The 70,780-nt window shown below is 41.3% G+C and overlaps 4 protein-coding genes across 8 annotated transcripts; 3 read left to right on the plus strand and 1 right to left on the minus strand.

Annotated features, from left to right (window-relative positions):
* Positions 1-443: 443 nt before the first annotated feature.
* bsnd (barttin CLCNK type accessory subunit beta) lies at positions 444-2,706 on the plus strand. 2 transcript variants are annotated; one of them, XM_026305581.1, is made up of 4 exons: positions 444-521; positions 626-897; positions 998-1,059; positions 1,701-2,706. In XM_026305581.1, the coding sequence occupies exons 2-4, from the start codon at positions 721-723 to the stop codon at positions 1,810-1,812; spliced, it is 351 nt and encodes a 116-aa protein (XP_026161366.1). In that variant the 5' UTR covers positions 444-521; positions 626-720; the 3' UTR covers positions 1,813-2,706. The 2 variants fall into 2 exon arrangements, with proteins under 2 accessions (XP_026161366.1, XP_026161365.1); XM_026305580.1 differs by having other exon boundaries at positions 444-897.
* Positions 1,817-8,347, plus strand: pcsk9 (proprotein convertase subtilisin/kexin type 9). 2 transcript variants are annotated; one of them, XM_026305579.1, is made up of 13 exons: positions 1,817-1,930; positions 3,607-3,811; positions 4,180-4,371; positions 4,934-5,066; positions 5,156-5,289; positions 5,380-5,521; positions 5,635-5,831; positions 5,911-6,094; positions 6,228-6,398; positions 6,487-6,635; positions 6,722-6,887; positions 7,723-7,889; positions 7,989-8,347. In XM_026305579.1, the coding sequence occupies exons 2-13, from the start codon at positions 3,638-3,640 to the stop codon at positions 8,181-8,183; spliced, it is 2,004 nt and encodes a 667-aa protein (XP_026161364.1). In that variant the 5' UTR covers positions 1,817-1,930; positions 3,607-3,637; the 3' UTR covers positions 8,184-8,347. The 2 variants fall into 2 exon arrangements, with proteins under 2 accessions (XP_026161364.1, XP_026161363.1); XM_026305578.1 differs by lacking the exon at positions 1,817-1,930 and having other exon boundaries at positions 3,378-3,811; positions 7,989-8,346.
* A 979-nt stretch (positions 8,348-9,326) lies between these two features.
* On the minus strand, positions 9,327-38,764 carry usp24 (ubiquitin specific peptidase 24). 3 transcript variants are annotated; one of them, XM_026304881.1, is made up of 67 exons: positions 38,312-38,590; positions 35,059-35,227; positions 34,753-34,820; positions 34,502-34,645; positions 33,627-33,752; positions 33,276-33,311; positions 33,100-33,165; positions 31,906-31,971; positions 31,508-31,582; positions 31,033-31,191; positions 30,839-30,953; positions 30,604-30,707; positions 30,325-30,432; positions 30,122-30,217; positions 29,848-30,009; positions 29,208-29,297; positions 28,501-28,608; positions 28,268-28,417; positions 27,947-28,078; positions 27,421-27,532; positions 27,255-27,331; positions 26,982-27,122; positions 26,647-26,700; positions 26,432-26,565; positions 26,227-26,293; positions 25,855-25,965; positions 25,656-25,754; positions 24,306-24,479; positions 24,125-24,210; positions 23,819-23,927; positions 23,516-23,671; positions 23,302-23,399; positions 22,992-23,087; positions 22,683-22,905; positions 22,413-22,575; positions 22,095-22,256; positions 21,833-21,903; positions 21,565-21,725; positions 21,428-21,489; positions 21,076-21,267; positions 20,835-20,949; positions 20,496-20,640; positions 20,274-20,393; positions 20,027-20,152; positions 19,606-19,704; positions 19,417-19,499; positions 19,204-19,345; positions 18,999-19,118; positions 18,641-18,855; positions 17,775-17,899; positions 17,518-17,659; positions 17,121-17,271; positions 16,893-16,988; positions 16,503-16,606; positions 16,230-16,343; positions 14,931-15,138; positions 14,713-14,802; positions 14,428-14,530; positions 14,215-14,333; positions 13,951-14,064; positions 13,760-13,825; positions 13,598-13,664; positions 13,364-13,442; positions 13,163-13,238; positions 12,679-12,765; positions 12,434-12,544; positions 9,327-12,013 (listed from the first exon to the last, which is right to left on the minus strand). In XM_026304881.1, exons 1-67 carry the CDS (start codon positions 38,588-38,590, stop codon positions 11,951-11,953), a joined length of 7,881 nt encoding a protein of 2,626 aa, XP_026160666.1. In that variant the 3' UTR covers positions 9,327-11,950. The 3 variants fall into 3 exon arrangements, with proteins under 3 accessions (XP_026160666.1, XP_026160667.1, XP_026160668.1); XM_026304882.2 differs by having other exon boundaries at positions 11,951-12,013; positions 26,450-26,565; positions 38,312-38,764; XM_026304883.2 differs by lacking the exon at positions 29,208-29,297 and having other exon boundaries at positions 11,951-12,013; positions 38,312-38,764.
* A 953-nt stretch (positions 38,765-39,717) lies between these two features.
* bloc1s2 (biogenesis of lysosomal organelles complex-1, subunit 2) lies at positions 39,718-42,035 on the plus strand. Its single transcript, XM_026305550.2, has 5 exons — positions 39,718-39,912; positions 40,162-40,278; positions 40,414-40,533; positions 40,659-40,763; positions 41,250-42,035. Exons 1-5 carry the CDS (start codon positions 39,759-39,761, stop codon positions 41,279-41,281), a joined length of 528 nt encoding a protein of 175 aa, XP_026161335.1. The 5' UTR covers positions 39,718-39,758; the 3' UTR covers positions 41,282-42,035.
* Positions 42,036-70,780: the final 28,745 nt, after the last annotated feature.

The raw sequence follows: 70,780 nt of genomic DNA on the forward strand, positions 1-70,780 counted from the left end.
AACGTTAAGGGATTCACGTCAACTGTACGCCTCCTGTAGACATCCACTTTTATCTTAATGGCCTGCATGACTTTATGTGACCTACTACTGTGGCTGCACGGCACTCTCCAAACACCATAAGAACTATTCTTGCAGCTGAATGCCTTGCTGTCATAGGTTTAAACAACATTCACTGACAGCTCACAGCAATGCAAAAGTGCCTTAACCAGCAGAATGTAACAGTACAGTGTTACTCATCTTTCAGCTTTGTATCCAGTGTTTGCAGAATGTCCACTGTTAGTTCTGTGTTTTGATGTTACTATAAACTTGAGTTAATGAATAGCTATGTTCTCACTGTGGGTGGTGTTGTACTTAGAAATAATGAATCGTTTATTTAAAAAGGGACAAACTCTGGAGAGGCAGGGAAGGCAAATGCCGATCTATTTAAAATCACGTTCTAGCAAAGCAAATATAAACATTCACAAAGCTAAATGCTGTTCTGAAGCTGAGTTGCAGCAGCCTGAGGCAAGGTGACCTATCAGGTAGGGCACACACCTGCAATTTTATACCTGACCAGTCTGTCTCCAGGCTGTAATAAGTAGCTGAATGGAACCCTAACTGCGCTTTCTCCACCCTCACCTTCAAGCCCTGGAAAGACAGGTCTTTCCTCACTGTGTGACAGGTCTCTCAGTTTCCAGTTTACACAAATAAGAGCTTCGTTAGGCTGATGTGCTCGCAGCGATGGTAGAGGCGAAACCGTACCGGTATGGTCTGATAGCGGCGGGTCTGTGTGTGGTGGCAGTCGGCCTCTTCATCATGACTCAGGAGCGACCACACGTCTATACCACAATGTGCGTTCTGGGTGTCACCATGGTGTGTGTCGGGTCGGTGTGGAGCCTCTGCCAGTGCTACCCTAAGGTAAGTACAGGATGTACGTGTTGGAGAGAAATAAACAGGAAATAATGTCTGATTGCTGCCATGCAAGAATGGATTTGTTAATGGAGAGTGTGTTTGTCAGGTTATTTTGGCTCCTCAGATTCAGGAGAAAAGTCTAGAGGATCTGGTGCGTGCTGATGAAAGGTACTGTTAAACACATACACACACACACTGCCCTAATGGCCCACAGACAAGCGGGAGCTCTTTCAGGCCTTAATGATTCCCTTGTGGTCTGTCTGTGTCTGTATCTCTCAGGATGCTAAGTGACCAACATCCAATGGGCAGACATGGCGACAGCAGCAGTGTAATGTGTCTGGGAATTGGGTGTTGCGGGTCTAATACACTGGAGATATTAATTTTATCATCATTACAGAGAATTTGATGGCAAAATAATGGCAGCAGGGCAGATAAGGGAGGGAACTGAAAGTGATGAAAGGAGGAGACAAGTGGCCTAAAGGCAGTAGCTGAAACGGGCAGATTACATGGAAACATATAAGCGGAGACAGTGAATAAGTAACGCTCTCCCCTCCCTTACTGACTACATTAATACTCCCTTGATTAAAGCACTTCCGGCTCAGTTAGTGCAGTGGCCGGAGGCTGAAAAAGGAGGCTGTACTGTGCGGCTCCTGTGAGTGTTTGCAATTACATCAATGTTCAGATAAAGACATGCATGCTCAGCAAAGCTCCGCCTCAGATTAAAAGACGTACGGAAACGAGGACAAAATGCTGGAACTAGGCGTCTATTTCTGTCTCACCCCTCCTCCCCACTTCTGATTTAATTTTAGGCACGTTGAGGTTCTGCCAGGTTCATGCAGCCAAGAATGGAGTAGCAGCAGACTTCTACCTAAACCCCTGAAAAACCAGTGTCACAGCTGCCCCACACTGCATCTGGTCTGAGGGAAGGACCATCATCAAAAGACCTGTCACCAAAACACTTCATGACAGCAATGGAGGCCCCCTTTTTTATGACTCTGCTGACTGACTATTGTTTTAACAATATTGCATCACTTTCATTGTGAGTACTTGAAGATCCACTTTAGATATTTTTACGAAATATATAAATACCTATAGAACTAATAAAAAAAAGAATTTGTCCTGTACTGTATTTCCATAAAACAAGTTTAGAGAAATACTTATAAGTGACATCTACAATACTACAGTTAACATCTGTGAACCTTTTTGAAAAATTCTGATTAATATGCAAATATCTTTCATTTTTAACAGTTTACCTGTTGAACACATGATTTCTGTCTCTCAGTGTATGAAGGTTTTAAGGAGAAGCAAGACGCCCTTTAAAGTGCTGGGGGCATTAATAAAGCTGATTGTGTTTTGCAGTAGTAGTTCCAGAAGATGGCACTGTTTACTCGAAAACAGTGAGAGAGAGAGAGAGAGAGAGAGAGACTATAGTAAGGGACGAGAGAGTGAGTGACCATGCAGGCACCACCATACACAGATGTATGTGGTATTTCCCTTCTGTAATGTTGGATGACCTGAGAGGCAGCTGGACTTGAGTTTCTCAAAAATCGAAGCTACTGCAGTTCTGAAAAAGGCATGTCTTCAAGAAGTACCTGAAGTACCCTAAATGCACTGCTGGATGACGCCTGGGTCAAGCTCTGCAAATGAATGCAACTCAGTGTGTTTTGTTAAATCCTTCCTTCCTGCAAAATGCTGCACTCTGTTAAACTCGATGATGATGATGATGATGATGATGATGACCTCTGTATGTAATGTAGGACTGTTGTTTAGTTTGTAGTTGTCCATCTGTTTTACATTAAAAGGTGCAAGAATCAACAGGTTCCACTAGGCAGAGCAAAGCATCACACAGTTCAGCTAATAAGGTTGAACGCAAACAATCACAATATCCATTCTCTAACTCTACGAGTTCCCATACACAGTAGTTACAGTACATAACTCCATAGCCACAGTGAACGTATGGATGAGCAGCCTAAGGATCCACTCTGCACTGTCAACAATCCTGAACTCGTACATTTGGTGGGGACGTCTTCAGGGTAAATTCTCTGAGCTGTAAAGCCTCTTCCAGAGGTCTAGATATTGATGCAACTTTTGATTAACAGGCAAAGACGAAGTATTCATGATGGAAAGTGATCACCGCGTGAAAAATCGGTGGAATGTCCCTTTAACGGCTGTTTCAAAATTGACAGTACAAACTAAATGTATTAGGATCATTATAGACAGGAAACATAAACGACTCCCCGTGGTCACGCAATCACGCAGCGCAAGTTTAGGAATAAACACGTGCACGTGCATACAACCCTCCCTTTGCCCCCTTTAAGTTCACACGTTGAACAGCATCAACAAATCAACTTGAACTGATTCAAGCGTTTCCTCAGATTGACACGCGGTAATTACAGGGTAGTTCGAGGGGCCATGAAACATGACTCCTCCACACTAAGGTGTTTTTAACGGAGAACAATCATTCGACACAAAAGCGGTGGCGTGAGCCCCGGAGACGTCAGCAGTCTCCGCCTTCAATTATATGAATCAATTGTTCGATTTTTTTATTTTATTTTCCATAATCAGTAATAGCTGCTTGGAGGCGCTGCCTGGCTGTCAGGCAAACAGGGCGCGCGGCTGACGGAGACACCAAAACATCTGGAGAACTCAGATTGAAATAGAAAAAACTCACATTAGTGGATTTTGCAAAATTAATATTTGTCCTAATCATTTTAGTGGAAAAAGAAAAGTCCGAGAGGTGTGAAGAATGCGTCTCACCTTAGTCTGGACTGGCTGGGCGCTGTGTTTGTGTGCGTCTTTGGCCGTGAGCGCGCAGGACTACGCCGAGGACGGTGAGATGATCCTGGAGCTGATCCGTGAGGACGGGAGTCAGCCTGAAACCGGAGCCGAGCCCGCCGCGGAGCTCCTCAGGTGCAACAAGGTAAAATGATTAGACCAGGGCTATTAAGGCGCATCTGATCCGGACTGTTACTGCTTGTTTTTACCTAAGTTTGAGCACCTGAGTCTTAAGTCTTAAGAAATTAGAGCAGAGTTCACTCTATTAATGAAAGATTTTCAGGGCGATGGGCTGATCCAGAAAATGCAAGTTATGTTGAAAAGGATACAGGCTGAGACTAAGCTACATTTAAATAAAATCATTTTATTGTGCATCATTATTCGGAAAATGTTCTTCAGTTAAGGTGACTAGAAAATAAATGATTATCCACTGCAATGTATTGAACATCATTTTAAATAGCTTTTTGCATTTCTGCAAAGCACCTGTGGTGTATGCTCTGTGTTGTGCTGCAGGCAGCATGGCGCATGCCCGGACAGTACCTGGTTATACTGCGCCAAGGGACGCACGAATCGCAAGTCCAAAGGACCATTAGGAGACTCAGAGCTAAAGCAGCCAGGAGAGGGGACCTCGTGGAGATCCTGCAGACCTACTCTGGAGCTCTGCGCGGCTTCTTGGTCAAGATGAGCAATGACGTCCTTGGCCTGGTAACGACAATCATCTAAGATGATAAATGACTTCAACTTAAGTAGAATATAACATAATATTCTGCAGTTGTAACACGTGTTAAGCAAAATAAGGATAAAACATTGAAAGGTTAGAATTTATTTTGAAGTAAATAAAATGAAAATATTAGAAGATAAAAATGATCGAATCAATATGTGTATAGATCATATGGAGTGTGAATTAAAGTGGGTCTAAGATAGATCCTGGGGAATACCACAAAAAAAGAGGGTCCTATTGGACCAATTTAGACTTACAGCACTGATTCGCCTGAGGTTTTCAGATACCTGATTGTTCAATTACACTATAGGACATGTGTCCATCACTGTATTATTAGAATTATTTAATACTTGAAATGGTGGATAGTATTTAAAATCAAAAAACAAAACACGCATAGGTTCAAGAAGTTACAAAAGTTTGCCCTCTAACATGGCATTGTCGTTTTACAAGTTCCTGTGCGGGTTTTAACTTATTAACTGAACTTAACATAAGTAACTAATTATACTAATTGAGAGATACAATGACATTGGATTGTATTCCTTTCAGGCCATGAAGCTCCCTCATGTCCACTACATAGAGGAGGACTCATCCATCTTTGCTCAGAGCGCCCCCTGGAATCTCCAGAGGTTACTGCAGCCTCATGGCCACATCTGTGAAAACGGAACCTACCGGCCTCCCAGTGAGTTGGACTCTGTCTCTGACACACCCACATAAACACAAATCTGAAGTAATTATAATCCAACTCTAAACACTGTCTCTATTCTGCAGATGATGGAAGGATGGTGGAGGTGTACCTGATGGATGGCAGTGTTCAGAATTCTCACAGAGAGGTCGAAGGCCGAGTGCTCATCACAGACTTCAACAATGTCCCTGATGAGGATGGAGTCAGAGTTCATAGACAGGTAGCACACACAAAGGAAATACTTGCAGCTCGGGAACAAAGCATTCACACTCGTAGATCTGCGGCACTTTCAGCCTTCTCTCCCCTGCAGGCAAGTCAGTGTGACAGTCACGCCACACATGTGGCAGGGGTTGTGAGTGGATCTGACTCAGGTGTTGCTCGAGGGGCGGGAATCAACCTGGTCCGTGTGCTCAACTGTCAAGGCAAAGGGACAATGTCAGGAGCTCTGGCGGGTAGGACTCCCTCTGAACTGTTGTATTAAGGACTGCAGATTATTATGCCAGGCAACACCTCCTGTTACTGATATTTCAATACTTATTTGGACATCCATGTCTCTTCCCCTCAGGTATAGAGTATGTTCGAGCAACTTTACTGGCCCGTCCAGTGGATGCTGTGGTTGTTTTGCTGCCTTTCATTGGTGGCTTCAGTCGTTCTTTAAACACAGCCTGTCGGGATCTGGTGGCTAACAGAGCTGTGGTCGTTGCTGCTGCAGGGAACTTTAGAGATGATGCCTGCCTCTACTCACCTGCCTCAGAGCCCGAGGTTACTTAGCACATTATCTGAAGAGCTTGATGAATGCATTCACACAGAGCATTTACCTTAGCTTTTCTTGTGTGTGCAGCTCATCACAGTAGGAGCAGTGAACTCAGCAGACCAGCTCATGTCACAGGGAGCAGGTGGTACCAACTTTGGCCGTTGTGTCGACTTGTTTGCACCAGGTGATGACATCGTCAGTGCCAGTAGTGACTGCAGCACCTGTTTCACCTCCCGTAGCGGAACCTCCCAGGCTGCTGCTCACGTTGCCGGTGCCCACACACACACACACGCACACACACACACACACACAGAAACACACACACATACCTGAAGTAAAATCACCAGTATGTGAAACTGGGTAGCAGAAGTAAGTACTTTCTATTTGGGTTTGTACGTGTGTAGGTATAGCAGCAGTGATGCTGTCATCCAGTCAGAACATGTCACCGGTGCAGGTGCTCCAGATGATGCTGCATTACTCCATCAGCAACACGATCAACCTCCTCTCTCTGTCTGAAACACATCAGCTCACTACCCCAAACCTGGTAGCAGCCATGCCTCCTGAAAACAACTCAGGTTGGTCACACACAAAGACAAACATAACAGAAAAATACACATATATGTATTTGTACTTCTATGGGACAGTATTACCATGTGTGTGCAGATGGGGAACTTCTGTGTCGGTCAGTTTGGTCAGAGAGGTCAGGGGTCGCGAGTATAGACAGGGCTATCAGTCGCTGTCGTCAGGGGGAGGAGATGATGGGCTGCAGCAGCTACGCTCCTGATGGAGTCCGTGTGGGAGAGACTATCAGGGTGAGTTCAAAAGAACCTGTCATTACAGCTAAATCTAAAGTTCATAAACATTAAAGGCTGTTAAACCCTCACCTCTGTGTTTACAGATGAACAGTGGGCAGATGGAGTGTGTTGCCCATAATGGACCAGGGGGTAAAGGTGTGTATGCTGTGGCGCGTTGCTGCATGATAGGGGGTCTGCAGTGCGTGGTCCATGTTAGCTCTGATCCCGGCCAAGACGCTGAGTGTGTGGATCCACAGCACCACCTGACTGGTATGTTGTGTATGTTGCAGTTTAAACAGTACAAGTACATCTGTCCAGAAACTTACTCATCCTGTAGGGTTTAAAGGAATAGTTTGACATTTTAGGAAATGTAGCTTTTTTTTTTTGTTTACTTGTTGATAGTTGGATGAGAAGATTAAAACCACTCTCAATGTTAAATAGAGATGTTAGTGTAGCTTAGTACATGGAGAAACATCAGGCTCTGTCCATTGGTGGCAGAATTATTACCATGGATTATTGGATTTTATGTTTATTTATTAATTAACTGATATGTTTTCACTCTTTGGTAGAGAATAAATAAGATATAACATGTTAATGCAGAAGTGCTGAATAATTTACTTACCTGTAGACTGAGCTAGGGTGGTGCTCACCTCAAGTTCATTCCTGATAGGTGACGATGATATGATACGTAATGAAGAGACGTAAGCGCTATCTAGTAACAACAATGCAAATACTGTATGGCTATTCCTTTGGCACATGACATGTTAAGAGACATCAGTCAAAGTATTTGAAAATACTCACAGCACTGAATATAAATGGTCCTTAAAACCAGGTACAAGCTTTTAATGTATTTAGACCACCTTGGTCACTTAGGCCTGTTACCATGGCAATCACTGTGAAGGGAAACTATACTCCCAACCAGCAGAAATACCAGCTATGAGTTTTGTAAAAAGAGCAGGCTTCTGTTAGAACACTTAAATGATTTGTTGCTGCACATCAGATTCCTCATTTCCTATCATCATGCTGATTTGCATATGGGGGAATCACTAATGGACCATGTTTTAAAACTTAAACTCACATAAACATGCAGCTCTCTCCTCTCCAGGGTGTACATCATGGTCCCCTACTGAAACCTTGTCTGACTCCCGACCGCATCACGGTAATCAGAAGCGTTGCATTGTGACGGATGGGGCGACATCACACGCTGTGTGCTGCCATGCTCCATCTCTGCAGTGCCACCTGTTGGAGAATGTATCAGCTGATAAGGACCAGGTGAATCACGTATATACAAACAGAGATATCTTTAAAGAACATATCCTTAAATTCCCCTCCAGACTCTGATCCTCAAACATCACTGTTGTTCTCTCCCAGGCCGAGTTGTCCTGCCCTTCTGGTTGGTCTCTGACAGACTGTAGTGCTGTTTCCCAGGGCTCTGCTATCTTGGGGCCAGTTGCTAAGGGCAACAGCTGCCGTGTCCGCAGCGCCCCAGGAGCTCATGGGGCAGCAGGCATCGCTGTATGCTGTCGTGTCAGACTGCCAGAGAAACCCTCCACAACTCCTCACTAATGCACTCTCAAATAATTTTGATGCTTAACTCCCTAATGAGATGTTGTCTTACATCAGTGTTAATGCCCTTAGACTCAGTGCAAAATACATCTTAACACCTAACATTAATGTGTGACTGGAAGTGTGTGTTTCAGTGGTTGGATGAGGTCAAAATATGACCCAGAGGTTTGTATAATGTAATCAAGTATTTTTCTATCTTTTTACAAAACAAATAAAGAGGTTTCAAGAACATATTTGTTATTAAATAATGGCAGTAATGTAGCATTGGTCTGACATAATGTACGTATGCTCTTTGTGAAATGATAAACAGGTTAATTGAAGCAATTCGACTATAATCATTTTGGACAGTTACATGTACTGATTGTAATGAAAGACACCCTGCATTAGCTTGAATAAACAACTGAGCTGGATACAGTTACACAAAAGCAAGACTAAGATAGGTTGTACATGTGTGAGGCATTGTCAGCTGTGACTGTAGGTGGATGGTGTCTCAGTCAGGCAGCGGCTCAGGTAATCAGCCTGATTAGCAGCTTGATTAAAAGGCCAGTAATTTTCTGCTCGCTTTGTTTTTTCTCTCCAGTTGGGCTAAAACAGCAGGTGCTCACATACAACACATACAAGCTAAGTAAATTATTATTATTTTTTTTTACTTTAACTTTCCTGCTTGAATGAAACACATCTTTTTGTCCTCACAACTGAATTGCATTAAGGTGTCAGTCAAAATAAATGGTCCAAAAAAAAAAAAAAAAGTCTGTGCCATGACAACCAAACGCTGGACATATCCTGGTTGTTACTGAGTTACTGATGGACACAGGTGGATGACAGTTTGGAGGTCGACACAGGAACTCTACTTCACACTACCAGCTGTGGTGAGTGGAGTGGTGTTACTGCAACAGGGAATCTGATATTACTGCTAAATTGATACAACTCTTCATGACCTATATTTTTCAAGTAAATTATTTTTTTAAGGATATTAACAACTGCAAGAGAAACCAATTAAATGGACCTTACTTGAATAACCTTTCACAGTGTAGTTCGATATAAGATGATGTTCAAAAGTACAAATGTGCCAATAATATTAAAGTTCTCTTGAAATAAAGTAGTGAATGTGCAAGCACGTATAAAAACAATGTTTAAAAAAAAGGTTGTGCATTCCAGTTTATTTTATATCAAATTTCCCCTTTGACCAAACTCTGATGTACAAATTAAAACTGAGGTTTAACATGCGTTACAGATTCCTGCGATGGCAGCAGTGAATTTTCAAAATTGAATGACAGTAAAAACCCGTATAGTTTTCAATCCCTTCCCACGCACTTGCCCATCCCTCCCTGCATCCCAGGATTAAAACAAATGATTGCTTTGAAGATTTTCTGTCTGTATTTAAAAAAAAAACAAACAAACAAAAAAAAAAAAAAAACAGTTGTGGTGACGTGGCAGAGGTGCAAACCAAGGAGAGATGCTCAGCGGATTGCCATGGCTATGTATCACTTGGCACAGACTGCATGCAGCTCCATCAGAAAGCACGTAACCAGCCACAGAGAAGGGGCGATGGTTGTGACAGTAAGTGCCAATGACCAAATTACACAGCAGGCAAGCAGAGGGGGCTGTTTTTTTTTTTTCCTCCATCACACAGAAAAGACAAACTTCATCACCACTCACTGCCACACATGCAAACGTGCCGGAGTGCACGACGTGACATTCACATCTAGTGAAAGAGAGAAGATAATGAAGTGGGGGTGGGTGGGGAAGCGTGGAAGGACTAAAACAGAGTCGTACCTCTCCTCAGGATCTGAGGATGCAGAGGAATCTAAGGGGAAAACTATTTTGTATGATTGCTTCATAGGTCCTTGCACTGTAAACATTGACCTGTCAGAGCTGAGAGTGACTCTGCTAAGCTAGTTTAGGCTCATGTCTTCAGCACAATTAGAAACTATCTAGCATAAATCAGCGTCTACAAAGTTTCTCTGCTTGAGTGCAGAGTGAAAAGAAGCAGCATTTCAACCCTTACCAAAACCCTGTCCTGTCACTTAAACCCTGTTTCATTAGGGCAGAGGTCACATCCCCACCCTCCCCACTCACACACAGAATTAGCAACCAACAGTGACATCCCTACAATCCTTCGTCACAACGCACAGCAGACACTTTCCCCATTTTATCTGGGGTTTAATGGGGATGAAGAAGCCCTGTCTCCTACCGCGAGACAATTTGAGCACAGGAGACATTGGATTGGTGCTGCAGTGAGGACAGGTGGAGCAGACATTAACACCCCCCCTCCCCTCCAGAGGAGTGATGGTACAGTGTCAGAGGAGGGGGAAGCGGACAGATCTGGAGGTTAAGGCACTTCCAAGTCTCCCGATGACTGGAGCAGGGATGAAGGGTACACGGCCACTGTCCTCGAGCAAAACTAGAGCTACATTTGGGTTCAGCTCCTCTGTTTCCAAAGACAGACAAAAGCAAAAAGGCAAAGCAAAAAGAAAACTCCATTGGAAAAAAAAACAAAAAAAACCTGATAAACAGAGGTAACAGTGACGCAAGGAGGACCTGTTGTGTTTGTGAGTGAAGTGAATGATGCTTGCACGTTTTTCACAAACTATATCTTAATGTGTTATTCTTCGTGTGTGTTTGTGTAACCTTGGCACCTAAAAATAAAACATGCTCCTGAGCTCCCCCTCTGTCTGGGTACTGACAGCCCACCATGACTGACCTGCGTGCTTCCAGATCAGCTTTTCTTGCATAAGGCTTGGGCCCCCAGACATCCTCTCTGATATTCACTTCATCCAGAGTCAAAGTGTCAAAGGAAATAAAACACAGCAATGAGAATAATAAAATCCAGCACATGAGAGGCTGCCTGTCAGCAAGAAGTTGTTGTGAGAGTGCTGACCATGGCACTGCTTTTTCCAGATTTGCTGAGGGCCTGGATCTGTCCTGTTTCTAGGACATGGCCAGCCCTGAACTGCATCCCCGTGGCTACACTGTGGTCAGCAGGGGTCAAAGGTTATGTCACAGGCAGAATGGCTTGCTATCAGGGCTTCAGTGTGTCTGCATAAGTGGCACTCAGAATAGAATTTAAAAGCAAAAAAGGAAGAGGACATGAGCGCGAGGAGCCTCTAGAGGAACAGACCAATGCGGCCGCACGTCACAATAGACTGGGCTGGACTATAAAGTGCATACTGAACCCCACTTTGCTCCCAGGTGTGTGTGTGGAGGTGTTCCTGTACACGTGCACGTGTGTGTCTCTAAGTTCCTCTAGAGCAGCTAACCTGACCTCTTGCAATTTGCATGGCTGTGGAGAACAACACAGGAGACTTTAAAATATTATCTTACACTGGAAATTACACCTATGGAACAAATCTTTACAATATGAATACATCTATGTAGATACATTGGCAAATATGAGCAGAAAATTGTTAAAACACAACCCAAACCCATCCTCCACCTTGCTGTCATTCTGACTGAATGAAAAAATAAAAGGATAAACTGAAGTCATCCGTGACTGTGGAAGGTTTTTGTTCTTCCCACTGTAATCAACTCTGCTGCTCTTAATGATAATGCATCTCCATCATCGCCTTGGCTGCTTTGAAAGGAAGTAATTTACGATTTATTCATAGCTCCTTCGTTGCCGTAGCGACCAAGAGAGTGAGTGTTCTGATTGGCTTGTTGTGAAGTCCTAGAAGTCCTGACCAATCAGAGGTGAAGTGCAGCCCTTTCAGTTGGCTGCCTGGAGTTGTGCCGCCTCTCATTTGGAGGGATCCTGCTGGTTGGAGGATCTAGGGGTCCACATCTTCTAGATCACTTTTTGAATCGCCGAGCATCATGGGAGACTCTGACCCCTGGGAAAGAGAAAAGTTGCACATTCACTATGACAAGAGAAATTTGCACTTCTTGATTTTTTTTTTTTTTAAAAAAAAAAGGTGATTTGTCCATGTGCTTTGCAATGGCAGTGGGATTATTTTGTTCAGCACTGGCTGTGTGCAGTATTCACTCTGACAAGCTTGTGTTGTGTGGGCATCCTGACAGGCACAACAGGAGACAGAAAAATGAAGCGATGTCAAATCCAGCACTAATAACAGCCGTGGGAGGTAACAAACTGCCTTTACAGCTCTTGACAGAATCTGCTGAGATGTTCCATTTTTGTTCAGTTCCTCTTTGTTTGACTGTGTGAGCTGAGCATGTGCTGCTGTAACAAGATGAGTCATGCAAGAAGCCCAGTGTGCTGAAGCAGCTAGTAGGGACTCGGTTGAGGACGCTACCTGTCGGAGGCTGCGGTCGGCGTTTTCATTGGCTGGACTGCCATCAGAACCGTTACTGCTGCCAGACTGCTCCTTCTCATTTAATAATGCTGTGGCATAGGCCAAGGTATCCTGCAGTTTATGACACACACAGTTACACACAAGTGAGTGAGGCTGAGCAGAGTAGAAAAATACATAGCAAGTATTTGTGTGTGGATCTGTAGGGGGTCATATCATGTTTATATATGGTATTTGTGTGTGTGTACCTGTGCGGAGATGGTGCGCTGGAAGGTTTTATTGGTGGAGGTCTCATTGGAGACATTGCTCTGTGGAGTCCAGTAATGTTCTGTCATCTGAGGCCAGAGGGAATATGATTAAACAAGACGATATAGGATAGTAAAAATATTTTGTCACAGTGTAGTAAATGTAACTCTACAGTTGTCTGGAGACACATTCAACATTTATCTAGTTGGGTTGATACACTAGTTATTAAAAGTGATGTATACATGGTTAAAAAAAAAAAAGATATGAATGTAATGGATAAATATGACTGGAATAGTTAGCTAACAGTAATACATAAATGTAATGAATCTAGGACCGAAATATATTAAATACACAAATACTTCAAGTATTACACAAATAAATATGAACTTGACCAAAAACCCTAAACATTTCAACTGTAAAAATATTAAAAAATAACGAATTATTTACACACAACAGTTTTAAGCAACATTTAGTGTTTAAGCATGCCTTTTTCTGTAGCCACTGTACTGCCCAGCTCCAGTGACCAGATAAATCTTTGAAGTAATCCTTAGCTGGAGGGCACCTGGTGAAGTGGGGAGGGGGGAACAAAAACAAATGAGGCTTAAAATTCTGTTGCTCCGTTACTTCATCAACGAAAAATCAAAGAAAAACTGCCCAAATTGATGTGCATGTAGAAAATGTACTTACTTCTGAGCTAATGTGACTAGGAACTTCACACACTGGTAGCAGCGCCTGCTATCCACGTTGTTGCTCTGGTGCATCAAAGCTGTGACAAGAAACCATTCAAATCTTTATACATTCATTTAATTAACCTAATACTGTAAAGTGGCATAGAACTGATGATTTTAAGAAGAACAACATTACAGTATGGGTGGTTGTTTTACCCCCTGCTGTACCAGCTGGCGTGACAGTAAGACATACCTAACAGGCCTTTCTCTGACTCAAACGCATACTTGAGTCTCTGGGATTGTAGAGGGTCTTCCACTACCTGACAAAGAAGATGTGACTCATGTTAGGAACAAAGAGTGATCATCCAATTATGAAACATCAAAAGGTGAAGGGATGCTGACAACAGTCACTGACTAGTAGCTCCTGCAGCATGTGGAAAACGTTCTTCAGTTCATGAGGTGGAGCAGTCTCCAGCTGGGTCTGCAACACAAGACGATTTTAAAACGGGGAATACTTCTCATTGCTCAAAAGACTGTTCGCTCTGAAAGCTGCTTTTATGAGCTTTTATGAGCTTTTAAAAGCTTTTTTTTTTTTTTTTTTTTTACCTTGAGTAACTGCAGCACACCCAGGGAGAAAGGCTCGTTACAGTACGAGCAGTAGGTCACCATCTCCATCAGAACAGACAGGGGCCCTGACAACTCACGCATGGCAAACATCACCTGGTAAATATTCACAAAGAACACAAAACAGAACATTAATCAAACCACTTTGAGAATTTTGATTTTTGTCCTGATAAACACAATCACAATCCCCTCATAAAATCTGAAAATGTTAGAATACTGTAAGCAGTTGGGTTTGTATATTTGTACCTCTAGAAGGTAAGGTTGTCCCTCTGGAGTGAAGAGAGAGGTCAGGATGTCTGTGTGGAGGGGGAGGAGTGGGGTGGAGGATGTGACACTACTCACACACAGCTTAAAGCCTCCTGGAGCTACAAGGGACAATAGGTGACAAATAAAGAGTTGGACCGCAAGTGGAAAAAGACCAATTATGCTGTGTGTGAAAAAAAGATTTGAGTCTCTGACCCTGCGTCTGCTGGGAGCTGAGGTCAGAGTGCAGAGTGATGAAAGCTAGAGTGCTGTGCAGGTGAAGAAACTCCCGAGCCTGAGCTGGACTCCACCGCCGATTCTATAGACACAAACAGAAATATTAATAAACAATACAAAACTACATTTAGATTTTAGACATTTCCTGGATGATTATTTTCTAAGCAATAAACAACAAACAAAGAATCTTGAGTGAAAAAGTGCAGGGGTCAAAGTTTTACTGTATCTGAATGCAGTCATACACTATACGTTATGCAGTTCTACCTGATTGTTCTGCCTATTGGGTCCTAGCAGAAAGATGAGCATCCGGCGATAAGCTGAGTGTTTCAACAACAACTGACAAGGACCACAACCCTGAGAGAAGAGAGAAAACAGAAACAGAAAACGTTCAGGAAATTGTTTATTTCATTTGATTATTTCTACTTTTAACATTACAGGCTGCAGAAAAGTCTAAAACTGCTTCTCTGTTGATGGCTCATTACCCTCTGTGCAAAGTTACTGAAGAGGCTGAAGTACTGCGCGCAATTTTTCACATTCTCTGGAACATCTTTGTCCAGTAAGGAAAGAAGTGCGTCAGTAAAACTGTCCAACCCTGGATCTCCAAAGTGAAGCGCGCTCTCCAGAGTCTTTTCGAGGATGGATGCTACTACCACCCTCACCTCCCTCACGCTGCACTCCAACAGACAAACCCTAATTATGGAGAGATAAAAGGAGATAAAAGTCACGATGAACTGTAAATGCTCAGCAGAATGAAAGGAACTGAACATGAAATGCAGAAAAACATAACTCTCATTTGAACATATTATGTGATTATCATAAGTAGGTTTTAAGAGTACAGAAACAGCAAAGAGGATAGCCCTGGAAAAAAGGGAGATCAGTCAAAAACACCATTTGCGTGGGAGAAAACACTTCAGTCTTGAGACAGCTGAGTACAACACTCAGGGAAGAGGCAGAGGTGTCATGTTGCCAAAAACGTCTGATGTTGGACAACCAATCATGTTACAACCATATGATCACCCCATTCCCAAACAGTATTAAAAGACAACACCTTTCCCACACTCACATGCGCTTTGGGGGAGTGGATCCTGGCTCTAAATATTTACATTCCACAGCCAATCAGCAGCGAGTCAGTGAGCAGCACAGGTGTTCAGTGCAGATACAACTATAACCATGTTTTAAAGAACTCCAGAGGCTAAAATGACCTAGTATGCTGTTCTGAATTTAAAATTTATTACAACTCTGTTTGTATCAGGTAAATATGTGAGAAGACAAGACGAGAGAGAGAGAGATAAAGAGAGAGAGAGATAAAAAGAGAGAGAGAGAGCTCAGTGACAGCAGCAGCTTTACCTGGGTGGAATTACTTGACCCTGGCCAAAAAGCTTGATGTGCATTGATTAGAGTGAGAACAGCAGGGGCAGCTGCCAAGTGTGTAGTATCACATATCAGCCACAGAAATGCTGCAGTGACTAAACCCAGGAGTAGCTGCAGTGATTTTGCTTCATCATTTCTGCAACATGAGCAGCAGCACAGAAAAGGCTGTCTCACTAATGCACTGACAAATTAGAAAAATATTTCCTGCAGCAGGTGGACAGAAGACTGTGCCGTTTGTAACAAGATCAACTTTAGTAATGTCGCTTATAAAACTAGGAATAAATTAGGAATAAATGAGTTTTGCTGTTTCTCTCTTCCCTATAGAAGGCTTATTTACAGTACTTACCATTTAAATCACATTAAATAAGTAAGAAATAAATAAATAAATGAGGTAGCTAACAAGTACTGACCTGATGATCTCTCGCCCCTCTGGTCCAACCAGATACTGCACCATCCACTGGCATGCTTCGCTGCTCTTAGACAGCAGCACTTCCACAGTGGCCATCCACTCCTCTGTGTCCACCCTGCAGGAGGTACAGGTTTAATGACACACTGTAAAACATATATATATATATATATATATATATATATATATATATATATATATATACATACATACACAGAAGGTGTGTGTGTTTGTGTGAATAAAATGTCAGTGTGTGCGCGTGTGTGTATGTACATACCGGAGTTTCTTTTTGGTGTGCAGGTAGGTGTGGAAGAGAAAGTGAACAGCCAGCTGGAGACTCTCTTTGGCCATAGGTTGGTAGTCTGGATGCTTCAGTTTTGTCTGTAATACACATAGTCAGTTTCTGAAAACTGATAATTACACTGAATGATTTCTCACTGTGCAGTTTAGCATTGCTGCTGTAAAATAAACACCGTGAAGATCTTCAGACAAACTAGACAAAAATAGGATACAAACTTTAAGAGAAAATATAGTTTGAATTCTGACTATAAAAGTTGTGTCTTGTAAAGAACCACAGGTTCTATACAAAGCTAGCATCTGGTTGTACTGAATCAAAGTAGTAAAATAGAAATAAAACGAGTCAGGGAAAACAAAAACCGCAACATACTGCATTGACAGATGCCAAGGAGAGGGTGAAGTTGAAGTAGTCGCTGTTGTAGACGTCTCTGTTCCTCATAAACTTCAGATTCTCATCTCTCACCATCTGCACAATAAACAAGCAGATGTCAGATGTCTGATCTCTAAGATAAATCTCCTTCTGTGACCACTAGAACAAATGTTATAAACCGACTGTATTGTGGCTAAGCTGAACACAGGCAGCTTGCCGCCACTTTACCTGGTAGATGCTGGCAGGCATTTTCTCTACAAACAGGCCCTTCTTCTCCCCCTTACGGACCAGGCGGGTGAGGAGGGTGAGGCGGTCATTGTTGGCCCTTGGTGGGCGAGGAGAGGACTGTGGGGAAATATCAGGAGAGGATGGTGCAGACCTGGGAAATATAGAGACAACAAAGATGATTGATATGAGGGTGTGGACTGACTACGTTTATTAGAATTGATAAGAAGGCAAGTTTTTATATGGTTAGGACAAAAATGCTTAAACCCAAAGGGTCTGACAGGTTCTAAACACTAAATTGGACAGGAGCCCTGAATGGCAGCGCTAAATGAAAATGTACACATGACCAAGTGAGGATGCATGTGAGGTGAATAGAGAACATGGTGGAATAGTAACTCACAGTGAAAGGTCCTCAGCTTCTTGCCTCATGATGCTGACTCGACTTTTTTTGGGCAGGACAGGTGAGTTCTGGTCGCTGATCTTCTGATAGAACAACATGTATGCGTTCCAATACCTCCTCCGCATATCTGGGTATGGGTTGGCTACACATGCACAAAGACACACATCAGGGCTACTCTGTGCTCCTCATGAAAATCTGTGATTTGGTTAGGTTTCACATATCTTTTGCACAAATGTTAGCTTAGGCATGTTACATACACTGGTCATAAACTTTGGGGCGGTACTCTCCTCCAAAGCACTCATACTCCAGAGTCTCATCATTCATTTCAAACTCCTCCACCATGTTGTCATTGAACTTGTACCACCGACCTCGGGAAGTACCACTGAGAGAGAGAAAGACAAAGATCGAGAAAGGTCAAAGGGGGAGTTTTAGAGAGAAAATTTAAATGAAAATATAATTTAAAACAGATTACCGGTAATCAGAATTTGCTACTTTAGGAAACTCAGTCTCAACTGAAATAATAATGTATAATAAGATGAGATTGTACAGCTATGTGCATATACCATGCTAGACAACAGCATACATTATCAGAAAACCGTGGTGGAGATTTGCCACCACGATGAAGTAATGCCCACCTGTGGCCATCCTGACTGGTGGCTGTCATTGTCTAAATTTCTATTCAACATAAAGGACACCCATCTAGGACATGTCTAATTTGCTGGAAAGATCAATATCCTGAGAAGAAACATTCTCTATTGTAAGCTTAACTGGGGAGAGGAACAATTGAGAGAGAGAACGGGGTCCAAATATTAGCTCCTGTGGTCTTGTTACATTCAGTGAGCATTCCTGGTTTCCAGAGCCAGACACCTGGAGATGTTTACAAACTAAACCAGGAGCCCACACAAAGTCTCATGCTGCCTGAAGGAGGTCCTCTAAACTCCACCGGGAAAACTAAAGCAACGGATCAACGTGTTCCACTCATTAGTGTTTATGTGCTTGGAAAATAGGAACAGCAGCTCCTTCGATCACACTGAACATTCAGTTTTGGATTTTCAGAGAAGAAAAGTCTTAAGGACTTATATAAGGAAGGCACAGAGCAACCTCTGACTGCAGTGTTTCTTACCGTCTGTCTTTAATGAAGGAGTAGTAGTGACCAGCATGCGCCTGACCACTGTGGACAACAACTCCCACGAGCTCGTAGTTCTCAGAAATTGTGACTTTCTTCCTGGGTGACCCTCCTGAGGTCCCATCACCCCGCCCCTCGCCCCCCTCTCCGCTGCAGTCTTGGCGAGCCATTCCAGAGGCGGTGTAGGGCTCCATGTTCAGCACCCAGGGAAACTGCATATGCCAGCAATCAATACAGACTCATTACTAATCATAATTACAGTGCAATTCTGCAATTTTGAGTCTTAAAAAAATACTGGGACCTGATTCTCGGTGAGTGTGAATCTTTACTTGCGTGAGTTTTTTAGCTTTCGTACCCTAATCTGTTCATCGTATTTGATGGAGCGTCCGCTTTCCCAGTCAAAACCAAAGCGCATGAGGTGGATACAGAGAACACTGGGCAGGGATTTGATGCAGGTCCTTTTCACTGTGGTCCTCTGTGCAGATAAACAAATGTAAATCCTTATTAGTAAACATGACACTGGTGTAGTGGAATAAAAGTGTGCAGAGCAGTATACAGACCTTCTCCTTGCATTTTTCACAGTAGTAGGCGTTGCTGCCCTCTAGCACTTCTCCTCTGACAAACTGATCCAATGAGATCTCTAAACTTTGACAGGAAGTCACTCCAAGGTTCAAAGCCATGAATGTTTCTTCACGTTCGTACCTACATAATAAAAGGTCAAAGGTCAAGCAGTGTGATACATTTCAAAATGAAACTATTCTCTCGTTACTTACCGATGAGGACAGTCTTTACATATTTTCTGGTCGGAGAAGATTCCCTGAAATGTGTTTTTGAAGATCTGTTCTCGACCCATTTTCTGGTGGAAAGATGTTTTGTCACAAATCAAATAATAATAATAATCAATTTAGATATTATCTTAAATCTTAGCTGGTGCATTTTTAAAAACTGGTGTGGTGTTTTACCTTGAGATGTTCATCGAGCTGGTCCACCAGGCTAGTGAAAAACTCGTAAGCATCCTGCTGTTCTCTTACATACAACTCTTTGTTCCACATCTTGAAGATCTGCACCATATTGGCATGTAATTAACAGTTGGGTAATATCTATATAAAATAGGTCATGGCACTCCCTAACTGAAGATAATTTCTTTCTTTAGTGTTAAAGGACATGGATGTTTTTGTGATTTGTGTATTTTCTATCTGTTTGTATATCATTGCTGAGGGAGAGAAACACATAAACAGAATAACCATTACAGCTGAGAAAAGCTTGTGAATGTACCTTGCAGGTACACTGTGAAACTAGTTATCACAACATGGTGAATCACCAATTCTCTGCTTAGTACAAATACCTGACATCAAATCTTAGCTCAAGTAAACAGTCTGTTACCTTCCAGAAGTTCTCAGGTACATAGTACTGGAGTTTGCTCTCCATTAGATGTCCAAACAAAGATTGGACCTGGTAGAAGACACTCTCTTCTGGCTGGTCTGTGTCATCCTCAATGGACAGAAAAGCCTGAAAACAAACATACATGGTCACTGAACGACCACGTGAGGCTAGTTCCTGACTCAAAGGGCAGATGCTCTCAGGTGAATAAATGAGGACACAGTAAACAGCACATAGAAAATGTGTGTACCTCTGGTAGGCCAGGCTGCATGTAGAGCTGCTGGAACACAGCATTCATGTAACATGTAGCTCCTCCATTCTTCAGTCCAACGAAACCTGAGACTGAGCGGCTCTCTACTGGGGGCAGATACTGACAGAGGCACAGAGAGTTCGTTTCTCATGTCAAATATTATGAAACTATATGCAACAAACCTTTTTAATTTACAAAATATTGTTTTAATAAGTGTCTTACATCAAACTCCTTGCAGAGGGAGGGATCAGACTGGTGGTGCATAGACAACAGCTCCTTGGTGATCAGTCGGAGATTTGAGAGAGAGCTGTCCGCCAGCATCACCAGCACCTCATAGGCTGCCAGTCTGCTGCTGGCTGTGCTGCACCTGAACACACACAGATAATATAGGTGACAGAGGATTAAAGCACCAGGCTAACATAAAAAACCCAATGCTTTTTTTGTTTCTGCAGGAAAGAAAACACATATCTCAATCAAAAATTATTTAAATGAGGTGCCTTTTTAAATATTGGGTCCACTGGAAAAATAAAATAACTGATGTACAGAAATAAAATGGCATACTTGGGGTGGAAGTCATGGCTGGGAGCCGGGGACGTTGTGGGATTTGAACTGTTGATGATGATCCGTGAAGCTCGAAATAGGAAGTCATCCAGCAACTGCTGGATCAGAGAGGGGCCTGGAAATTAAAAGAGAAAAGGTTTCACAATCTCATATTATATATATATATATATTTATATAGATTACTTCCAAAATTGGTTTAATGGATACAGATATCTATGCAAGTACACTTTTGTGTGCTCACCAAGATGTTCCTTTTCACTGCCACAGAGGGACAGCAAAGTCTTAATGAGACGGAGGTGTCCGGCCAGGAGGATGTTGTCTGCCTCGCTGGTCTCCATCTCAGCGCTCCAGCTGGGTTCAAAGTTGTCGAGCCAAGAGATCTCATCTTCCAGCATGGTGGCAGGACTCACTTTTAGCACCTCCATTTCTGATGCTAGAGGTGGTCAAAGAGGCAGAGAGGCACTGAGAACAATAGATGTTATGATTGACTGACCTTTAACGGCTAAAACAGGAGGCTAGAACCTCCCTGTTACATGTTAGTTTTATCAGCTGCCTATTTTAAAACTGACTGAAAAGGGACTTTATTGGCTTACTGGTTAGGTCATCCAGAAGCTGACATCTTAGGTCGAAGTACTCAGTGCACTGTGACAGCAACCTGAGGACAAAAAGCACCATCAACAGAAGACAACATTTTCAGGAATGTTTATCCTGAGGTTTTCTTCTTGAATACCTCTGGTTAACCCCTCTCATGACAGATGTGGGACTCCATAATGGCAGCTGAGCAGTAAGAATGACTGAGAGGAGGAACAAGTTGGGTTTCTGGACTTCAGGGAAAGCTGAAGTGTCAGACTGGCTCAGAGTGTACAGTTGATCACAAGCTACGCGACGGATCTGACAGAGCAAAGAACAGAGACAGTAATGTTATGGACATGCAGTACTTGTTCTGTGCAGTCCATTGCACAAAAAAAAAAAAAAAAAAAAAAAAAAAGGCATGTTACCTCTCCACTGGGAGATCCCAGCAGAATATCGATGATGAAATCACTGACAGAGGGAAGGTTGTAAAAAGAACCTGTGGATAAAACCCAACCAATGGATTTAGTCTTATGTTTGGCAAACAAAGCAAACAGCCTACAAAATTAATAAAAGGTTCAGACTATAGTATTATGTCATGTCCTAAAAGAATAATGGCAATGTATGGAGATTATCAAAAAACTAATTGTGTATGCTTGTGGTGTGTTTCTGTTTCTGCATGACTCTTACAGAACTGCTGACAGCGTAACTGCAGACAGGTAACCAGCAGTGACAGAGCCTCACGGGCAATGATGGCATCTTTGATGGAGACATTCTGCTGTCTGACACATATCCCTGCATGCAGTGCTGTTGGCGTTGTGTCACCTTCACTGCTGGAGCTGCAGTTACTTCCTGAAAACACACATACCTCATTTGTTTTGCTTCTGCTATTAATGATTTGACATTAGACACAAATCAGGAATGAATTTATACAGAATGACTGCCTCATCTACTGACTGTAAACAACCAGTTAAAAATGAAAAGTGTCCAAACCGTTTCCTAGCTCACCTGTGCTGCTGACTCTGGTACGGACTCCCTGTGGCAGAAGTGAGCTGTGGGTCTCTCTGATTGGCTGCGGGCTGCCAACTAAATCCAATCTGCCTGCTGCAGCTGCCCAGGTCAGACGCATGAAACAGGCCACAGTGGAGGTAAAGTCACTCACCTCCATGGTCTAGAATGTAGACAGAAAAAAAATTAACTTGCAAATATTTGGAATGGCCTTGGAAACAGCTTCATAATAAAAGTTAAATTGCTTTTCTTTATAGTTTAATCCAGTACCTGAATAGCTACTCGGGCAGCAGGTATGATCTCCTCCACTCTTATTGAGGAACGCTCAGACAAAGACATCTGTCTATACGAGGACTTCTCTGGAGTTCCACACAGAGACAGCTGTCGTCCGGTTCGTCCAGCGTTACGAAACGGACGGGATGACAGGGCCTCGCCATCCCTAATGATATCATCATCCAGCACTGCTGGCATGCTCTGACCAACCAGAAGGAACCTGCAAATACAGCCAAGTGAATATGGAAGTCTAATTTGCTACATTCCCCAGAATATCCACCGATTTTTTTGAGGAGAATTTTGCACCTGGCCAACTGAAGGCAGATTGAGTAGACTCCTTGTCTGGTCTCGTAGTCCACCTCTGATGGAATGGAATCTCTCTGCATAACATTAACCACCAAACTGCAGAGGAGACAGAAATACAGCTGTCAGGACAAAAAATAAAGAGATACTGTGAGGCATTTTAGATAAAATCAGACACAAGGTAGTGTGTGTGTGTGTGTGTGTGCTATAATACACCTTGACAAGTCTGGTGACACGTTCCACAGTGGAACAAAGCAAACACCAAAGAATGAGGGCACTTTTCTTTAAACAGATCTGTTCTGTGAGCTGTTACCTGAGTCCTCCTGCTTTAAGGAAGTTCTCACAGAAGGACTTGCTGCTGCTTTTAGCCATCTCATCATCAGACGTAGGCATGAGCTTTGAACTTAACACCTAACACAGAGACAGAACAGGGAAGAAAACATCTCAAAAAGAAATCAACTTTTAAGGTTTAAAAGTTTGAGCAGGTGTTGAATATGGTGAGCTCATGTATGTTCGTGTGTGTGTACCTCCAGGTTGTACAGGACTCTGAAAGTCGACATGCCTGGGGCCGAGGACCTGAACAATGATTCCAAGATGGATGCAGCACTGGGCTGGTGTTGCTGCTTTGAGGCCATAGATGGAGATCGAGAGCCTGAACCCTGACCGAGAGTGAACAATGTCTTCTGCGGAAGAGACATGCAAGAGGAGGGAGAAAAAGAAAGAAACTTGTCACAGCACTCTCCCAAAATATTTTGTTATCAGAGGTTCTCAGACCTAAGGCATGAAATAATAGGTGGGGAACAGACAGTTTGGGGGACAGTCGGATGTACCTGATGGCTCCAGACACTGGATTCTTTGGGAACAAAGTTGTCAAGTGCATCTTGCACTTCTGGATCTGTTGGGATCAGCAGGAGTAACTTCCTCACACGAAGAGTGATCCTAAAGGTAACAAAAACATTTGGTTTAATGAACAAGCTGTCTGAAGGTACTGCTGTAGTTACTGTGTCAGTACTAAGTCTATAGGCTAATACATTCAGTGGAAGAATATGTGTGTCAACAGAGCAGAGTAGCGTGCGTTTATGAGTCTCAAAGCATTAGGACAGTTGCAGTAGGTCCAGAAAACAATCACTTCTCACCTAGATTCATCTAGATTAGCCAGCTGGTAAAGCATCTCAAACACATTACACACCAAAGCCATCACCACACCAGGCAGAGACTTCTCCTAGAGAGAGAAAACATGAGGAAAGTACTTCAGAAACAACACAAATCTGCGTGTATCCGCAATCTGTAAGTGCATGTTCATGTCTGACATTGTACCTGCTCCAAAGCATAAGCAGAGTTGAAGACAGCCGAGCTGGAACTGCTTGAAGCGGAGGCTGAGGACTCAGAACTGCCAGAGGGAGTGCCCGTACCTGAACTCTTCACAGTCAAGCACTGTTCATCGCTAAAGCCGAGCTGGGACAGCAGCTTCTGATCCCGATTCATGGTCAACTGAGACATGGTTGAGGGGCAATGAAGGGACAGAGTAAGAGAGGTTGTTTAAAGCTGTCCACACAAGAAATGCAGTGGGCCTTTTTTCAGTTTCATTTAAAAAATTTTCAGTTTCAATTTTCTGTTTTTCTAGCTGTTTAAGAGTGAATGTAGTAGGACCGTGTCCTCATTGGCCAGCTAAGTGGGGTGAGTGTCACAGGGCTGTATCCTCATTGGCCATTTACTTTTGAGTGACTGTTCTTACTGGCCAGCTACTACTGCCAGAGGTGTTGCGCCAAAGAGTGTGTCTGCCTAGAGACTGACCCTGCCTTCACGTGCTATCGTGAATTGTGTATGTATGCCAGTGACAGTATGATATATGAGACTGAGAGACCACCATTCTTCATTTCTCTCCAACAACAAAAACACTTGAACACAACACACCGGTAGTTCCGACTTCACAGTGGGAAATATCATCTTCCCCACAGCACGTGAAGGCATGGCCAGCGGGAGCACTCAGTGATGCTGGGCCTGTTTTCCATAATAAAGTTAGAAAATAGACACTGCGTGTGAAGGTATGTGTTTGTAAAACTTGCATTTCTGAGGAAATGGTAACTCCATAATCATAAATAAGCTACAGGCTACAGCAAAAAGAAATCGACATATGTCACAGACAAATGTTGCAGATTATCACACTGCCACCACCACCCAGGAGATGCGACTGAAGAATGCACACCTACCAACTGCTTCCTTTGGCCGCTAACATGATTATTCAGTTACCATTGCCAGTTTTATAAAGACACACCCTCGCACGGTGTGTCTATTTTCTAAACTTATTACTGAAAACCAGGCCAGCGTCACGAAGTACAGTAACAGTCACTCAAAAGTAAATGGCCAATGAGGACACAGCCCTGTGACACCCCTTTTGTGTCAGAACTGAAACTGAAAAAAACATGAGAACTGAAAAAAAAACAAAAAAAACAAACTGAAAAACAGAACACTGAAAATGAGAAATGAATTATTTCTTTCAATTTCAGCTCTTATAGTCTCATATTTCATTCCATATACTGTGTACTGACAAACATAATTGGTACAGGAGCAAAGTACTATGGTGAGGGAATGATTGGTTCAATACAATATAAAAAATTAAAAGAGGAACACAAAGTCCCTGTCACTTAAAGAGTCATTAACACTTACCACGCTATCATTGGCAAAGATCTGGACATTATCGACTGGACAGCTCAAATGCTCTGATATCTTCCACCGGATACTTCCTATTGTTTCATTACTGTGGGTCTGTAAAACACACACACAATGAGAAGAGCTGTTTGCTTTCTGGATGTAACTCAACACTGTAACAGTATGTTAGGAGGGAAAAGGGAAGTTTTTATACTACCTCTAAGGTGAAGGTGTCTTTGGTTGACTCATAGGTGATGTGAATAGTGACAGGGTGTCCATTGAATGAGGCCCCATGAGGTAGAATAGTGCGAGGAACTGAGTACATATCCTTCATAGAAACAAGCACACACACACACACACACACACACACGCACACACGCACACACACAAAAATATTAATATAAATTAAAATGTATATAAAAGAGAACTAGAAACAGTGCCTCATAGATCCATAAAGTACATTAACCCACTAACAAATCTATTATTCATGCATGCAATCGATAAAATTGCAAGTGATGAAACTATGTAGAAAACTTTGTGTCAATTAATCTTTGCCAAACTGACAATGAGAACAGGGGGTAAAGCCTACCTCTATCGTGATGACGTAGCGTTCAGCCAGTAGCAGCAGTCTTTCAATTATCACCAGCTTAGTGGATCTGGAGGTGAACATATACAGATGTTTTTATCTAGTGTGTTCTGTAGAAGTTTAGTATAAAATGATTCTCAACTGATTAGTAAGAAGAAGAAATTCTTAAAGAAACATGTTTTAATAGATTTAATAACTATGTTCTTACCCAAACCCCCCTCTGTACCTGGATGGTGACTGTACAGTTGTAGCCACTGTTGGCATAGCAGTGGCTGTCAGCATCTTTGTTGCCTTAGTAACAGCATGTGTCAAAGTAGGCCCACCCAGGGCCGAACTCGCTGCCTGAGAAGAAAAGTGCCATCAGGTGTTGATTTCAGTGAAACAGCCCAAACTTTCCTAACAGTAGCATATTCAACCACTTACCTCTAGTCTCTTGTAACAATCGGCAATAAACTTCTTGTGCAAAGACACAGAATCCTGCAAGGATGAAAAAAATATTATTATATGTCTTGTCAAGTTTCAAAAAAGGACAGAAAACTGATTCAGTCAAATGTGTTGCATTACTGAATTGCTCATAAAGATTATTGATGTTCATCTGTTCTCAAACTCCATCACTTACCACAGTATAGGCTAATGAATCAATCAATTCAGAACAAAATGATGATGTATTAGGGCTGTCTAAAAGTGGTAGCATTATAAGTAACGCTGTAATTCTCAGGTATAGAGACACACATAATGTGACTGCTCTAGACACTTACCTTCTTCATTTTGGGATTGAGATTGGTGTAGCTGTATGTGATAATGAGCTGGATTGCTTCATTGGCTATCTCTTCATCAGGAGTTTCCATGGCGATACGCCAGATAAAATCCATCCCTGCCAGGTCCAGTCGATCCACACACTGAAGTCAGAATTAAAAAATGGCATGAAATATCAACAAGGATGTGTTACACTTCGCACATCACCACAAACTAACATTCAACAACTTTTAAAAAAAAGAGCAAAAAGTAGATTAACAACAGGATGGACTGACCAGCTGAGTTCCCTGGCGTTTCAGACGATGGTCACACAGGTTAACATTCTCAAAGAAGGTTTTAAATAGATTGAAACCTGAAAGACAAATACATATTGACAACTGTATCACATATTTTTTCATTAACTTTATCTGAAAAGTTGTAGGTTAATACTGCATCTCCTACCATTCATGGTGATCTCATATGGTTCCAACTTCAAAATCTTCTCCTTGAAGAGCTGCTGCTGAACATCACTCTCGAGGTCATGTTGTCCTTTGGTGAACCACTCAAAACACATCTGCTCGCATCAAAACATACAATGGTTCAGCTTCTTTCAATTGAATATGAACACAGGAAAAAGTCTAAACTCACCTACAAAGACGAGACTCCAAAATAGGACAAAAGAATGGTGCTCAGGGCCAGTGAAAGATTTTAATTAAAATCAGAAGGTTGCATTCTGCAATCTCACCACTAGAGGCCACTATGAAGACACTAATTCATAATTTATTCTTTCTGAGACTAGATCATAATCCAAAATCTAAAACCTACAAATGCTCTTTTAACCTTAACTTGGATAAAGTCTTCATTTGTTATACTTGTCTTACTGAGTTGCTCCCTTTGCTCATCTAGAGCAATCAACCAGAAGAAGGTGCTTAACAATCGCAAACAAATGATCAACGAAAAGCAATGATTTGCATAACTGTCTTCATACCTCACGGTCGAGTTCACAGATGTCTGGCCCTGACACCAGACACTCCCAGAGCTCTTTGGCCCTGTTCCAGGCCAGGTAGAGGCTGGCCTCCTGGAGGAAGAAGGCCAGGAAGCGCAGATGGCTGTCCAGATACTAAACACAGTCAGAGAGAGACATGTCATGCTGACCCTCAAACACAGAGCTATGTCTCATTGCTTCCAATTTAATCCAACTTAGATAAAAATTCTCATATCAATGTCGAATTATGAATTGTATCATAAATCATTTGTATGAGTTCCACAGAAATGTAAAGCTCATCAATAAAAATAAAAATAGACAAACCTCCTGGTAGGTGTATCGACCATCGACCAAAGTCAAGCCTGAGAGGCCATTATTTCCTGCGGCAGTTACAGCGAGTCGATGGCAGCACACAAGAGATCCTGTGATCAGTTTGACAATCTCAAAGTTCTTCTTCAAGTCCTGGATTATGCTCTGTGAGGAGGCAGTGACAGGTTAACACAGCAACATTACAGTGATAGTATCTCTATGAGGGCATGTGTGTTTGTTTGTGTTACCTTGTCTTGTTTTTGATAGGTCTGCTTGATGAAAGAACGGGTGATCTCATGAAGCTGACGGAGAGCAGGAACAACCCAGACTGTCTGAGGACTGCTCTGCTGAGAAGCCTGTTGAGACACACACAAGTTAAGTCAGATACCCCCCTTAAGCAGAATGAGCACACAAAAACACACTACAAAAACAGTGATCTGTGATGGTTGTTACTAATCACATTTCATTATCCATCATTGCTTTACCATCTCAGACCCAGCACTTTCACTGTAAGCTTTGTGTAAACACGAGAAAGAAAATCAGAGCCAGACATGTGAAGCATTTGACAAACAGTGTAATTGCTCTCTTACAACCATTTAAAGGTCAACACATTCCTCTTTTGGATAACCCTGGCTCTGATTACCTTTCTCTTTGTATGAGTAATGGCGCTAGCACTTCCACCAAAGCTGACCACTCATCCAGTAGCTAAATCATTTAATTAATTCAGTCAGCTCTCACCCACAACAAAATCAACACCACTGTGTAAATATTTAGCCAGTGCCACAGCAGAAGATCAACATACGCCTGGTTAAACTACCTCATGTTACAAGTGTAAAATGATTAACCTGAGACCAATGAAACCCCTTTGTGGTCAAGCCCTTCTCCACGATTAGCTGGCAGGTGTGAAGCAGCTACAGGACATAGGTTGGTAAATAAGACAAGCTTCTTATCTTACTTTGAAAGAGCTAGTTTTCTTCTTGCCCCAAGTCCCAGCAAGAAATGAGCTTTGAGTGTCACTGCTTTTCCTTTCACTTTGCTCCTGAGTCTAGAAACATACATTTTATTTAAGGTGGGACATTTGTGAATGTATTTTTGGTGGGGGTCAAGATAAAATCTTGCATACTACTTGCTAATAACCATTCAACTACACTTACTAAACACTTCCCCTTCACGTGACAAGTTTAATAAATCTATTATTTTTAAATCCTACTTTTGTTCAAATGTGACCTATAGGTTATTATGGAAGATTAGTTTCTTAGCTGCTAGATCAACAAAAGCCTAAGTGACTCATAGAAAGAGAGAGACGGTCATCTGAGGATGACCTCGTTCTCTGCAGTTGGTCTTTATGGAATTGTCTGGGGGATTGAAACAACCAAGAAAAGGAATTAAAGGTTTTTGTTTTTTTTCTAAACTTGCATTGTAGTGTTTCTCTTATTGAGTGCACTTTTGAGCTGCATTATAAACAGCCTGTGTTCCTAGAATAGGAAAAAAGAAACAAAAAATAAATATAGCCCAGTGAAACACTAGACCAAAATTTGCACTATCCCCCACATATATATGGATAATACTGAGTGTCTAGAGCATGTTTGTCTCACCTTCTTAATGTCCTCAATACATTTTATGATGTAACTGCGTTTCACCGTCTCCTTGACAGCGTAGGCATCGCTGAGGATCCCCAGGTGCTCCTCCAACGCCTGCTGAACCAGACTGGTAGGCAGGGTGGGGAGATGCGCCAACTCCCAAAGCACCTCCAGCACCTAAACAGACACACAAACACAAGATGATTCAGACTGAAGGCTACTCTTTAATAATGAAACCTAACATACTGTATACTCCTTCTCTGTGGCCTTCACACAATTACAGATTTACCTTTCCAGTTGTGGTTTCAGAGCGAGCTTCTCTGCCAATCCTCCCGATCAGACTGAGCAGCTTCTGCCTCACACGGTCACTCTCAACCTCCCAGCTCTAAATAATATAGACACACTTTAGTAATAATACTATGCATACATATGTGCCACTTCTTATTTATGTGTTCTTTAAAATCTCAGGCCCAGAAACGCTGCAAGAATGACCTTTTGTATGAGCACAAAGAGGTGGGTGAGTTGATCAAAGCTGAACTTCACAGCAGCAGCAGCAATGATTGTATGAATGTTTTCAATCACAGTTGATGACTGGCCTGCCTGAAATGCACACACAAGAAACAACACATCCATTGGCATTGTCCCAATCTCACAAATATGCACTTACATGAGAAAACATACAGCTCAATTTATCATTTTCAAATATCTAACCCGTTGAATCTGTAATCACACCAGACAAAAGCCTTTTTTGCTGTACACACTGGTGCTGACCTGTATTCTCCAGATCTTGGAGAGTTCATCGAGAGACAGTTTACTCCCCAGCAGCTCAATGATTCCCTTAATTCTTTCACAGTACTGAGCCTGATCAATGTTACCTGGAACAAAGAAATATTTAATGCATCACAGTGAGTACAGCCGACCTTAGACAATTTTTTTTGTTTGTCTAGGTGTTTTGCAAAGCCATCTGTAAAACTCAACCTTGTGCTGTATTGATATACTTTCTTACCTTCCAGTGCTATTGACAGAACTGAGTTCTCTACAAGCCAGTCCAGGAGTTTATCCGTGTCAATGGCATTTTTAACTGTCTTAGACACCGTGCTCTCCTCTATTAACTTTGTCACCTGAGAGACAGAATGTATATGTAATAAGAGAAAAACCTGACTGAATCACTCAGAAAGTTCTGAACCTATAAGAGCTGACCTCTTTGAGGGAGTTCATCTTGGTGGAGAAGTGGGGGGTTTTGAGCATTCGCAGCAGGGTGTCCAGCCGCAGGTCATCCACTACTGTAACCAGGTCCCTCTGGAACCTCATACACAGCAGCTTGATGGCCGACAGCAGGTCTGGGATGCTCACCAGACGCTAAGGTTATAGGACATGAACGAGTAGATTATAGCATCTTGGTAACAATCATCAAACAAAAGTTCTTAAATCTAGAATAAAATAAATCCTTTTGTTCCTGCAAAAGCATTACATTGGATGACACATCTTTAGCTCTAAAGCATATATATATTATTTAATTAAATGTTGTATGGGGCAGCCAGTTAACACTGCTCATCATGTAAATCTTCACTGACTTATCTTTTGAGATGCTGTAGCTTTCAGAGCATTTTGACTCTGTGCACAGATACACAGATATACCTTATCACCATAAATTTAAGAAAATCTAAAACATTACCTTGTCTTTAAGGTCCTTTTCCTCCAAGTTCTGTACATATGTGATCATCTTGTGGATGACTGGATCAAGCATGGGCTAGGAAAAACAATATGAAACTTTGTTGATCCCTGTGATGACAATGGGCCACTGCAGCGGCAAAACAGTAAGAAGATGCAGCAAATAAAAATAGAATATAAATCAGATTGGAGGACCATAAAGAAACACAAAACTGATATACAACTGATAATTTACACAGAAAGCAAAATGACAGCATGTTTGTAAGGATTTAAACAAATAGGTAGTAGTATTGCACAGTAGCAGCAGTGGAACTAATGGAATTAAATGACAAATAATATAACAGCATATTGAACTAAGACTCAGTTTGCTGTCATAATGGGTGTACAGATGGGATTTTTCACCTGGACAAGGCTGGAGTTGAGGTATTCTGCACATACACCAAGAGGCTGGACCAGAGCTGATACATACTGTGAAGGCAAACACACACACAGAATAACTCAGGCATAGCACAGACCAAAAATGAAACCAATTTATCAACACCAGCTGTTGACTATCATAAGCATTACTCATGTTGTCCTTCTGTTTTGGTAGGAGTGTCAACATTATCTGTCCAACAGAGTCAAGTGAATGGGATGTTCTTATGGGAGACCCTTATGATGGCCTATTAAAACAGATGCACACAACAGCAGTACATACTGCTTTTAGGCTAGAGGTCACACTGTGTTTAACTTGATACTGTGTTTTCACTGTTTGCATGTGAGGTAGAGAGCACAAACAGATGTGTGGGTGAGTTTCCAATACTGGAGCACAGCTGTCATTTGTCATTCAGAGCTAAATCACAGAAAGCTCAATGAATGGTTCCTGTGTTCTTGTCTTTTTTTTTCTGACTGACTTTCCTCTATCTTTGCCTCTGGGCTTCCTCCTCCACCTTCTTCTTCTATTCACTTAGTGTAACCCCCCCTGCACTTGACTTCCTACTCAAAGCAGATAAATGAATGACTCACTCCTGGGAGTCAGCAGAGAGGGGAACACTCCTCCCATTATCTTTTTTTCTTTCACTATCACCATCTCTCTCTCCTGTGCTTGGAGTATATTATGTATCTGACAGCTTACACACTGTACTCAGCTCCCGCTGCCACTGGAGATTGCAACAGTGGTCTGCAACCAGTGGCTGCTTTATTAATATGCTAATGGTTAGACAGAGAGTGTGTCCATGTATGCGCACATACACTGAATCAATGGCTATGCACTGCGGTGGTTCCGGCCAGGTTCCCAGAAGGAAGCATCAGTACAAGGATGCCTCAGAACACATAACACAACCGAGTATTTAAACCATCACACAGCAGCAGGATGAGAGAGTGTTTGTGTGCATGTGAGTATTACTGAGAGGGGAAAAGAGGGAGACATTCAGCACAGTACAACTGAGAGCAGTGTGGATTAACATGGTGACCTTTTGCCTGTATAGGCTGTCTCACAGTCTGTCTATGGTCCACCTCTTAATCCAGCACCAAGGGGAGGAACTATTTCACTCTTAAGATATGTCAGGCCATTTGTAAGGAAAGCAAAAACGAGAAAACAAGGAAGGTTGGTCTTACTGCTATCTCGATTTCCTCGGTGTTCAGTTTAGTCTGGATAGCAGTGAATCCACCCAACTCTCCAAACTTGATAAAAAAAAAAAAAAAAGAGAGGAAATGACACATGAAATGTAAAACTAATACAACTGAGGCAAATGTACATGAAGACAATATTTTGGTGGCTGCTCATTACTTACCTGATTTACCAAATCAACCAGCCAACCATGAGGCTCCTGAAAGAGATAAATGTATTTTTAGGGGGTTTATTCAGGAATGACACACACACCGATAATAGCAAATTTTCTGACAGCTGTTGCATGTCAGTCACACGTTGTGTTAAGCCCCTGTACCATAGCACAGACCAACTCGTTTATCTGTGAACATGAATATGAGCCATAAACAAAGTCGAATAAGGAAGTGTATATATAAACATTAGCACATGTTTACATACTTGCAAGTGCATTTGGAAAAACGGGCACGTACACTTAAATATTACTGGACGGTAGTAGAAGTAAATAAAGAATCAAGACAAATGGGGATTCCCTTACCTTCTGATAAGTGTTGGTAGGAGAGACGGCAAACATGTGGGCCTCATCTCCAAAAACTTCAGCCCAGTTCCTTTGACAGGTTTTCATTCGGTTCTTAAAATGGTATTCGTTATCAGGGTTGAAGGCCTGGCCGCAACAACAAACAAACCATTAATACATACTCCAAACACGTTTCAACTACATATCCCTGATTTTGAGGGAACGGACAAAACACATAATTCTTGTTTGGCAAACCTTTTACAGAATCTTTACACCCAAAGGTAGTATCAAGGGGCTTTACTGGCATCACTTGATAATCTACCATGTTAATGATCAAAACCTGACAAACAATCTAAATTAAAATCTGGTTAAACATATCTGAGATTTAGTTTATTTCTCGTGTGTTCTATTTTCAAGGATACACTATACCCCGGCGAAGTTGCTTTTCAGAGCTCGCGGCCCCAGTCGTTCACGGATTTTTCCTTAGAACCTAACTAATATTTGTTTGTGGAAACCCCCGCAATATCACAGACACCGCAAATATCCTCCGCAATTTTTTATGCCTTCTTTCGTGGCAATATATAATTTTTCATGCGTTTTAATGCTAAATTATTAAGAACAATATAATTTAGGTCACTAATTTATTTACTAATAATGTATTAAGATGAATTTGAAAATAAAATAGGCATTTTTAGGCATTTTTTGAACACATCCAAAATTTGCGTTTTTTCACAATTTGCAGGTGCTCTAGGAATGTGAGCCTTGCGAACTTCGGGGGTTTACTGTAATACAATCACTTCAAAATTTAAAACCATGTCTAGGAAGGATACAAAAAGCTAGTATAAAAGTATTAAAAGACAAATATTAAGAAAAACACAGAGAGAGAGAGAACACACCATAGTCAGGACACCCATCAGGTTTACAGGTACAGGGTCCTGCTTGACCCGCTCTGCAACAAGCTCCACCAGTAACATGAGCATGTTATAGATTCCTTCGTGAATCTCTGTGCCCCATTTGTGCACGGCACTGCTGGTCAGCAACTAGGAAGAGAGAACGAAGCAAGCAGAAAAGACGAAAGCAGTGAAATTGCATGTAAATTAATCAAGTACTACACAGTCACTTAGAGCTCTCCTTCTTTATCTCTCACCTTTTTAAAGGCCTCCGGCATGCACCGATCCATAAACCGCTTGCAGTTCTCGTCAGCATCAGCGAGACCTGACGGAGAGGGTGATGCATCTTTATTGCACACATAAACTTAGAAAAAAAACCAAACAAACAAAAAAAACAAACAAACGGCTGTGACGAAGTAGATACAGATTGTGCCATGTAACACAAGTGTCCAAAATAACATGTGGGGGAAAAAAAAATCCTACCCACATAATTAACCCAATAATGCAGATGAAGAGCACTGAGTTTAAGACACAAAGATTCCTCCTGACAAACACAGTCTTACCATGCCGGGCGAGACAGGTGGATGCAATAAGACACTTGCCCAGGGACTCCTCTCTTTTGTAAGGGATGGACCAGTGATCGGTAAAGACTCTACTCTCCAGCTCATACAGATTGGTGGTGGGGAACTCCATGCTACCACCAGAGCAGTTTCCATTCTCATCGTTGCTCTTCTGTAAACACACATAAATGACCAGATTACAACCTAATGCAAGGCAATGGGTGACTTTGTTTCACACGGCTGATCTCATTGTTTTGACATTGCAACTGTCCTCTGTGTGAGGACAATACACATGGCTTCTAGCAATGATAAAGTCAGAAATAATGCTTGATTCTTTTCATTCCTCTGGGAGCACAACAATTGCAGTCCTTTGGAAAGTGCGTCCTCTCCGCTGTGAGCTGCCCTTCATCTCTGCATCATTTTGTCCCTCTATTTCCTCCCAAGGCACCTTCCAAACAAATACAGGCAGGTGCTTGTTTTAAAGCACTGACGTCATGATGTGTTAGACAGTGTGCAAGAGGTTAAGAATCACAGTTCTCTTTATTGCCTGGTACGTTTCACATGCAAGGAATTTGAAAACAGTACAGTAGCTCTCAATGGGCTTTGTCATAACAGTATGTAATCAAGTATAATGAATACTGTGCCACATGACATGACACTGTCTTATTACCAATATGATGCTACCCATATTTTGCTGCCATATGTGAAGAGGTTTTGAAAAGGTAAGTAGAAACACAACTCTTTCAAAGTCAACCTTTTTACCTTCTTAATCTGTGGTTTTAAATGCCAAATTCAAGTTTAGCCTTATGCTGCCATGAGAGATAAATGTCCAGTGGCAGTGAAGTCTAAGACTATATGTGGTAGAAGCAAGAACAGACAAAGGATATTTTAAATTATTTACATTCTATGGTTTCTTACATATTCATGAGTCAATTTGAATATTCATGATCAAACGCAGAACTCTCTCCTCTGTACTAGTACTCACCAGTGGAACATTTCAGCAGACCAAAACGATCACAATTTGTTTGTCCATTTTTACCTGTGGGCACTGCACCGTATCAATATTAATACTGTAAAGTCAGGGCAAGTCTTACCATTCTGAATACATCTTCACACATCAGCATATAAAATGGTCAGTGTGTTCAGACATATGTAGAAGGTAATGGCCCGGACTTTAAGAAGAGGAGAACAGGGTGGTGGGATGGAGAGGGGAAAGCACCAGAGGAGCATCACGTTTCACCCCTTCCCTTTCTAAGAAAATTAGAAAAGACAGCTAGATGGATTAGACAGAGACTCTAACCTAACCTAACACCAGTACAGGTTCAAAGAGCAGCAAAGAGGAGACATTTCATTACTGGCAGAATCACCAAATCAAAACTCACTGTTAATTTAACTTGAACATAAGATTGTATTCTTCTGAATTAAATAACAAAGACATATGGAAGAGACCTTCTTTTTATGGACAATAAACAGAACCTCTCACAAATCACCATAAATACACAAAACAAATGTGCTGATAAGCTGCAAAGCATTCAGTGTTTTAAGACCTAAAGCCTTTAGGGAAAGGTTCAAGTCTCAAAGGCACAATATGTCTGCATGTGGTTGCACAGGACGATGAGGTAACTCAGCGCCACCCTGTTACTATGCACCCTGCAAGACTCCTGGAACTCCCTGAAAAAACTGCAATGTGTTGGTGTGTATCTGTCAGGCAGACTGCAGGGCTATATTTAGGAGCATAGCATGAGGCCGAAGACCTATGACATGTCGCTTCAGCACAAACACAGCAGATTGTGAGACAGAAAAAAAGGAAATAAAGCACTTGCTTGTAGCTTAAATTGCATGTTTCTGAAATGACTGTCATGCAAGACAAGCACTATTTTTTAGATGCTTAGAAAATGTACATGGGAGAATTAATGCTTTACACTAAAGTTGCAAACCTGCACTAATTATAATTATTCCAAAGTATGTTGAGATTGGGTAGATATTTTCAAATAGGTTTACATTAGACCTCCTCAGCATATGAACATACTTGGGTGCTTTTGAAGGCATTTAACAAACCGAGAAGAGGAGTCATTTTGACCTGACTTAGTTTGTAACATTGCCCTAATGAGCAAATCTTTAAAAAGAGGGTCATTATTTAAACAGACCTGCAAGCGTGTGCTGTTTGCTGCATAGTGTAAATGTCAATTGTTGTTTGCACTGACAGACACAGTGATGATGAAATACTAAGACAGAAACGAAAGGAAATGATCCACAGGTTTGGGGGCTAGAGTAGTTTATTTCTAATCTGTTGACCTAAATCACAGCCGCTCAAACAGCGATAGCATACAAGAAGAACAAGTAGTTGAAAGTCTAAATAAGTCTTGCAAAATAAAAAAAAACTTGTGCCTTCATAGGAAACCTGAGCTCCCAATTGATGACACCTACAATCAGAGGTTTAGGAAAGCAACAGGTTTGAGGTGAAGCTGCTTAATGCAAACAGCCTCATGTAAATTTCCTCCAGGTGTGAGTCAAAGGAGTCCTGTCATGTCTTATCCAGACAGGTATTTGACAGTAAACTGTTTACAGGTACAACACAAACACTGTAAGCTGGTGGTAGGAAGCGTCAAAGGGCTGTCAAAAGCAGGAAATATGGGGGTCAACACACAGCACGGGTAATCAGTTACACGAAAATGACACTGGCAGCTGAGGCTCTGCTCACAATTAAGATCAAAATGGCTAAAATGTAGTGAGACCTCCGGTGAGCCGGTTCCACTGGGCAGGAGTCCGGGCTGGGGATGAGGACGGTGGAAGCTGACAGCCAACACCGAGCACACCACAGCTAACTAACCTGTGCAGTGTGGCTGGGCTGAGTGGAAGAAATTATTCCCAGTAACGTTACCAAAGCGGTTAGCAGCTCTGCTAACCGGTGCCGGTTTAGTTTCTGGCGCGTTCACCTCGTAACTTAACGTTAGCTAACCTAGCCCCTAACGTTAGCTAGCCTGCTACTAACTAGCTGGGTTAGCTTGTCAGGTGCTGTTTCCCCCACCTATTGAACTAAGCAGCCGGGCTTCATGTTAGCAGACAGACTGTCCAGTCACTCGCCGGTGACATGTCCTGTCCCGGGTGACCGGAGAGCATTCCCTCCCCCCTCCTGACAGCTCACGGTGTGCTCGGAGCACAGCGTTGTAGCATTGTAGCTGCTAACTTTAGCCTGGTAAATGGGCGAGCCCGCTCTGCTCCCGGTCTCTACAACTCAAACTCAAACTGGTCTTACCTCGCTGTCCACCACATCGTGGTATGCGGGCGGAGGGTCAAACCCTCCTGTCCCTGTGCGCCCACTGTTTTCCCCGTCTCCACTCGAGCCCAAGCCGGGGGCAGGCCCACTCTCCATCGGCTCATATCCATACCCGAGTCCGGGGCTTTCGTTCGTCAGTAGCGCCACAGCCTCGTTGATGTCGTTCTTTGCTAGCCGGAGCGCCTTCCGTATCACGTCGGGGTCTGGGAAGCCCATGCAGAGGAGCGTCGTTATGTGCTGCTCCTCCTCGGTCTCCATTATTGGGGGTCTCCGTGTTTCGGACTAGTAATAACAGAGAGTTCGGCACAGCCCTGTAGCTGTGCACGCCGCCATGTTTACAGTCCGCCGCTGCCAGTCTGTCACGATCGGACTTTCCCACAACACACAGGTGTTATGGCGAGATCTGCTGCCGAGGACCACACGCTCCCTACGGGAGCGCGCACCGTAAAGGCGAAGTGTCCTGGGCGTTGCAATAATTGGTTTGGTTATAATCTGTTCATCAAAATATAATTTTAGCTTTCTGTGCATTAACATTGAGAATGTAGACAGGCCAACGTAAGCTTAAAAAACCCGATTTACATTACAGGCTACATATTTAGTAAATATTAAGTAATCAAATAATATAATCTTAAAATTTCGATTACTGCCGCAAAACGTTGAATATTAAATCTTTAAATCACCTATTTATCAGTTGGTGGAAACTGGCTTCTCTGTTTATGATATGTACCATACAAGATAAGTGATGCATGTATGAATCTGTGACTTTTATGTCTGAATAAACACACAGGCACTAAAGTAACAATACAATTTTATTTCATTAATTTTACATGATCTGTGGTGTCATTCCCAAGTGATCCTTACAAAGTGGCAGACTGCATTTGACTAGGCATAGTCTCTCCGTCCTGCTGCTCTGTGACTGCTTAGGTAGCACACTGCTTTAACACCTTTAATTCTAGGGTATTGCTTTTAAATGTAAAGTAATCACGAAATGAAAACAGTAAAGCAGAATACAATGAGATGGAATATAATATGAAGCCATTTTTGTAACACATTTAAAATGTAATGTGTTAGGCTAATTAGCACATGTAGTGATCATTTTACTTACTCATTTTAATTATTTTAGTGCATAATAGTAAATATCTGTAATTATTGCCGTGGCACACTGCAGAATCTACACAGAAACAGTTCTACAGACGGCTTGGCTGAAAAACACAGTGTTGGCTTTCTATTTACAACCCAAACGTTTATATCTGTATTTACATTTAAATGGCCATGAACGTGTTGTTTTAAAATATTATATACATGGGTAAGCTATGAGGTCAGTCATTTGATAAGGGCGTGGCAGTGCGCGCGGGTAGTCGCCGTGGTGGCGGGCCCACGTCACGTGAACACTCAGCTCATGTGACACGAGGGAAACAGGAACAAAATGGCTGCGACTGGAGACGACGCTGCTGCCATGGACAGCATCTCCCGGGCACCAGCAGCCCCGAACCCCGCAGCAACTTCCAGCGGCCACGCAGAAGGTCCAGTGGACGCCTCGGAAAGCCTGGCGGTTGCTCCTAAAAAGCACAGCACCAACAGTGAGTTCAGTTTGCTTTCAGCTTCCGTAGCTTGCTAAGGCTAATAGCATCTCGTAAAGTGTTTATTTTATGAACGTGGACTACACTGCACACCATCATTGTCACTGCATGTTGTTTATAAAGACGCTGTAAGTGTCCTCTGTGTGATAACAATCCACATGGCCTCTTACATTGAGTGTCACTGTGGTTACCCCTAGTGTGGGATTGACGAGATCTGTGTTTGTGCTATGCTCCTTGTGGTCTATTCAGGTGATGGTGGTGTGGAGACAGCAGAGGAGGCTGTGGAGCCTGCGGAGCCGGACATCAATGAGTTGTGCACCGATATGTTTGAAAAGATGGCCATCTTCTTGCAAGGGGAACTCACAGGTTATTTATCATATTGTACTTTCTCTTATTTTCCCTGCACGAAGTCATTTCTTATGTCATCTTTATGCTTGACAGTTCATTTCCCCTGGATCCTTTTCTGTCATGCATTTTCTCCATGTTTGCTTAATATTTCAGCCACCTGTGAGGATTACCGTCTGCTGGAGAACATGAACAAGTTAACCAGTCTGAAGTACATGGAAATGAAGGACATCAGCATCAATATTAGCCGTAACCTGCAGGATCTCAACAACAAGTGTGAGGGGGATATGATATGTCAACATGAAAACTTCATAAAATAGCATTATTATATTTATTTATTACTTCAGTTTATTTCTACTGTTATGTCATTAAGATCTGAATGGGATGTGTTTTTGCTTTAGATGCTAGCTTACAGCCCTACTTGGACCAGATAAATCAGATTGAGGAACAAGTGTCTTCTCTTGAACAAGCTGCTTACAAACTAGATGCATACTCTAAGAAACTGGGTAAGATTTCTGATGTACAGTATTGCAGAGGTTTGTCTTTATATTTTGTCCCAAATATTATTAGTGAGACTAATCCTATTTAAGTTCAAAAAATAAATGTTACAAGTGAATAAGATCAAATTCAAGAATTTAATTCTCATTAATTTAGGAATTCCACAGTGTGCGCCCTTAGTTCACTGTGTTTTGTTGTATGTCTTTATGAGAGTCACTGGGACCTCAGTCCCTAAATGACAGAACATTAGTCTCCATCTCATCTGGTATGTGCTGCCTTGTCGGCTCATGTTGCAAAGCATTATGAAGCCTATCAGCAGATGGCGCTGTAATACCACAGACCTCTCCTGAACTGAACTTTTGTACTTTGCAGTTTACAAGGCAGATTACCTGAACAAGTTGCCTTTGAACTTTAGGAAGCAGGGTTGCTTTTTTTTCTTTTGTTATAGCCTTTGGCTATAGAGTGAAAAATCCTGTCTTTCCTTGTTTTTACAGAGGCCAGATTCAAAAAACTGGAGAAGCGATGAGGAGAAGTAAGAGGCATACTGAGAGTTATGGTGCCTTCTCACCTTCTTTTATCCGGCCTCGGCTACTTTTTTTTCCCCCTGCCATTGGATCCAGGAGCTGCAGGGAGGATGTGACCTGAGACTGAAACAACAAACAGTCACAGCCATTATGACACCTAGAAAGGACCAAGGAGGAAACAGCTGGAAGCACATAAATTACTACTGCAGTGCTTGGCTTAGACTTAACTCCAGTATCATTGCCAAGGTGTACAAGAACATATGGCATATACCTACAACCTTTTGCAGAAAAACTTTATGAAGAATAAACCTATCCACTTATCACCATATTCAAACTAAGCTGTGAAGTCAGAATACCTTAATCTGCTACTAAACAAAAACACAGCAGGCTGACATGTACTAGCACCAGTGGAGTATAAAATGACTCTTATGTTGTATATGGATAATTTACATGATGGACTTGATTTGCCTTTAATAGATTAGTAGTCTCCCAGCCCTCCAGCTTTGACAATTTAAGGCAAATAGATCTGCTTAACACTAGTAGCCTGATAACACAAATTGGGGTTATTTCTTCTTAAACATTTATTTTATAAATATATATATATATATATGTATAAAAAAACTATTGCATAGAGGGCAGCTGTAAATTTCACTAGCTGTGTAGAATAAGCTTTGCTGTTTAAAAAGAATGTTTGATTGGAACTATTAGGTGTTTTTTTTTGGGATAATAAACACCGGAGGCTTTGTAAACAAACCACGATGGGCATATGCATCCTATTGTATGACTGTTTCCTTAAAATGAACCTACTGCTAACAGCAGATGGCAGACCTGCACCACCATAAACACTAGAATCAATATGTTGTTGGTCTATCACATATATCTGTATTGGATAACTGACATGACTGAATGAGTTTTGCGTTCCAGCATTTTCAGAAGAAAAACTTTGCTAAGAGTGAGGCAAACAGGGAAACATTAAAAAAAAAAAACATTCTTGACAATTAGAAGGAAAGGGGGAATGGGTGACTATGGATGTGAGTGATGCCCTCTGCCTCCTTTGTTTCCTCCTTTTTATTAGCTGTCCCAGCATCAGAAGCCAGAGCTGTTTTTGCCATGGGCAACAGATTATCTAAATGGATAGGACCTCCCTCCTGAGATGTTGGGGTTTATGTGTGTTGGATCTGCACACGTATACACGTTTGTGTCAAACATAATCAAAAACAGGTCTCTGTCATTAGTCCAGTTGAGGCCCCAGGACAGAGGGGAGCTCATTATTCATACTGTAACATTATTTACTGTTGCACTGTGATCCTTCCATCTCTCCCTTTCCCTGCCTTTTCCAGAGCCCTGGGGCATAAATCCAGCACCCCTCCCAAAGGCTCTCAAACCAGGCCTATTAAATGATTTTAGGTTGTTTTCTAAAAGCTAATAGTGAGGGCCAGGAGGCACTCAAGCTTAGAGGAGTAGGTAGCATACTAATCATAGAAGCTTTCTTTTATTATGCAGTTTGGGAAGTACCACAAAACTATACCATGCTGCAACAATACAGTTTGGGTGTGGAAGCCTATTAAATCCTGTACTAAATGTACAACTGATCATCACATTACATGCAGTCTTTAAAAAGAAAGTAGCAGTGAAACAAAAGAAATCCAGTTGGATGAATGTGGCCATAATTAACTTGTAAGAATGTTTGTCACTGCAGCCGTATTTCGTTATCTTCTCTTCCATATATTTCCAGTTGAGACCTAATAAGGAAAGTGTTCCCATGTGCCACTGTGTATGTGTGTAAGAGTTAGTGCGCAGCAGACACGCAAATGATTGTGAGATGATTTCAGGGTACTGTTGTGGTGGTTTTAATGTTTCACAATTTTTTTTTTTTTTTGCTTTCTTTTATTTCCTATGATGTTCACTTGCAGACATCAAGTTATTAACACAAATGATGAATTAATGCAATATGTTGACTTGTTTTGTGTTAATTGTTGTTTATGCAATAAGATAAGCTTTATTTGTCACATGCACAGTTACACATAGTACAATGTACGGTGAAATGTATTTTTGTTCCTGCAGCCAATAGCTAAACAGCTAAACAGTTAAGCTGAGATGATAAATGATTTCAATTAGAAAATGTTTGTGTTTCTCTTTAGTAATGTAACAAGATCATGTTTGACTCCCTATAACTGAATAAGGATCTCTCAGCTGCACTCAGTGACAATCCAGCTATTTTAGTTCATTATTGCAATAAAACAAAAACATGTTTTCCCTCTGTTCCTCAGAAAAGGCGTATCTATTTTCACTGCTGTTCTCTGTTGTGATTTCGTTCCGCAATGTACATGCTGATTCCCAGCATTGAAATACACCACAAACAGCAGGGGACTACAGTAAGTCCTCTGCAAATATGTTCTAAAAATGATCTTGCAAACCTCATTCCCTTTCTAGCCTGCAGTATCACACACACACATAGAAAGGTAAAGGCAGTGCATTAGGCATGACTTAACATATGTCACATCCATTCACAGATTAGATCAGAATGATTCTCATTGAATTACATACACTGTGACTACATTTTATAGATACAATCAACTTAAAATGGACATTATGCAAAATGGACTAAATTGGGTCTAACTCAACAAAGGAATGATTCCAGCTGAGATCTTCTGAAATGATATGCCCTCAATTTGATTTGGTCTGACAGACCTCAGGAGATTCTAAGAATTGTGACTGCGAAAGTATCAAACATGTCCATCATCAGTTGTAGCAAAGGAGCCGTTTTCCCCATAAGTCTACAGTGGAGACTGGGCTGGTTAACAATAACAGGGCAAGTTGCCACACCACACTGTTGTGTAACTGACAAGCAAGCAGAAAGTTTGGGGGAATTTTGTTCATGAATGAGAATGAACAAGGACACTCAAAACGTCAGTTTCTAACCACATTTGTTATGTGTTTTTGGCCCTGATCAAAGTTAGCATCTCACTTAATTGGGCAATGTCAACAAATTTAGTAGTATTGTGAAATGTCTCTTTATCCCTTTGTCTTTCACACAGTTTCACACACACACACACACGCAGACCGTGATGGGATAAACAGCCCTTCATAACTGCACTCCAATGTGTTTAAATACCCCCTTATAACCCTATAAAGCAGTGACACTATAAAGACAGCCAAATAGCCTGAGATAATAATTGAAATGTTTACATCCATTTCAAAGCAGCTAGTAGATCTGGAGGTATTTCAGTGCAAATATAAGCCACATGTGAGTTCTAAGGGACTGAGTCAGACTTCAAATACATTTTACAAGAGGAGCATGAAAAGCCACGTGAGATCAGTGTTTGGTACCACATTCATTCACTTCACTCTGCTGCTCACACTTTCAGCACATACTGTGCACATGTGAGGAACATACAGAAAACCTACATGTCACAGCTGATCTCTTTGAAATGCTGACAGAAGCCAGCTACGTAGTTCTTGGAACACTTTGAACAATGCAGTCCATATTAATTACATCAAAATGACCATGCTGTTACTCAGTTATTACAAAAATAAAATCAGGCCAGATGGGATTGTGGCACAAAAACTGTAAGTGCAGCATGTGAGGCAGAGTCCAATGGTTCTCTGCAGGTTAGGGGAGTTAGACTTTAGCCTCAGATCTAGCTCTGCTCCTGGGGTTGAAAAGAGGACTAAGGGTCCTTTCTCTGCAGGACTAAGGGTCTTTTTTCTGCAGGACATCATAACCATCAAGACCTGAGGTCTGTCCTGTGTAATTCTTTTTAAAATGACAGTATTAGTTTAGTCCTGGTTTGTCTCCCTGAGTGCTGCTGGTCCTTTGACTTTCTGTGAAGAGTCTTGCTTTCATGTGTAGCGTGTCCAGCACCATGTCTAAGTGGATTCAGCATCTCTAAGGCTCCCCCATTAGAACCCCACTCAGACTCTTTGGCACCAGCTTCATTGGCGTGTGTATCGATCCCTGCAAGTGTGTGTCCTTTAAACAACTGGCACTGACTCTACCTGGGTAGACATTTACACGTTGAGTTTAAACCTGCATTAATTCATCCATCCATCCATTATCTATACCCACTTATTCCTATTTAGGGTCACATGGATCTGCTGGAGCCTATCGCAGCTCTCTCTGGGTGAAAGGCAGGGGTACACCCTGGACAGGTCACCAGTCTATCACAGGCTAAAACTGCATTAATCAATACTATCAATAAAATATAGTACAAAAAGGCTCAAACAAACCTATTATCAAACACTACCTGCCCAACTCATCAACAAATATAAGACAGTAGCTGGTGACTAGCACAGTGGAACATTTAGCAGCAGATAATATTTCAAACAGGAACTGGTGGAGAACAAAAGCAAAGCTATAAGTAGATGAATATCAATTTGTGTTTATAAAGTGGTAATATGTCAAAGTTGTGTTGGCTAATTGTTGGATGATTAAACCGATTTCCTTTTTATATGTGTGTTTTGTATAAGTGATTATTCTTTTTGTTACTACTTTGCTCTCTGTTCACTGTAAATTGCTTTTGGTAAAAATAATCAAAACATGTCAGAGTAACATGAAGCAGCCATTACACACAGGCTACATCAAGCACCATACTTAAGTAATAAAGGGGATTTATGGCAGGGGCAGTGGCTTTTGAAAAAAGTCCCATTAGGAATAAAATGTCAGTTAGCATTGTGCGTGTGTGTATGTGTGGGTGTGCATGTTGGTGTTTTCCTTTCAGCATGTGTTTGTTAGCTCATCCAAGTGAGTAAGAAGTGTCTGGAAGCCATAAAAGAAATTGACTCATCTCGGTAAGAAGGCACTGTAAACTGCCCTAAAATGAGACTGTAAAAACCAGAAGATCACTGTGACAACTGAATGCCACCATATCTGGATTCTCAGCAAGTACACATGCATATATGTGCTTTATTAAATACTCACATCTCCTTAAGATTTAGCAATGTTTACTAATTTGGCAAACAATCAACCTATGGCAACAGCTGTGTAAATGCTCATGCACTTTAAGCCTCACTGCACAGTCTGTTCCGGTTCCATGGCACTCATTCTCTATGGAAAGCAAATAGCATAGTACATTGGTTGTTTGAACTGACAAATTCTTATTGTAAGATGCCAAACCTCAATGGCAAAAACCAAAATTCTACCCACCCCACAACTTAATGCAGTCCAGTAGAGGGAAGCAGAAGTGCAGCTAGAGCCAATCTCAGCTGATACTGGGTGAGAGGTGGGGTACAACCTGGTCAGATAACCAGAGTGTCACCGGGCTGACACATAGAGACAGATGAACGCTCACACTCACATTCACACCTACGGGCAATTTAAAGTCACCAGTTAACCTAACCCCAACCTGTATGTCTATGGGAGGAAGCTGGATTACCTTGAGATAACCCACACAGACAGAGGGAGGACATGCAAACTCTATACAGAAAAGGCCCTGTCAGCTGCCAGGTTTGAACCCAGAACCTTCTTGCTGTGCTAACCACTGCCCTACCATGTCACACATTTTTAGAAAATCTTTTGAGCCGTCTCTAAAACTTGTTGAAAAACTCATTTAATCATTTAAACATTTAATCCTTTTTAATTTTCTTTTCCATTCGTTTGCCAAAATCCCTCTGAACTTTCTGTAAAACAGTAATATTTCTGATAAATTTTGATAACTGGTCTTCCTCAAACAGCACTCAGCAGAGGCACTCATCGGTGTCATAACTTACTTTTTGATGCATGTGGCCTTCTTCTGCTGAATGTTGCATTTGGGTATAATTTGAATTTACTGATAATCAGGCTGAATTTCCATCAGGTTTTAGATTAGTTAGTTATTTTACCTAAAGCCAACTGACCTGCTCTTCCAAAAAATATTTCTAGATTTAATTTTTAATCATTATTTCAATCCTTTGCTATTTAAAAACATATAATATGTAAATATCAACAATGGGAAAAAAAAACACCTTAAAGCTGTACCTGTGTTGCAGACAGCCAAGGACATGAAAATTCTGTTTTGTGTTTTGTGACTGCATGCGAGCAGTTTGTGAGAGAAATTCAACAGAACATTGAATTAGACATGCTTTTATTTCCCTCTGCTTATGGGCAATATGAGCAGTGAGGATGGGAGAAAGCCAAGGGACAAACTGTACCAAGACACAGAGCTGAAAATATACATATATTTATATACTGCAGCTGTTTTGTCTTATTCTCTACAACAAATTATTTTATTCTTAAATAATCTGGACCAAATCATCTGTATCTCCTGGGATCTCTCTGTCTTTCCTAACTCCCCCTATGTGAATGAGCTTTGGCCAGTTGTCCAAGCTAAGCACCAGTGGAGCAGAGTCAAGGGTGGCAGGCTGCAAAAATATTTGCCATAATTACCCAGAGAACATAAACATGACTGCACCTGGCTCAGCTGGACTACCTGGTTAGTTCTGCTGTGCACGTTAGTCTGTAGCTGGTGGTGCTACATGTGCTCAAGTCGTGACAAGGTCAGTCATACTCTGCCAAGAACATCAAGTTGTTCTTTCGTCTCTCTTTGGTCTCCCACACCAACTTTCTCAATGTATTTTTAATGATTCTGAAACATTTTTATATTAGAGCGTCAACATCATGCACCAGTGCTTATAATGGGACTACATGGCCAAAATAAAACAAATAAAACAAAATTATATATTAAAAAATATATGCATGTGAGTTAGTGTCATTCAAGTGAGTGCAGGTGTGGATTCCAATAGCAGAATCTCAATGCAGTTAATTACATATAGACATGGTGAACATTTCTATAAAAGCCAGGGATTACTGCAATTGCACTGTAATACTATATAGGAATGACACATGAAATGCTAACTTTGTTAAAAGGAAAGTTGAAAAGGAGACAATGACAGATGATTAAATGAGCTGCTGTAGTCTGACATTTCCCACTTAATACACAGAATATTGAGACATAATGGACCTGTCTGTGTGTAGTGATTATTGGACCTACTTTGTAGCAGCTCAGTGTCACGTTTATGTGCTTTAATAAAGGTAAACACAGTAAACAGTCATGTATAATGGCACAGGCTCCTAGTTATATCAGAAACCTTTCACACTATTCATACATTAATACACCAATCTGTCCTTGCCCAAGCAAAGAGAGGTACTCTGATGCTTAATTAGGATTTATTGTGCCTGTTCAAGCTTAGCTGCAAGGGCTGGTCTAAACGGCTTCATAGGAAGATTCGTCTGAATGCCTCAGCTCGCTCTGTTGTCCACCCACTCTTAATGTTCTGTAAATAATACAGATTATATTTAGAAAATGTTATTAGTTTTGTGCCACATGTATCATACATGTGTTTGTGTGAGGTATTGCAGTAGGTACATATTTTACTACAGAGTACTGTAGTTATATTGCCCTTTACAAATTACTTTACCCCCCCCCCATATTATATTAACCATTAATGATGTTGATGTTACTGTCCTTTAGCGTGACTGACCAGCATGTAGATCCCCTTTTTCATTTAGAGTTTAACAATAAAAAACATCAGCTTTACCTTTACTGTTACTAGTAAACACAAATAATATGTTTCCCTAGGGTAGCCTCAAGTATCATAAAGAAGAAAAGGTGAGGGCAGGCATGATTGATGTCTTTACCCCCTCTGGTTATGAGATTCATACATTCTGTGACAGCACTAATATACACCAGATGTGTGAGGTGGCTGTGTGTGTGTGTGTGTGTGTGTGCGCGCGCGCGTGTGTATGTGTGTGTGCGTGCGTGTGTGCTCTCTCTGCATTTTCAGATCAAGCATCAGTCTGCCGAGAATTAAAAGATAGGTAGGTCATTTTTCAGTTTTTCTTCTTACAATAGCCAGGTCTATTAGCCTGTGGTACTTAGACTTGCACAATCCTTCAAAAAATGACAAAGTGTCATTTTTACACGTTAATTTTTTTGTATGGAATAAACCATGTATAATGTTTAATCAATGAATTTTAGAGGTGCTTGTAGGTGGATTTCATTTCTCGTGGCTAGAACCAGGTTGTGTACTACTGTTTCCAGACCTGTTTTTTATGCTAAGCTAAACAGCTGCTGACAGTAGTTTCATATTTCACCTACAGCTATAAGAGTGGTATTGATTAGATTATATCCATAATAATAATAATAACATAATATATTGATTATATGTGATGCTTTCAACCTAGTCTGCTGTCAATGAATTTACATAATGTTTCCTCAGTGTTACGTCATCAGTTATCACAGGTTTACAGGTGGATCAGGACTGATAATCAAAACATTCCTGATAAAACACAATGAGTTTTCTTGTGGACACTTAAGGAAAGAGAATGTGGATACAAAACATCCTTATGATTCTAATATCAGCAAATAAGCAAGGAGACGAGGAAATGGCTATTTTAAGAGCAGCACAAAAGACCTTGACTGTGTTTATCACTTGAATATGTGTGTACGGGTGAAGTGAGAATGTGTATGTGTGAGACTGTTCCATAGGCGTGTCTGTCATGCCACCGGTGACCCTGAGATTCCCTCCTGTGCGACGTCATGTCACTTCCCCTCTTTGTTTCCCCACTCAAGAGGACCTTTCTAAAAATGACTTTTTGTTTAAAAGTTCTCCACAACGCTCCTTCCTCCTTTTGCTTGGTAGTGCTATGTGTGTGTGTGTGAGTGTTTGAACATTGGCGATAACTTATATAGTTGGTCCCAAAAACAGGAACTGTTGAGATGCAGATGAGGATGCTGAAGGGTGTGTATTTTCCTTTTTGGTTTATACCTATATACATTCAAGGATCCTGTTTCATAATATTGTCGTGATGTGGTATGGCAGGCACCTCCATGTCACCACACATTTTCTTTAGAGTGACACACACACTTTCAAACATAATGTACCTCCCACGCTGCAGGATTCACCTCTGTAAAGAGTAATCTTAGGTCCGGACCAAAGCAGCGCAGGAAAAAAGTGTCTCTTGAGGCTTTTTAGGAACTGCCAATTATATTCTGACAGGTATGATGTAATGCTTGAAGTGTTGCAGCAAGAACACAGTGTAATAGTGTGATGATACTGTGGGATTTCATCAGTTAAGGCTGTTCAGCGGTACAAAGAAACTGGCTTCTAAATAGAGAAAATACACACAAATACACACTTATTTGAAGTCTGAGGGAAGCACACGTGCTTTTCTCTTCAATGAAAAGTGCCTTTTGTCCAGGTAAATAAGTCACTTCCAGACTTCTATCCTTTCCAAAGCTTTTCTTGCTGTTGTGGAACAACAATAGAAATCTGTAGTGGCTATTCAGAGGCTGAGACATAAGATGAACCAGACCAGGAGAGCTGATAAGCTGACTTCAAGGAAACACAACTTTTCAGAAGGTCACATTCTGCAATCTCACCACACATTTCACATTTTACACATTGCACCTTTATTATCGATTTCTGCAATATTTGTTCATGTTCTCCACCATCTCCATCCTGGTTACATTTAGAGAAATATAGTTATGGTAAATTAATTATAATTAAGATACAGCAAGGGTCAGGAAACTAAATGATATAAAGTATCTTATTAATTGCCAAAGATCTTTGCCCTGTTATGGCAACTATTTCACACTAACCACAAAGATAAATGACAAATTAAATCCAAAATTATATGCAAAAACTAAAATACACTAAATAAATAAAATACAAACAAGACTAAGAGGCTGCAGCTATGCTAGGTGTGGTACTCCAGTCAGTATGCTAACAGTGACAATGACAATGATATTTACAATTTTTAACATACTGTGCAAGTTAGCATGCTATAATTTGCAACATAATGTCCAACAGAAAGTACAGCAAAGGCCATGATGGGAAGGTCACGAGCTTTGCAATCAACCCACTGGTCAAATTGAAATGGATCTGATGATGGCGATGGAGTAAAATCAGGGAATCACCAAACTGACCAAGATTCATCAAAAGGCATGAGACAGAAATTCAAACCTTATAGTGGAGCTAGAAGAAAGGTCAATGGGTAACCAAAGTCAGTAGAACTCATCCTCCTAAGAATGCCCATAGAAAATGTCATGACAGTCCATGAATTAGGTGTTGAGATGTCTGTCTTTGTACTGGTGGACTGTCAGACTGACTGCCAGCAAACATCACTATCCATACATTTGGATGCATGCTGTTGGCAGGGCTAAAAAAACACAGACATTAAATCAAATTCTTGTCTCTTGCACAAAAGTCAGACACCCTAGCTGCAAATCCACCACCACAGCACCTCTACACCGTGGCTTTCTGCCACATAAAGAGTGCACTGCTTCCTTTGTGGGTGCTGAACACATTACACATAACTGATGAAGTGGGGAATCATCCAATATGGACACAGGGCAATAGAAACTCGTAGAAGAGGATCTGTGAATCATAGTCGACGCATTGTATACTCTAATTGACCAATCACTGCTGATTGGTTGATCCTTCATAAAACATTTTGTAAAGCTCTGCATTTGCATTGCCACCCGAGGTATGGGAATTTTAAACATAGGTGGCTTTTGGAGACTTTTTTGTGTTTTCCTGGTGAAAGGCTGCCCCCTCATAAGTGGCCTCAGTTATGGTACCAGCAGTTACAAGTGTATGTGGATTTTATGCATTTTAATTGTTTTTTTTTTGTCATGCAGACCGGACACTAAACTGAGACATGCAACAGGCGGTATTATTTCTTGTCCTCTTTGTCTTCTCCTGTCCTTTCCTTCCCTTTTACTACCACTTCATCCAGTCATTTCCATAGTCTCTCTCTTGGAGAGACTTTTTTTCCATAGTCTCTCTCTTGGATCCCATCTGGAAATTCTATCTGCACCAAGCGGCTTATCTTTCAGTTTCTTAAAGGGCATCATAGTCCATCTATTTACAGGCCAGTGAAGGTGCATGTGCTTTCCGGTATCACAGGTCTAAAATAATTTTGTCAAAGGGAGTGCCAGCAGCCAGGGAGGCACCAGACTTTGCTCTCATACGGATGTCCACCTTAGCTCCACTTTCCCACAGCTGACTAATACACAGAATACAGAACGTGATTACCATATGCTCAGAAGTAGAGGATGAAAGGAAGCAGGAAGGACAGAGACAGTAGCAGAGGAACAGGAGAAGGAAACTGAAAACGAAGCAATGTGAAAAGTAGACTTGAGGGCGAAAAGTCTTAGCTGTGTGGAGTCTTTGTAAGAGGGACAAGTCTGAGGCCTGTTTTGAAGAGACTCCCCAGGGATCTGGGCCACAGATAAAGGAAATGTGTTAAAAGAGGAAACTTATTCTTTATGTGTGTTGTTTTGTTTGAAGATTTGTTTAGAAAGATAATTTGACACAGCACTGAGGATCTGCTGCACTTGGCATTTGAATAAAATACTGAATCTCATGATTAGAGCCCTGAGGAGCCCCGACCAGCAAACTGACCTATTGAACAAATCATTTACTACCACCTACTGAACTCAGATAAGTTATTTGAGACCCCCACATGGCCTCTTACCTCTCAGTCCAAACTAAACACATTTTGAAAGCAGGAGTCTGTACACACACATGCACTGCCACACACCTCTCGCACACACACACACACACATACACACAGCTAGTTTGTGTGCCTGGCTGTGGATCAGACAAGAAGTGCTGCAGAACTAGCACAAAGCACTGAACGAAACAGCATCCTGTGGGAGCACTGAGTAAAGTACATCCATCCACAGCAGTGTGATAACACTGGGCCTGAACCCAGAAATACACAAAAAGACACACAACATACTTAGACATAAACACACACACAGAAATCTCGCAACTGGCATACCACCCCAACTCTCATAAATACACAGGGCCTTTAGGCTTTGATCAATCTTGGCCAACCAAAGACTGACTAATGACTTAACAACAGAAACACGCATTAACTGCTTTTTCTCACTCTTTTATGTTTGCCAGGTTCTGTGAGTCATTGTGCTGTTTAAACGGGGGGAACACGACCAGAAGTCTACTTTAGCAAAAGGTTTTCTGTGCACCACTGTGTCACACACAACTGCATGTAGAAATATATGATAGACCTCAAGTACAGCTGCTAGCTGCAGACCTGCTAGACAGTTGTTTGGGAGCTGCTGTCTGCATGTGGCAGTCTTGGTAGAGAGGACTGTGCAGGTTAATGACTCTGTTAGGCATTGAGGGATAATGAAAGAGGCCTCAGGTTTGGCAGGAATGCTTGCTTGTGAATGGTCTGTCCAGAAGTAGGAGGTATATTTGCAGGGAATCATTAATTTCAATGTATGTTGAAGTGTTTATGTGTCATCTTGTGGCACGTGTGTTCATTCATCTGGAATCTGAGTAATTTTGTGTGGGATCGGTTCTCTCAAATAGCCAAAGATTTTTGCTTAATGAACCCAGTTTTTGAGCATATGTTGCCAAATGGTTAGTATCGTTTGTGCTGCTCAAGCTACTTTTAAAAAAAAAACTATATGTGAAAACAACAGCAATGTATCTTACAAAAAACAATGCCCCAGTCACTCATGATAAACCACAGATCTCGCCGTGCCTACAGTTTTCGCGAGGACTGTGTCTTTGAAAGCATTTCCAATGAAAACTGATAAAAGCCTGTGTCTGCGGTTTCTGATAATACAGCGTGACAGGGACATTGTTTCTGGGAAAAAGATGGTTTGTCCACATTGAACTACTTTCCATTTGGCACAAATGTTAGTGCTCCTCTTAAGATTAACCATAATCACATTATTTCAATAGCATGTTTATTTTGTTATGAGGTTAATAACCTGAAGAACTAACATTTGCTCGGCTGTACTTTGCAATTACTACTAATTAAAAAATGTTATCGTGCTAATATTTACTCATATCATCTCTGTAAGTACACTTTCACGGGGCTGCTGGCATATCTCCACACTTTTTGACCTATTTCAAACATTGTTTCACAGTGCTTTGGACACCGCAAATATAATTTCATTCATATCTACTGTATTGGAGCATACTGTGAAAAAAGTTCATTGTGCACTTGTTGAACTGCCAAAATTTTGTGTTGTGTTTGTTGAGCAACTGCATGATATATGGCCAAGATATAAGGAAACTGAAATATCTATTTGTGTGAATGCAAACATGTCATTTTTCCACGATGAGGTGTTTGGGTGGGGTCAGCAGTCTAACGTCACAGTATTACTGATGTTTGACAGACAGGATTTCCTGACAGCAGGTTGTTTACCTGAAGCCTTGTGTGTCTGAGGGTACAACACCAGCATCTGAGCCCTAGTAATGATCTCCCCTTCACAGGCCACCTGGCCTCTGCTTGTCTTCTGTGCCAGAACTACCAGATTGATGACCCACTGGATGCATTTGTTTCTTGCCTTGAATCTAAACGATGTCATGGGCTACTGTAACTTCCTATCTGTCTCTAGTGTTGGCTTACTTTGACTGTTTAGTAACTGTTGTTGATGTAATATACACTGAGGTCAGCAGGGCAAGGTCTGGGCGATAAACACACGGACAGACGTGTGTCCTGCTCAGCAGAAGCATATGAGACAAGAACAAAAAGACTCCTCTCCTCTCTGCCGGCTTTGCACCCCATCCACAGCCCTGTGGTACGAGGAACAGTTCAGACCTGTCAGTCAGCAAAGGCAAGGGTCCTCGATGCACACAAACACACTCACACCTCCCCCACTTCTGCACTCAAACTGCTTACACCTGGTTTAGGTTTGTGGGGTCAGAGGTGAGGCATAGATGAATTGTTATCTTAGGTCACATATGAGGCAGGTACAGAGAGGGGATAGCCAATACCTAAGAGTGGGGGTTCAAGAGTGGATTTATGGAAATATCACAGTACAGTACGTCTCCTCCCTGATGACTAAGCTTTTGGCTATGATTGTTTCCTGCTGGAGTGGGCAATAATGTTCCCAGTTCGCATTCACATTACAACCCTTATAGGCAATTGTTCTCACACATGAATACACACACCCATGCTACCTGACACTATCACAGATGAATTGTGACAGTGGATAAATAATCTTTGGTGTGCTTTTCTTGACCTTTTGGTTTCTGTTTGTTTTATTTTATTTGGTAAAAGTTTTTTTGATTAATTGAAATATATCCTGGCCGCAGGATCTCGGCCTGCTCCATATTTTTGTTAGAAAAGTCTGGTTCTGTGTTTTTCATTCCCCAGTTAGTGAGGGATGTTTCAGGTTAGGTTGAGTGGATTAGTTCTTGTCAGCATGATCTCATAAAGAAACACAATTTCACATTTATTAGGTTATGCATTTCTTATTGTTTTGGGCCTACTCTGACTCAGGGCGCATGCGTGTGGAAATCTTTGGATTGTGTATAATTGCAGATGTAATGTAACTCTACTCAGCAAGGTTGAGGCAACAATCCCCAGGTCTCTTCAATCCATCAGTTCTTGTGTAAGAGCTGATGACAGCACAGACATACTCCATCATTGTCTTGGCTCACTCAGAAAGTTCTCATTAGGGCACGGAGATTTTTCAAGATAGTGTATTACTAATGAGAAGCCAGTATGTACTGAATCACATAGGGCCACACACACTAAGCAACATGCACACAGGTCAAAAACAAGCTGTGTTTTTAAATTATGCAGTCAGATGCAGCCAAATTACCTCTAAACTTGTAAAAAGAGACACAGCACTTATGTATGAGAGTGTATATCCAGTTACATGAGCAGTGATATGGGCATCACGTCATATATACAGTACAGTATGTTTCAGGAATTCCTGTGTGTAAGTCATTACAGATGTGAATGTTGTCTAAGCAGTTATGGATAAAGAGCCAGTGGGTGTTCTGAACTAAAATAACTTAAATCAGTGTTGGGAGTAACATTCCAAAAAGTAACCACATTACAGTAATATATTACTGTTTTTTTGCTATAATGCAGTAAGACATTACTAATACAATTGGTTTGGTAACATTATCCATCCATCCATCCATTTTCTATACCCGCTTATTCCTTAACCAGGGTCATGGGGATCTGCTGGAGCCTATCCCAGCGTTTTTTGGGTGGAAGGCAGGGGTACACCCTGGACAGGTCACCAGTCCATCACAGGGCCACATAGAGACACACAAGGACAAACAACCTCACACACTCACACTCACTCCTATGGGCAATTTAGAGTCACCAATCAACCTGACATACATGTTTTTGGACTGTGGGAGGAAACAGGAGTACCCGGAGTAAACCCACACAAGCACAGGGAGAACATGCAAACTCCACACAGAAAGACCGGGTTGCGAACCCAGGATCTTCTTGCTGTGAGGCAACAGTGCTAACTACTCATCTACCATGCTGCCCTTGGTAACATTATTATGGGTATTATGAGTCAGAAAAGGAGAAGAACATAATATTCAAGTGCGACCTGTGTGTGACACTGAGGGAACTCTACATGGAGACATTGGACAAACTCCACTGGACTCATAATGGATAAATAAATGACATTTTAGCATTTTATAATGTAAGTGATGTTACACATTACAATTCAAAGACAGTAGTATTGTAATGTACCTAATTACTTTCAAATGACAGAAACTAATAATGTATAATGTAGGGCATTTTGCCCAACACTGGATAACATATCTTCAAAACAATACAAGAGACTGTGTATGGACAGTGTGTTTCTGGTACAAATAAAACACAATCAAGAAATGTTGGATTAAAAGCACAATTTACAAGTTCTGGGAATGGAGTTACTCCCAGTTAATCCCAGTGAAGCTGCATTGGTTCTACAGTTTAGGTGGATGGTTGCCCTAGTTGCTAACTGATGTTTTGATATGAGATTAGAGAGAGACAATTTCCAAAACCAATAAACATACACTCACACCTGTCACTGCCCAGGTGAGAAAGGAGCTGCAGTCTGAACTTTTCTCTCATGACACACAACTGCAATTACTTTTTTTATTCATGACACAACTATTTCTGTCACTTTTATGTGAACAACTGACTTCCTGCAGAGACTTATTCCTGTATAAATAGAGTAATGTGTCACCCCACTTTTTGGGCACAACACTTTTGCTTTATGGCATTGCTGACAACACCAAACGATTAGCCTGGAGTGTGAATGTGATAGGAAACACACACACACACACACACACACACACACACACACACACACACACACACACACACGCACACACAACAGTCCTGACACACTGACTCAGTAACCTATGACCATCTGGATCTGGTGTCCGGTCCAAATTAACCTGGCCTCATCTCAACCTCAGCAAGGGGTTTTCATTCAGCCCTCACACTGACCTCAGGCCTCCCTACAGTGGAGGGTCTTATCTCATGTTTATAGGTTCTCTTCCTTTTACATCTGACAGTCACCTACAGGCATTATTTTACATGACAGGATTATGTTACCGAGACCACTGTGGAGCGACAACAGTGTGTGTGTATGTGTGTGACCAGTTGATGGATATATGGGAGAGGAGGGCAAGATAAACATGCACACTCACACACTCAAATACATGTTTCAACACTCAGTTCTGCATGTGAAAGCATTTGTCTCCCGGCTATAAGAAGTCATCTGTCAATAGAAAAGGTGTGTGCGTATGTCACTTTGTTAGTAAAACATACGATGTTTCTGTGTGTTTGGTTCAGAAGAGGAAAGACAGAGGGAAGAGAAGTATTCGTTAGACCGAAATGGGAGTAAATCATAGAAGAGGGAGAAAATACGATCTTAGGAATGAAACAATAGAGATAAACAAAGGAGTAGGGAGGTGAATGTTGAGGGGAGATGAAGTCTGAGCTGGCATCACCGCAGGTCACAGGTGTGTTTACATTACGAGGCAATGTTTCAGTGCGATTAGCACACTTTGGCAAACTGCATCACCAACAAAACCCTCCACATCACTCACAGTGCTAACTCGTGACTGGCCGACACCTCCTCTGGGACCTCACTGTTGAGAAATCCAAGACAATTGCTAAGACTCTGAGAAGTGTGTGTGTGTGTGTTGGAAAAAGGGAGAAAAGACTATAGAACCTCAAATGAGATCATCCTGACTCTCTCACTGACAAGTTTTTAATCACTCAGAGATGTACCAGTTCTCTGGAGCGAGGCTGTGAAGAAAGTAACATGCGGTTTCTCATTAATGCAACATAAGAACTAAGAACAGGGTAATTGGATTTTACTGCCTCAGTATGAGACACAGAAAACAAAGTGTGAAAGTATGCATGTGTGGTTTCTGGATGCAATTGTGTGTTTGTTTGTGTGTGTGTGTGTGTGTGGGTGTGTGTGTAGGTAGGATGGTGTTGGTTTGTCCAGTGTAGTTTTAAAATTATGAAGAGTCTGAATATGGTTATGATACTGTGCATATGCTGAAGTCATCACCAAAATCATCAAATATAAAGTAATGCACTGCACTTTCATTTCTATTTTCTGAAACTTTAATTTTCCTTAACTCTTCCAAATTTAATGACATGAAATACTGTCTACATCCTCTAGAACAACCCACTGTACTTGTACTGTAATTACAATTCATTGAGAATTAAGAAATGGTAATGAAACCGCTGAGACAAACAATGAAAATGCAGCCAGTGCAGCAACATTTAGTCTGTTTCAGTAATAATTCTAAGCATCACAAACAGCACAGTTATTTAAATGATGTCATAATACACAAAATCACACACTGTTACATGACTGAACCAGGATGTTCAATAGCTGTCACTTATTTCCAGTATATTCAAAGGGTTTGTGAAACCTGTGTTACCAGCGGCTCTTATGGGCTAACTGCAGATGTGGATGTAATGATAATGCCACTTTTGTTGGTTCTAACTTACTTACGTTAGTTATATTTTGTGTTGCCATGAAATGATCACTGTATTTGTCAAAACAGACAATATTGTTCTGAAAAATAAGTTTGAAAAAGTGGCCATCGTCTTATATTCAAGGACCAGACAATTATTTGTCTTGAGTAGTTTGTGGCCTTAGAGTTTGCTAAGCTAAACTAACAATCTCCTGGCTCCAGCTTCATGTTTACTGTACAAACATCAGAATGAGGTTGATCTTCTCATTTACTGTGGTGATTTTCTTTATTACTTCTATATTTGTTCATATCTTTGTTTTCATTCCAGAAAATTTAATTTAAACATATATGCTGGTATAGATTACACAAGGAATCACTGGCAAAATCACTTTTTAGTCTTTACTTGATACATAAGGATGAAAGAAAAGATTGCAGTGGTCTGCGCCATGGAAAGCGATACTCAGTGCACAGGAAATGCATGTCGACTTCTCCAGCTGTAGTTTTTACCTAACATATTTCTTCAACCACAAAATTACCTTTGAAGCACAGCAGGAAACTTATAGGAAACATTTCCACTGCTTGCAGAAAAGCTTGCAACAAATTCAAGTGATCGCTAACGGAAACAATTTTGCCACTGAGAAATACTCCTACTGCTAAAGGAGTGTATTCGATTTAGAAGAAGAACCGTTCTTTGATTAATTTTGAAGTGCTGGTAACTGGTGGATCATTTTTTCAGAGGGACGGATGAAGGGAGAACAAAGGTGACACAGGAGACCTGTCAGTGAACTCTCCATCCTGAGTAAAACTGTAAAGGCTTTTATTTTAACAACAGGAAAGCAACATGAGAGTGGGAGAGTTTGTTCCACAGAGAGAGAACAGTCAGCAGTTTGTTTTAAGAATCCATGGAAGGTCTCTGTCCTTTCCTTTCCCCCACAGTACCCCTCAGGGCTTTTTGCATCAGAGTCAACTTTGAAATAACAGAATAACACATCACATCACATCACATCACATCGTGCTTCACTTTTTAAAGGCACTTGTTGATCTTTTCTTTTGTTTCATATTCCTCTAAAGGGTGGTGAACTGACTCATCTCCCCTCCTGCTCCAATATTTCTCCTACATTACATATTAATCTGTGTTTTAGGAACTCGTTGTGCGGTGATTTTGGAGCTGGGCCATATAATGTGGGGGACTGGAAGCTTCACTCATGTGCAATCCCCCCTCCTTTGGTCAGCTTTGAGCCAGGTTGTGACAAACTGGGGGTTCATCCAGCATTACATGAACTGTTATGGTGAAATGAAGTTCAGAGTAATTGGTTGGTTGACTTGTCGTGTAGCCAAGGATTCGGTCTTGACACAATGACCTGTTGCAGTGATTGGAGTGTTCAGAGTCAGGGAGTTGGCCTTTACACACAGTTGGTTTATATAACGTCCCAGATTGCTCTACCTTTTACCTCTGCTTATACCCACTATAAGGCTGCTAGTCTCAATGCTTCCTCTGGCACAGAGGTACAATACAAAGGATGTCTGAGGTTGGACAAGCTGGAGGAATGGGTGTGGGTTTCTGTGTCAGGGATTTAAGTGGCCCAGATCGAGTTTGGACAAACCTGATTTGGTTTGGTCCCACATCCAAAACAAAGCTCAGATCTGATTCACTTGGACAGGAAAAAAAACAGGTTTGGGCCATTTCAGCATGTAATGTGTATGTAACTTAAACTGGTGGCAGTGAGCTGGTCGTCCTCTCTCCCTCGTCTTCCACCCTATCTAGTTTGGATGTATTTCTATGTTAATTCCCTTTTAGTTGTGTAAAATAAACTAATTACAAGTAATTTTTAGTTACAACCCGTGCGGCCTTTGCTGAGCCTTGAGCTGGGTTGTGACATTGTGATCTACACACATTCTAATGATCAGAAGGTCAAAACTGCCTGTAGTTTCACTTACTGTTTAATGGGTATGAGTTCAAGCAGAGCCTTTGCATTCCTCCTCATCTAATCTTATCTGTGTTATTTTTAATTAAAAAACTGACAACAATGAGCGAAGTATGAGAAGGTGAGGCAGAGTGAACAATGTAATATGCTGCATTGCTGTGAAACACTGCTTTTTAAAAGTAGAACATAAAGTCTTTCCTCTAAAACACATCACTGTCTCTATTGGTTCCATAAAGAGTACCCTAAACAGTAGCTGCTATTCCTCACTGGTTGACTTCCATACCCTAAGAAGCACATTCATCCTGCAGGATGCTCACCATGTCAGTGTGGGTCTAATGTGCTGCAATTTAATGTGCTGTGACTTAGACACTTTTTAACCAGTTCTGCATCATGTGACGCACTGGGCCTGTTCATCCTAACAGTGCTGGAGCAGCACACGCATACAGCCTGAAGTCCTGTCCTGTCATGAACCCAAATGCTTATACCCAGACACTGTTGTACACTCATGTATGCAATCACTCTCTTTTTGCTGTTTCTTGTCTGTCTCATCACAAACACATGCTCATAAAGGTGTAAACGTTCCAATCCAGTCGCATCCCCTCAAAATTTGGCTGCACGCACACACACACACACACACACACACACACACACACACCTCACACACACACACACACACACACACACACACACACACACACACACACACACACACACACACTCTCACACACACACACACACACACACACAGGCCCAAGAGGCAGCAGGATATGGCCTCTCCAGGTCTAAAACCTGTGCTGTTTTTCTTGGCACTGCGTGCAGCAAAGTGTGCTGTGGGATCTGCAGCAGCTCAGTGCTCAAACAGAGCTGGCCTGGCCTTCAAACACACCAAACACACAGAAAAACTCACAGGACAGATTTTCAATGTATCTTCATTTCTGAAATGCTGAAATACATTTGGACACAGTGCTAATGGTTGTGTCAGGACGCTGCATGATGACTCCATAAGGCCACCCAAACTGTCCAACCCGTATGACCTTGTCTGTTGACAGGGGTTAATCTCAGTCCCATTAGTAGAGCTTTGTCTGACAGTTAGCTGCTTGATGGTAGGAAACATATGGACAGTAGGACAATAGACAGTGGCAAACACTATTCTCCTCTGCTGTGGGAGGAAAAAAGTAAAGAAAATGTCTTTTCATTTCTCATATACTCCATAAGTATTTCCTCCAACTTATGCTTTACTTTCTTAAATGCCTTAACATACACCATCACTTCATCTACATATTAATATCCTATACATCTTCTCTTCAACCAATCACTTGTGGGTGATTCTTTTGTTCTGCAGTATTATTCCCATCTTACTTCTCACCCTCTGCCCCATGTTATGCCTGGCATGCACGGCACTGTGTATCTATAACAAGTTATTTTAAGTTCATCTGTTGATGCTTAGATATTTGAGAGTTTTAGAGCCTAAGTTTCCCATCAGGACCTTCTCCTCCCTGAGCATCTGTAAACCACAAAACTTGTGTGTATAATGTTTCCCTTATTATTGCTGTCAGTGGAGCAATTAGCGGGTAAAGTGCCAAATATTTCCCTCAGCGGTTGTTAGAGCCCAAAAACAGAGCTAAAAGTACTGAATATGTATTATTTGACTGTGTAACTAGGCTTAAGGTGATAGTGTCACTGTTGTGTTTTAAGCTTATTCTGCTGCAATGTAGTGGCCAAAAAGATTTATTAGATTTAGTTTTAAGCAAAAATCACTAGCGGCAAGAAAGTTGCATATTTGGGTGTCTGCAAGAACATTGTTTCCATTTCTCAAAATACTGTGGTCGGAGTCCAAATGGTTTAAATTTACATTTGAACTCTCTTAAAATTCAAAAATTCTAATTGCATTCTTCAAAAAATTTGTTCCAGCCCATACATCTTCTTTCATGCAGTAACATGTCAAAACATGAATTAAAATTAAATTAGAGTTTAAAGGAATTTCAAGACTGACCTCTAAAGTGACCATTTACACCATCTTTGAATCCAACCCATAGGACCCTTGCAGTGACACACACAGTGAACCTTTGTGGAAACAACCATACCACACACGATTATGGAACTGTCATGGTTTCATTCGGTTCCGGCACAAACACTGATTGGTTAGGTTTAGGGAAAGATCGCGGTTTGGGTTAAAATAACTGTCATCATCATGCTTACAGTAATAAACATATGATTTAGGTTGTGGAACAGTCATAACTCCTATGATTTCCCCACCTATCCATCCCAGCCTCCTCCTCATGTGGACTCTGTCTCTCTATACACTAGATCAACTAACTTAAGTACCTTAATTAACCTGCTGGCAATAATGACAATACCAGTACATTGTGCCGTCAAACAATAGGTAGATAATAACAGGTGTTGGATTTTTAAAATACGGATTTGAATTAAGGAAATTTAAGAAACATGAGAGTTGCTTTTGATAGGTCACTTCTTTCTCTGGATCTGTCCGTGTAGATCCTGTAGATCAGAAGCTACACACAGCTCAGAGTTCTTTAACGCAGTGACGTCTTGGGAAACAGGTTACTTGATGTCCAGACTGAATACAGACCTTCGACACAAACCAGCTGGAAGAAACCTTTGAAGTAGTCATTGTGGGTTTGTAAATTGATGAAAGCTTTAATGGCGGCAAAGAGCAAAACAAATGTGTGATTCATTTTCAAGGGCCCTAAAGTAATTATTTTGTGCTCTATCCTTGAGCCAGCAAACTCAACTTGAGCAGCTATAAAAGAGGCAAAATCTTTGTGAAACCTGGCAGGACACAGAACAGAGTACAGCAGCATTAATTATCACTGCAAATGACAACACAACTTAATGTAGTATGTACATATGTGCATTTTTCATTTTTTCCATCTATATTGCTCTAAATGAGTTGGTGTATGCTGTGACTGAGCGAGCTCTTTTAATGAGTAACATGTCTGTGTAGCTTGTGGCTATTGAGAAAATGTTTATTTTGATGGATAAGCCAAGAGAGGCCAGCTGGTTTGAGTTGGAAACAATACTAGAGATTCAGCCTGCATATGGTTTTGATTTAGCCCTCCCTCCTCCTCAGATTCTCAGTCCCCTTTGTCCATCATCTTCATTTCTATCTCCACAGGCCACTACCGCCTGTAGCTTCATTTCCTGGGAATCTCACAGTCCTATCCCTCACCTCACAATCACTTTTGGATTTTTTAATGTCACCCTTGCACACTCCCCTTACAGAACCCTGATGGCACTGATAAAGTAATATATGAGTCATATTCATATTTTATCGTTAAGGATAAATAGAAGAGAAGAGGTTGGGTAATCCCTAAATTATTGGCCCCTCTGCTGCGCTCTAAAAGGCGCATATCGACTCCTTACTGACTCCAAACAAAAGGGCATATGAGAACTGTGGATGTGTGCCTGAATTCATGCTTGAATGTATATGTGTGTATATGCATCACCCATGTTATCCATCTTCTTAGGTTCTAGGCGTGTCAGTCAGTCCATAAGTCGAGTTGTTTAGTTCAGCAGTTTGGTCCAGACTGTAATATTTCTACACTGAAATGTAATGAAATTCATATTTCCTCAACAGACAAGTCCAAGTGATTTCTGGCTGATTTCTTGACTTATCATTCAGGAGAAGCAGAAGGTTCATATTTATGAATTTGATTGAAATGTCTATAACTATTGGATGAATTTATTGGATGAATTGCCATAAGATTTGATAGAGGTGTTGCCCCACTCAGGCTGAAACTTTTCATCTGCATGTCAGTTTCTCCTTCACTTGGTGAACATAATAAGCAATATGTCTGCTAAACATCAGCATGTTGACATTGTCATTGTTAACATGTTGCCATGCTAGCATTAGCATTTAGCTACACTAATGTATGCGCTTGTGTATGGTGTCACAGGGCTATATGACTGTAGTCTCTTAGGGTGTCTCTCTTAGGGTGTTTCCAAACCTGCATGGGTTAATCGAGTTGAATCAGATTGGTTCATTTTCCGCTTTGGTAAAGTTGACAAGGACACATATGAACGTAGATGCGTGTGGACCAAAACAATGGCTTCAAACACCCTGAGGAAGTCTTGGTCTGCTCACAAATCCTGGAGTGGTTTGTGGTGGGAATTTAAACTGGCATCAGTCTGACCCAATTATAAAGTACAGCCTTCAAGTTAGGATGACAGGACTCTTGTAAACAGTTGTTCTTTTCTCTACTGGGATGTGAATGAGTTAAATGAACAAATGCTAAAAGCTAGCTGGGGAATGAATCATATTGTAATCTGGACCAGCATAAAAGTAGTGTTGCATTCTTAAACTTCTTCCTCTGTTTGCTGTCTTCCTCCCACTGCAGACACAAAGGAGTGGTGTGAACATTTGGACATGGCTTGTAGTGATGCATTTTGCTTCACTTTATGTTGTTTTCTCTGATGAAAACTAACCAAACCCAGGAGAAAATCTGAGCAACTCATCCACTGATTGTGGTGAGAGCAAATGAACAGTAGAACTGAAAAGGCCCTCACTCTAGAATGACCAGTTGTCCATTTAATAAACTCATAAGCCTGGGTAGCTTCCTCTGTGTGCTGCTCACTGTACACTTCTCCAGGAGCCAGTCACATGTGAAGAGAGTCACAATATTCCCTCTAGACCCTGCATCGCTCTTCACAGAGGCACTGGTCAACCAGCAGGAGTCACTACTGTAGCAACAAACACACCAGTGTTGGCAGCCCAGTCCCAGTGCCTCTGCCAGTAAGATCCCCGGTGGGATCCATAATTGTGCAACAGTAGGGTTTGACATTAAAGTTTGTGTTTACTGATAATTTTTGACAATGTTGAGAAAAAGCCCTGGGAAGTCCTCATAATCTTCTCCACACATACACTGCTTATGTATGTGTGTGTGTGTGTGTGTGTGTGTGTGTGTGTGTGTGTATAAACATTCAGTTGAGGGTTCAGCTGAACTGTACCGTTACCTTAGGGATTAGAAAATTAGCTTTCATTGGAGCCATATTTGTGACCTGAAACGATTGTTTGAATGTTTTGTATCAAATTATATTTTTGGTTAGAGTGATGATGGGAGTGAAGTCAGACAAACAGCTTATGGCTCCCAGTGAAACACACAAACATGAATACACACACACACGCACACACACACAATAAAGTGTAAAAAAAAGTAAATGTATGTCAAGTTTCTCAATCTGGGTTGAATTAGGTAAAATGAGAGTGAATGAGTCTAGTGAGGGAAAAAAGGGGGAAAGCAAGAGGGCTGAGTCCATCACTGATAATGGTGGTGGTCCATTTCATGAGAACTTATTTAACAGAAACAACACACCATCAATCCCTGCAGTATTTGTTTATGTCCTTGGCTGCATCTTGAAAACTTTGCTAAGCCAACTAGAAATCTCTGTCCCAACAAAGATATCAGTCTCACATAAACGCACATGCATATACACAAACACACACACCCATTCACGCAAATTCCTTCTTTGAATACATGACTAAGTTGATTAATACTTATAGAGGTTTGATGCATATTCTCTCTCGGTGTACAAACAAGAGTTTGATTCTGATTGAATCCAGATTCCATGTGGAGCTCATTTCTCTGACAAATATCTTCCAATAATGTTTTCCATTCTGTGGCTTTCGTTACAATACTGAGCAAGTTATGAAAATGCAGTTGAATAAAACATCTGTAGATTGTACACAATATTCTCCACAACATACATACTGAGGATAGCCCCTTTAAAGGGCTTTTCTATTTTTTATTTTACAGCTGAAACCTCATCATCTATTACTGAGTAGAGGTAATTACAATAATTTAAATATTCTCTTAATCATTCTCTCATGCTGCTGCCAACTGCACAGCTATTTATGCGTCTGTATAATGAGCGCTAATGTGGTTACATGTTTGCTGAGGCACAAGTTTTCAATTAAGCCACTTAATACTATCTATAAAATGAATACAGTTGGTCCCCACTTGACCTCTATATGGAGATCACACACGATTCAGGCAGCAGTAAAGTTCCTGCTAAATTATAAATCATTGGCTTATTGAAACTGTTTGCATTTACTGTTTTTCCTCCTGTTTGCAAGCACACCAGTGTGCATGTATATAATGAACATGTGCATCTTATATTGTATACATGTGTTCATTGCAAGTTTGATGGAAAAATAATACAAAGTGAACAAATTACCGTGAGGTTAGATACAGTCATGCAGTCACACGCTGCATGACTGTAACACTATTGAAATCAGTTATAAATATTATTAGAAATATAACTTAGTAATATATTAAAGTCTCAGAGGAATGAGTCTTTAACTTCAAGCTGGTGTTGTCAGAGGGATTTAGCCAAAGATGTTCAATAGCTCCACAGTTTTGATAGCAAGGCCTTATGGATGAAAGCACAAGTATGATGTTGCAGCACACAAACTACTTGACCTGTCACACCTAAATGAGTTATAACCACTAATGGATGTCTTTACCAGGAATGAGCCAGGTTTCTGTAACAATACAAAAGTCTGGGTCATTTTTACATTACAAAAATCTAATAACCTCCTTAGATTTAGGTGTAGAAGGCCAAGCCCATGACAGTTCTTCAAATTAAGGGAGGATAAAATTTCATTACTAACATTAGATATGTTCAGATTGGCAGTGTTATCTGGAAGGTGAGCTATATGCTCTTTGGAGGCATCAATGTGCGGGAAAGAAAAAAGATTTACCAGTGTATTGGTAATAAGGTTATCATGATTTAGTGAGTGAGAAACCTTGGAGATAAGATTACAATGTCTGAGGGTTAAACTGATTGGGATGTGAATTTCAGGTGGAGCAGCTGAAAGAAAGTTTGACAGTCCATGCCCCATGAACAGTAAGGGATGGATATGATCAGAGAGTTCAGAAAAAATCACATCAAAGACAGGATGTGTGAGTATATTTGACATTGCGGTAAGTGAGTGTGAATTATGTCATGTTGGCATAGACTGTCTCAGGCAGACTGACAAGGACTTTACATGTTAACCAGAACACTGAAGGAACATTCTGGGTAAAACACTTATTTGCCTTATGTGTAGAGTTAGTTGAGAAGATAAGGCCACTCTAATATCTGTCCAGAAACAATCAAGCCTGTTTATTTTAAACAGAATAAAATGTCCATTAAATATGTTGCTGGAGCCATGAGATGGATAGCTTAGCTTAGTAATGACTTCTTGGAGTCTGTGTGCGACCAAATCAGAGCTCCCCCAAAACCACAACTTGCTGTTTTAACCTCAGTACTTTACCAAACAGCTAATGACAATGTTGCTAGTAGTGGACGGCTACATTCCAGTAACTCAGACAGTAGTTTTTATATCTGCACCTGCGTGCTGATATTTTCACCATCTATTATTGTCTGCTTTCAATTAATTCATTTTTTTTCCCCATTATTCTGTTAATGTTAACAGACTGTGTCCTCAAGGATCAGAGTTTAATAAATTAGAACTTTTAGGGCAGCCTCGCTCTGCTGGACACATTCATGCAGACCTGTCTCAAGTGCATGACACAACAACTGCAAGTAAAGGTGTACTTACACCAGGCAATCCATACTGTCCACAGTCCAGCAATAAAGAGGCTCAGCTGAGTTGGACTTGTGCATTGTATGCATCTACTGTAACTGCTAGACATGCCCAAGCACAGAACTTTCCTTAAATTAAACCATATTATACATGCACCAAAACTGACTGAGAATCACTGTGCCACATAGTCGATATATCTATAAGGCATGTGAGTGAGCTGTGTGTCGTAAAACGTCTCCACACGAGACACAAGGTAAATAAAGAGCACCTCTTTTTAACATAAAAAGTCACGTCGTGATGACAGCGTGGAGTGTTTTAAGGCCAAGATTAGTGCACACCTCCGGTGGAGTGGGGACAATCCTGCTCGAGCAACATACAAGGCAAGGTTTGAGCACATTAGTAGAGAGCTGTAGACAAATGTGTCTGTTCCAGTGGATCATTAAGTTACGGTTTCTTTGAGATTTCTTGTAAGAGCACTGGGTCTGTAAAAACAAAAAACTGCTTACTTTGCAAATAGACTATAGAGCATGTAAACTGGGCAGAAGTCAAGGAACTGAGATGACAATAAATGACACTGATGTTCTGTTCTATTTTATGTTAGAGGCTTGATTCAGATACCAGCGTAGCTTCCACCTCATATGTGGTCTGCCATGGTCTGTCCCGTGTCATTTCTCTGCTTGACCGACCTTTTCTGATTGGCTCTCCTCTATTCGCTTTTGCTCCTTTGTCTCTGTCTCTGCAGTGTGGACAATAAAAGTTGAGCAAAACTTAAATAGGACAGAATGTTCCTGATAGACCTGCCAGCTCTCTGACAGACCTCACACCTCTCTCTGTGGCCACAGTGAGTAATTTGTGATCCTGCCTGCTCTTACGTTACTCTATGCCTGCACGTATTCAGCTTTTCACTACAGAGAAGCACTAGCCCTGTTTCTGCGTGAATGCACAGTGTTTCACATTCTTAATGTGGTTAAAGCTACTTAGCTACTTTCAGGAAATACTGTGCAGCTCATTCTTGGTTTCTTCTTCCGCCTGTGTACGTCAGTGTGTTACATACTGTGCAGGGATTTCTGATTTTGTCATTTGCAGTATATCTCACCCATTTTGTGTCTAAGAAAAGCTGAACCAAATTTTGACTCAGATTGTGTGTCTTTCCTAAAACCCGGTTTCAGTAATAACATGGTCACAGCGAGTGCAGGTGAACTCAGTGCTGACCTAAGCAAAACATTCAGAGTCATTAATATTATAGCTATTTGTTGTGGGGGGCAGAGAAATTGAATTTTTCGCTCTCTCTCCCTGTAACTAGAAAAACCTAATAAACTAAGTCAACAAAGGAAGTTGAGTCCACAGGGAGCAAAACAAATAAAAACCATATTTTGCCCTTGAGGTTGAGTGAGAAACTTTGACGTGTATGAACTCCTAATCTGTCAGTTTGTTTCAGGATTAAATCAAATCTATTGCCTTTGCTGGGGTCTGGATGGAGGGGCTTTGCTGGGGGCCACCATAAGTTAATTTCATGTTGGGAAAACTCCATTTGCAGCATTTTCTTTCCCCGTGTCACCTTAAACCAGGCAAATCATGTATCAATGCACATTCACAACCCCTCCAAGACATGTTGTGTTTTGGCAGTCAGTTTCAGATAAAGCTGTGTTTCAAATCTGTTGTTGGATCTGTGATAAAACGATGATGAGTCAGGGCTGAGAGTCTGTGGGCTCAGCCACAGAACACTGTGGCTGGGGGACACCGACCCCCTGTGAGACCATCACATAGACCAAGTGGACAGGGACAAGAGTGGTGTGTCTGGGGAGTTTCTGTTAATTATCATTAAAATAAATCATTTATTCATTAAGTAAAGGCAACTTTGCACTATGTTTGATTATTGGACCTTCCAGCAATTTCACATTAACAACCTCAATATGTATCTTTTAAAAACATCATACATCATTGTGTATATTGTGTGGGGTTAGCATATTATTCTGATGGCTGCGTGATGCCAACAGTTTTGGAGCTTCAGGCCGTGTGCCTGCTGTCTGATCAAAGCCTCTTCTGCCATGATCATACTGGAAATATTGTTGGTCTCCCATGAATCACATAAGGCTGCAGGGGACAATAATCACACTTGTGTAAATATTTGAAAAATATATTGTAAAAACTGGCAAAAAAGATGAAACAGATATTTTTTAATTTTTCAAGTGTCTTTTTGAACCTCCCTATTTGAAAGTACTTTAGTAAATGATTTGTGCAGCCTGGTGTGCTGTCATTCTTTGGAAATGCCATAAGCTTATGGCTTTGTTTTGTATGGTAATGTATTTTAAATA

Source organism: Mastacembelus armatus, chromosome 4 (genome assembly GCF_900324485.2).
Source record: "Mastacembelus armatus chromosome 4, fMasArm1.2, whole genome shotgun sequence".
NCBI lineage: Eukaryota > Metazoa > Chordata > Actinopteri > Synbranchiformes > Mastacembelidae > Mastacembelus > Mastacembelus armatus.

What these genes read in the sequence shown, in the direction of transcription:
- bsnd (XM_026305580.1), top strand. Translation starts at nt 721, where the DNA reads ATGGTAGAGGCGAAACCGTACCGGTATGGTCTGATAGCGGCGGGTCTG. An exon ending in TCTGCCAGTGCTACCCTAAG is followed by an intron (nt 898 to 997) that starts GTAAGTACAGGA and finishes TGTGTTTGTCAG; the next exon opens with GTTATTTTGGCTCCTCAGAT. An exon ending in CTGGTGCGTGCTGATGAAAG is followed by an intron (nt 1,060 to 1,700) that starts GTACTGTTAAAC and finishes ATTTAATTTTAG; the next exon opens with GCACGTTGAGGTTCTGCCAG.
- pcsk9 (XM_026305579.1), top strand. Translation starts at nt 3,638, where the DNA reads ATGCGTCTCACCTTAGTCTGGACTGGCTGGGCGCTGTGTTTGTGTGCG. An exon ending in AGCTCCTCAGGTGCAACAAG is followed by an intron (nt 3,812 to 4,179) that starts GTAAAATGATTA and finishes GTTGTGCTGCAG; the next exon opens with GCAGCATGGCGCATGCCCGG. An exon ending in GCAATGACGTCCTTGGCCTG is followed by an intron (nt 4,372 to 4,933) that starts GTAACGACAATC and finishes TATTCCTTTCAG; the next exon opens with GCCATGAAGCTCCCTCATGT.
- usp24 (XM_026304881.1), bottom strand. Translation starts at nt 38,590, where the DNA reads ATGGAGACCGAGGAGGAGCAGCACATAACGACGCTCCTCTGCATGGGC. An exon ending in AGAAAACTAGCTCTTTCAAA is followed by an intron (nt 28,609 to 29,207) that starts GTAAGATAAGAA and finishes GTGTCTCAACAG; the next exon opens with GCTTCTCAGCAGAGCAGTCC. An exon ending in TCAATCCCAAAATGAAGAAG is followed by an intron (nt 26,701 to 26,981) that starts GTAAGTGTCTAG and finishes TCATCCTTGCAG; the next exon opens with GATTCTGTGTCTTTGCACAA.
- bloc1s2 (XM_026305550.2), top strand. Translation starts at nt 39,759, where the DNA reads ATGGCTGCGACTGGAGACGACGCTGCTGCCATGGACAGCATCTCCCGG. An exon ending in TAAAAAGCACAGCACCAACA is followed by an intron (nt 39,913 to 40,161) that starts GTGAGTTCAGTT and finishes TGGTCTATTCAG; the next exon opens with GTGATGGTGGTGTGGAGACA. An exon ending in GCAGGATCTCAACAACAAGT is followed by an intron (nt 40,534 to 40,658) that starts GTGAGGGGGATA and finishes TTTTTGCTTTAG; the next exon opens with ATGCTAGCTTACAGCCCTAC.